The following is a 69,879-nucleotide window of genomic DNA, read 5'->3' on the forward strand; positions in this document are numbered from 1 at the left end:
GCCTGTGGCATGTGCATCCCAACACGATGGCTATTTCAGCTACTGAAAATGATTCCAGCTGGATTTTGCAGAATCACTCCTCCTATTTAACCGCGAAGCATCAATTCGCCAACAGTAAATATTTCTAGTGTAGACTTTTGCTGGCTTCGGTATGAATTTATGTATGTCTTCCAGCGAGTACTCAAATATATATCAATGCATCATAATGCATATGATCGTAATCCGGCGTGACAACGTGTAAGCCACGTCACACTGTCGTGACGAACGGGTTGGCATAAATGCCGGACTGGCTTATGAAAACCGAACCGCCTGTGTAGCTGAGCGCGCAACGCGTGCCGAATTCCTTGGATTTGTATAGCGTGGCGCTTGCTGCAAAATGGAAAAAGTTCGCGTAAGTTGCAAATGGCTGCTCCCATTCGAGTTCACGCAGATAAAGGCGGTGACATTATTGTTCCTGTGAGCATTTAAAATATCTTCTGATCGCGTGAAAAAACCAACTTGTGAAAAAAGTTTCCAATCTCTTCACAAAGACATTAGAATCTATTACAGCAATTGAAAAGTATGAATTCTGCACCTAAAAAAGACCTTGATTACATCTAAACAAACCCCAACAAATTCTACGTATCTCGATGGTGGCACTAGCTTTAACAACAATGCGTCTGTTGAAACTGCTGAAGAAAAACCTAAGGGACATAATCATGTTTTTATAATTTGGGTTGTTTAGGCTGTCAAATGGCATATCGATGTGACTTAAGGGTAATATGTACCGGGCTACCTTAAAGGATGTATTGTTGTATGTTTGCAAAACATGGCTTCTGCTGACAAATGAATTGAGGATTCTTATTTTCAACCACCGGTGCCATAGAAATGTTGCTGCTCTTGGATAGCGTTAATAGATTAGTAACGGGATGAATAGAGAACGCACAGTAAATACTCCAATCGTGTAAAACATCCAGAAACTTCAACTACGGTGACCCGGTCGTGTTCTGCGCGGGCCTAAATACGGTCTGCCTAGACGAGTGCTGTTCTCTAAGCCTCCTTGTGATGACAATCGCATGACTCAGCATGAGGCTTTGAAAATCATTATGAATAGTTTCATTGTTCTTGGTGCAGCATACCTTCCAGAATGAGGTTTGTGCGTCTCCTGCTGCGCTTGGATAGAAACGTTGCAAAAACTGGCGGCTGACTGATGTCAGTGGCGTTAATGCTGTCAGTTGTTTTGAAACTCAGCTCACTTCTTCACCTTACACCATACGCGCACCGGTTCCAGCTGCTATAGCTTCAATCACAGAATAGGGGGATATTGTGGAATATGTAGCCGGGCATACGTGGTGGTGGCATGCTTAGTTATTTTGGAACTGAGAAATTACGCACTGAAAGCAATAGCTTGGGTTCACGAGTGCTAACGACTGGGATATTCCTGCCAATATCATTGACCACTGCCGAGGGGAAGGTAGCATCGCTGCTTCTTCAGATATAGGCATGCTTGTTACCTGGAGGAAATACATTACTGCTCTTACACTCCTCTCGCAGTGGATTATAGATTTGTTTACTACTTCCAGTCAAAATCTAATTACCCGGTAGAGGACAAAGACGGAACTAGTGACATCGTGGTGATGTATTTCACTTGGATGCAGATAGAAGGATATTTGTTCCCGGAGCAACGAACTAGTGTAAACCTTGAATCATCGGTCAGATCAGCAACAAACTCCGAGACAGATCATAAGGTGAGTGACTGACTTAGTCACTTATGTATTCATGTAATTTAGGTAGGATTGTTGAGGCGTGAATAGGTGGTAATCCTTTGGCATGGGCAATGAGTTTTGTGAAGTCCAACCACATATGGCTGGCATGGATAAGAACCTGATGATTGTTTGGAGGCCTTTTAGCTACAACCGGATTATTAAGGTCACAAGAGTCAGTTACAAATGGGAGCACCGAGACTGATAAACAGTGTCTCAGAAATCATTCCCTAGTTGATGACAATGCTACTGGGGATGAAAATGGGATGGCTACAAGTCACAATAAGTGAAACGGAACTTTGTTTCCATCAAGTTTCAGGGTGTATCGGGACACAGAAGTGGTGTTAGGTTAGGCTTTATTGCTCTTGGAGTAGCAGATTTGACACCAAGTGGCACCAAGCGAGACCACCGTTAGAGACAGTGGGGATAGTTGACCAAGAAGCAATTTTGCCCTGATGAAAGTGAGCTTTCCGAACAGTCGTATCACAGGTAAAACTACTAAAGTTTATTCACAACTGGTGGATGGCATATCCTCAGGCATGATCATACTGTTAAAGTCAGAACATAGCACGACCAGGTGGAAGAATAAACTGAATACACATATTTTAGTTAGGATTCAGCGCTGAGTGGAAGGGGTATGATGGAGTTACAACGCACGCGGTTATGAAGATAACGGACCATCATTGACCGTCAGGATCACGCGCTAATGCATATTTGGGGCCCCACAATCTTCATTCCGTATAGGTATCGGTTTAATTTTTACCGTAAGAAGATAAGATTGGCGACAATGCGTGGAGATATGAGTATCCGTAACGTTTACTTTTCCGCCTAATTACTCTCCTAATCAATTTGACCCTTACACACAGTATTCCCATCCTGTCTGCCTAAATCATACGCGCCAACATCGCGACAGGAATGCGAGCTTGACAAACAGCATTTCGACAACAGATCAACTCCTGTTCTATGAACTTTTAAAGAACGCCATGTGATTTCACATTATTCTTTTAACGTTCCATTCACTGCAACGGCATACATAAGAACAGAACACGGCCGACCTCACACACATCACACGTACGTGAGAACGTAGGCAGGCTCGGGACACCAGCATAGCGCGCGCCGACTGCACGCCGCATCGGCCCTTGGATCCAGCGTCAGGCAACGGACAACAAGGAACAGGAGTGGGCGATAATAATGCCGGCAGAAAACTTCCTGCATCCGGCCTCCCTAAGCTCAAATTCACCAATGACCTTACAAACTGCTTCATTTTTTACGTTGCATTCAAATATCAAAAGCCACTGTTGGTGGCTGGATTAATTTGCCACACATAGTTAACGCCCCATAATCGGTGCCGCGCATAGATAAGCCGAGATTGGCGAGAACGCATAAACTTATGATGCTAAAGGGCCGTCGCTCACCGGACCATAAGGTTATCGTAAATAGTTAATGTCTCATAATAAACGGTGCGCATAAGCACGCACCAAGCACTTGCAATAAGTAGCCGAAGTAAGCAGCAACGTGTGCAGTTAGGAATATGAAGGACTGGCGTTGGCCATCGGGTTGCAATATCATGCGTATTTGTGGCCTAATTATCACTTGCAAGCATAGATACTCGCCTAGGGCCTGTTTAAGTAGCCAGTGGAAGTGCTTTAAAATGATGATCATTCATTGCACTATAATGCGTTATGTGCTAATTTTACTGACCTTTCAAAGGCGAGAGGCGTTACTGAAGATAAATAGCTGTAGTCATGCTTGTGCCCGCCTTTCAGTGCCAGTGATGTGTGCAGGCTAGGCCGTTTGTCTACCCAAATTTCTAATCCGCCGCGTTTTTCTGATGAGTACTTGCTTTTTTGCGAAACTGCACTTTTACTGTTCTGAGATCTTTCAACCATACTTATGAAATGAACTATTCCTTCACAAGCTTTGTCAAGATTAAAGGTGCAAACTTTGGGTACAGCGTGGAATATCAGGAAGTCAGCGGTATCCGACGTTCGTGAGGTTTTAATGACGGCACACCCCGGCTCTGAAATGCGTAGACATCGAAGATGATATTATTGAAACCACAGAGCACACAGAGCACATATTCGCGCAGACTGGGTGACGCATAAGAGAAAACCAGAGCGGAGCAACAACGTGTGTGCATTGAAACTGGAACTACAGGCACAAGTCAAGTACAGGTATAGCAATAGCTCAAGGTCACTCAAAGGGATTAAAATCGGGCCACTGCTTCTAGTCTGGGGCTCGTCGGGTGTACCTGTGTAGCGGTGATACTACTGATGGGGAGGCACGGGAGTAGTATATGTTGTTCGTAGAATTTCGCTTTGCGTCTTTTGAAAAAGGCATATCTGTTGCGGAATTCGTGGAGTTACTTTGGAACATTTACTTGGCTTTGACCGAGTAATGATTAAAGTCGATGAATCTCCAGAAAAGTTCAAGAAGACGCGTTCGGGAGAAGATGGATGTCCAGCTTTTGTAAATAAGATGCAAATTAGAGTTTTGCTTCCCTGTTCAGTGGTCTCTAACCGGTTAGTTGGCATTTCCTAATGAATAACCCCGCAGCGAAGGCCTTCTTCCTTTCACCTGTAGTAGGGAAAAAGAGACATTCAAACATATTGGGTCATCCGACAAACACGCGTAAGCAGATACAGTAAATTTTCTATTGCGCTACGTGAGGAACAATTCTAAGCGAGGTTGTCCAAACTGGAATAATGATTTCGATAAGCATATGATTTGCACGAACAGTGGTTGAGGAGTAGATATTTCCTAGAATATCCGCTATCACAAACAACGCGGAATTTGTTTTTGGTTAGATACCTCAACTCGATTGCACCACTGGCGGCCGTCGGCCGCAAACAAACTGCAGTGCCAAAGTGGGCCGTATTGAGCGTGACCAAGACCTTCAGTAAAGTTTCACCCTAGCCCGTCCCCATAATTTTAACGCCATCTTCAGGCCACAGGCTCAGAGGCTTCGCTAGCTGGACCGCCGTCACACAAGGTTAACCTATACCAGAAAGGCTAAAGGAGACGAGTCAGACCACTTAGATTACTTTTTTGTTAAACATGGTCAGTAAATCCGATGTGACCCTACAAAGGCTGGGGTTACTAGAAGTTTTGTAATTTATTCAACCTCTTGAGACCAATGGTGCTGAGTTATTTGACGTAACAACCTTGAGATCAACTCCGTTTTCCCTCATCTCTAGATTCAAAGAAAAAACTGGACGTTGATCTGAAATGAACCAACACACTTGAGCAGAAGACACTGGTATCCGAGAAAGCTAACAAAATAAAGATCTTGCCGTCGCACCACAGATGCTCACCTTTAGGTCAAGATAATAATTTGTTGCTAGAATCCAGTGAAATATATTCCTGATGCCGAAGCTTTAACTTGGTAGCTCAGCTGAAAAGTTTTACTTGCTGACATGGACTAGGCACCGTAATTCTAGTATATTAGTCGACTCTGTCAGCGCGCCACGGCAGACACAACAGATTACCCACCAAGATCTCACTGTAGCTGAAGTGAAGCTCAAGGTTTCACAGACGTTGTTGGCATGAAGCAGAAAACCCCCATTGGAATATCGACCAATAGGCCAGCCATGAACGGGCGATTTCACTAAATTGCCGATTTTTCTACTACCTACTCCGAAAAGCTCATTTTGCGTATGTTCTGAGCATGTAGAGCTGATTGATGCCAGTTTCTTTCAATGCTTTTCGCTGTTCATGAAAAGTTAAGAAGTGCAACGGTAGACATAAATCACGTCAGAAGATAACAGATAGCCCTCGAATGCTATATAAGCGCATGCAGGCAAGGAAGAAGTGCCCACTCAACTGCGCACTGATGATGTCTCCTCGTATGGTGACGAAACGTTGGCAAGCCAATTGCCAAGCTCGGCGAACAGATCAACAGCCACCTGATCAACAACCAATAAACTCACCCGAGCTGCCAATATTTCAACAAATTACCAACTACTTCGGGCGTTCCACGCTCAAAACAGCCCGTCGATGGGAGACTTTCGCCTGCCGACAAGCCTCCACGCGACAACAACTCTACTTCCTCCATGAATGCCTGCGCAAACACATCCTTCCACGTAGCGTAACCTACCGACCGCCAACAAACCATCCACAAACTTGGGTAATAGCTAGACAGAATGGTAGACGAATGGTCAGACTCATGATTACAGACGCTCACAACCGCATTAGAAAATACGAGAGAATAGCCAACGAACATAGGGAAACCTGCTTGAGGACAATAGGACCAGATCTCATGGAGCAACTTAGCATGGCGGTAGAACGAAGAGTTTTATCCACTGCTAAAAACAAGAAGGCTCATCTAGATAGCAAATTCTCAAGGCCGATTAGAAATCAGGAGTGTGAAAGTAGTCACAATGAAGCCTGGATAAGGAATCTATCCAAAAGGCAACTGACGGAAGCTGAAGAAAATGTTCTCGTCAAAGGACTTAATTTCAACTTCAAAGACGCGACAAACCTGGAATATTTAGCCAGCCTAGAAGCAGCGATGAAATCTCTTGGACTCGACGAAAACGCTCAGCAGCAACTTCGTCAAACTGTCGTCCCAGCCATCGCACGCAACAAACCACTCAACGTGCTTTCCGGCAAAGAAAAAGAAGCAATGAACAAGTTGAAGAGGGATGAAAACATCGTGATTCTACCGGCAGACAAGGGACGCCTAACGGTGATCATGGACAAACCGGACTACATCAATAAAGCAAAGGCACTACTCAACGACACAACTACGTACCGCCGCTTAGAACGCGACCAAAGCAAGCAGCTAGCAAGCAAAATCAATAAGAACTTGAAGCAACTCCAAGATCTCCACAAGATTACAAAAGAGGAATATTGGAGAATGAGAGCTCGTGATTCGGCCATTCCTCGCTTCTACGGACTCCCAAAGGTACACAAAGAATCAATACCTCTCCGGCCAATTGTATCACTTCCTGGAACAGCGACCTACAATCTTTCGAAAGAACTGTGGAAAAGGCTAAAGCATCTCATCGGTGGGTCGCAATACTCAATCAACAATGCGGGACAATTTTTGGAGAAACTAAAACACGTAAGCATCGATCAGGACGAAATAATGGTTTCATTTGATGTCAGCTCACTATTCACGTCTGTAGATCTCGATTCAGCCAAGACAACTGTGGCCGAATTATTGGACAACAACGACACGCCAACTGGATCGCTGGAGAAGGAAGACCTCTGCAGATTACTCGACTTATGCCTGATCACACATTTTGAGTTCAACGGAGAATATTATGAACAACTACGAGGGACACCAATGGGATCGCCGATTTCAGGATTCATTGCAGAAGTCACAATGCAGAAATTGGAACAAATCGTGTTGCCCGATATAAATCCCAAAATATGGGTTCGTTACGTGGACGATACATTCGTGATCATCAAAAGAAGCGAACTGCAACGAGTAATCCAACTGCTAAACAACGTCTTTGACGACATCAACTTCACAACTGAAGAAGAAAACAACGGAAAACTGGCGTTCCTGGACGTCCTTGTCACCAGATTGCCGAACGGACAGCTACAAACTGAAGTCTACAGAAAGGCGACACATACGGACCAAATCCTCAGCTACCACAGCAACCATCCAAATTGCCACAAACAAAGCTGCGTTCGGACACTTTTCAAGCGGATCGAGACACACTGCAGCACAACAGAATCCAAGATCAAAGAAGAAAAGCGCCTATACAGATTGTTTCAGAAAAATGGATACCCGAGGAATTTCATCTGGAGAACACTCAGGAAGCCAAATACGATCGATGCAACAGGACAAAATGCAAGTAAGCGAGTCACACTCCCGTACATCAAGAACACCGCTGAAATGACGGCAAGGCTCTTACGACAGCACAATATATTGGTCGCTTACAAGCCTGCGAGCACTCTAAGGAGGACACTATCAAGACCAAAAGGGAAATTAGATCCAATGGCGAAGAACAATGTCATATACAGGATCCAATGCAAGGACTGCGACAAACGGTATGTAGGACAAACAGGAAGGAAGCTCTCAGCCAGAATACATGAACACAAGCTCGCCACCAAGAGGCACGATCAGTTCTCCCTCATCTCTGCACACAAAGATCAGGAAGGACACGAGTTCGACTGGAGCGGCGTCTGCATATTGGCTCAAGCAAGAACAAAAAACGAACGCGAATTTATGGAAGCACGGTACTCCACCGAAGAGGCGATCAACAAACACATCGAAATTGATCCCATTTACCAGCCACTAAGAGCGAGAGAACTCCAGAACCACCGAGCTTAAAGCTGCAAAATCAACCAGACGAGGAAATCATAAGAGAAGGAGGAAAACATCATTTAAACGGACACATCAATTGGATTGGAGGAAGCGCCCAATCAAAGCACCAAATCAGCCGACGGACGAAGGGACGCTGACCGCTACGGTGGAGGAAATAGGGCGGCACAAGCAACCAATCAAACTCAGGAACGTCAGACCACAACGCAATACAACCCGAGAGAACGAACTACTAAAAATAGAAGGCGTGAGGGTAACCAATCGACACAAAGGAACGCAGACCACAACGCAACAAAGATCACAAATCAACCAATAGATTCACCAAATTTGTTACACTTTAAGTAGCCAATCACGCCAGAAGATAACAGATAACCCTCGAATGCTATATAAGCGCATGCAGGCAAGGAAGAAGTGCCCACTCAACTGCGCACTGATGATGTCTCCTCGTATGGTGACGAAACGTTGGCAAGCCAATTGCCAAGCTCGGCGAACAGATCAACAGCCACCTGATCAACAACCAATAGACGTAAATCAATTCTGATTGAATACGGGGCTAAAAGACCGATCGTCAGTCATCTAGCTGACAAATGGATCCGAGCTGGACTCAACTCATCATTCCAGGTTTTTGGACTAAGTTCAACCTCGTCGCTCAGAAGGATAGAAGGGTAACTGTGAGCCTGCTTTAGTCATACTCTCCGGCCACGTTATTTTAGACTTACTGAAGGATATAAACCTTACGGTTTTGTTGCGAGCCAAATAAAGTGCAGGAAATGAATTCATCTTGCAACTTCTTTGGTTCAGTGTAGATTACCGGACCGACAGTTGACCACTTTTGGGCTAGTGCGATATGTGGCCCTCCTATACGTGGATCCTGGACGTGCAACCGAATTGTCTAACTGGAGCATCCGTATTAAATCCTATCTCACTTTTACAAATGATGCAGGGAATAAAGACAGTTGGTTACTACGGTGCGGAGGGCATGCGGTATGTTCCTTGTTAATTCGCCGCCACTTGGAATTAACGCAGACAGGTAAACAATTTGAAAATTCATTGAGATGTTTTCTCTAGTGTATGTATTGGGCTTTGTTCCCCTCACTCATGTAAACCGGCCATGCTGAAGAAAACCCTTGTAATATACACGAGGTACAGCTCAAAGATTTCCAACACTGTTGTGTTTATATTCAGGGCAATTTCCGGGTTATCTTGGTTCCCAGAAATGGTGCTGTTATTCAACCGCATAATGCAACATACCTTACATTTCAGATGAAAGTGGATCGAGCTTATGTGGTTAGCAGGCGTCAACTCAAATGCCTGATGTAAATAAATGTCCCGGTTTCTAAACGACACTTCTCGTGATTGTTATTTATGAAGAAATGCTTGAGCTTGTGTTTTGTGCAGATCTTGGGGACATATTGGAGACCAGGTAAACTAACGAGAAGGGTGAACAAATACCCTAAGTAGTGCATTCCAAAGATTTTTCAAATTTACGCAGCTTCGATATATGAAATGCAGTCATATGGAACGACGTTTTTGCCTTTCGGCAAAAATTGCATACGTCCAATGGGAATTTTTCTCATTTATTTAGGAACAAGTAGTTGGGCTACTCATCGAACGCCGCGAACACCACTCTCGTTTGGAGAGCCCTTCTAGCTCGTTTGGTCCACGTGAAGGAGAGAAAGTACTGAGATTGATTTGCGCTCTGACTAGAGTTCCTCAGAAATATACATAATTCGCTGTGTGGGTGCGTGTTACTAGTTGCTGCTCAGCGTGCGTTGGACATATTTAGACAATCAAACCTTACCGGGGAAGCGTGTTCATGCTTACGTCCCAAAAAGAGGCTGTATGTGTGCCGATTAAGTGAACTTTCTGTCAGGACTTCCCATTTCGGCATCCCAAACGACGCTTGAAACTAGTTGGGTCAGTTACCAATGGTTGCGGGATTGGTGGAATTTCCGTTCAAAGACGTGCTTATTTGGGCCCATCCAAAGTACGCTGACAGAGTAGTTTTAATACTTTTCTCGTGCATTTCATCGATCCGGATCTCAAGTCCAGGTAGAATCAAGAGTATGCAATGGCAATGAAAAAGCAGTAGCGCAAAATTGGACTTGAATGCTTCCATCTTTAGTGTGGACGAAGCGAATTACGACAGTACAGGGTGAATTCTGTTTAATCGAGTGATTTGGAGGAAATCGTTATATAATCTGCAGCTACCTGCAACTGATTGAGGCTCCTGTCTTATCCATACTAACAACTTTATCAGAGCCTTACAAACCTTAATGAAGTTTCCATATTGAAGATCTAACATAAAATACAGTATTCATAAGTGACCCATGATTAGACAGCAGTGAAAAAATGTTGAAAAATGAGTAGACCAGAGGGAGGAGTAATTCAAATGAGTTAATTTCTTAATTAAGCGTTCAGCACTTAGGATGCGACTTGAGCAGGTGCTTGGGGCGGACAGACGAAGGTTTGGATATTCATACAGATTAGTGAGCTGAGCAGTCCTGGTTTTCCCCAATGAAGATAAAACAGTATCACACTGATTCTCGGTTGTACGATATAGGTGAATTTCACATATAGCACGGAATTTCGATGGAAAATCCTGTCAATAAACTAGTGAATGTTGGCCAGCCAATCCGTTTACTTTTTAAGAGCTCCAGAAAATGGCATTTATGTACACCTTTCGTAACTTTTTGTCCACTAGGTTTTTATCCACTAACAAATTCCCACAGTACAAACATGGCTGAACCATCTATGCTGCAGCACAAACCAAAGTCAGAGGCTCATAATTGCCTGGTGGTTGCCGCCGTGAACCACAGTATTCTATTTAATGTGGTAGGGTTTATTATATTGGGAAGAATGTGATAGGTGGACGTATTCCATCGATGGGGTAGCCCGTAGATCATGATATTAAGACCATTCACAACGTGCACGTGGTCGGTGAAGTTGCGATTAGTTACTATGGCCTCGTTCGAGTTAATAAGAGTGGATATGTGGATCAAGACGGTTTGGTGTTAGATCATTCATGCAATGGTCCTGTTCAATTGGAAAATAAACCAAGTAAATCAAATGGTCTCTATCAGTTGTTGTATCTTCAGCCTAGTCAGGGTTACCCGAAAAGCACATGCAAAAAATCTCCTTATGTAAACGGCCAGTTAAATGTCTTCAAACTGCTGTGTCCGTAAGCATAAGCTTTAAATTCCTGGATGTGAATTTTGTTGAATTGAGCGAACTGTGAAATCAACGGTCCTTGGGCTGTGAAGGTGGTTTCCTGAAATATCAAACACTACATTGGAAACAGCAAAACTCACTTATGTAAAAAATTGATCCTTTGGCCAGTCGAGTGTCAGTAGTATCCTAAGAGTCCACGAAAATCGAGTTATAATTTTGTCTCTTGTGTAAACCTTGTCCATAGCAAGATCTCACAAATGGGAAGGGAGCAGTGATAGAAATGACACGCAAACACTAATTATAATTAATTTGATTTCCTGGAGGGTCTGACGGGATTTTATTGTAGTAAACAGGAAGTGTTTGGAAGTACTGTTGAGAAAATAATGACAAAACATTTCCAGGTTTTCCCAACGACATAAAACAGAATTCCTTTTTGCGCATATATCTTTCTATATCCAAGTTTCACTCATTTTGGAAATGATTGAATGAGAAGGTCGACTAGTAGCACGTCTGGTTTACGCGCAGACATTCTGACTACATGTACGAAAGCAAACCCTTCGTGAAGCTGTATGGAGAAATGAAGGAGATTTGTGACCAGAATCATCCTGATGAGATGGGTTCACTTAATACTTTAGATAAATGTGAACGATACAAGGGAAGCAAGCATCTCTGGTGGTAAAATGTCAGACAGCAATTTGAGCAAATGTGTGGTGGCGAGGTTTTTTCAGGGTAAGCACAAGTGGATGTTTTGGAGAGAATCAACATACCAAATGTTTGCTTACTACTTCCTACAGAAGCAAAGAACTTCAGCGGTTTTGACAGTCCGCCGAAAAACTTCACAGAAACCTGAAATTTTTCGACATCTATTGGCCTATAGCATAGTGTTGCTACGTCAAGCATAGCATAATAACGAAATCGTCTTCAAACTGATGTTGCGTACATACTATACATATGTTACGCCTCATACTGGACTTTGAGTTGGCTTACGCCTTAGCTCAGTCTGTGGTGAATACAGATCTTCTTGACACCCACCTTATGTTGGGTGTCGAAGGAAAAACTGATGATCTTTAACTGGTTTCAGAAAAATGAAAGCCCAGTTGTGTAATGGTAAGAAGAACTATTTGATTTATCGGCTTGCAAACTTTCAAGGCAGTTTAGTAATGGCTATCTCAGATTGATTTCAGAAATATGCGCGGTTGTAGAAAAACTGCAAAAAAATATTGAAGGCAAAAGATGCAAAAGTTTGCTTTGTATTGGACCTTACAAATTTAGAAGCCGCAAACAGGTGTTCAGGCTCACTCAAGTGTTACTAGTTTCTTTGTCTACGTGTAAACTTCGGCAGGAATCAGTTGAAAATGCGTGAGCAGTCATGTTTGATATATTTATTTGTAGTTCTAACTTATGAGCGAAGAAAACAAGAATTATTTTCCAAGGAGGGCGGAAGTGTTCTAAGGCTGACGGTTCAGACTGAAGGAGAAAGTCTTACGGCACGGGCTACTGTCTGATATATTGTGACGTTATTCATTCAGTAGTTTCAAAATCAACAGGACAAATTTCGTGCCGGCTGTTTGAAGTTGAGTGGTTTTGTCATCCATAATAACTAATGGTGGCTGTATGTCTGAAATAAAGGGAGGGAAATGAGTGAGGGAATTGACGATTGATCAGCATATCTGTTCACGGAAAGAGACACACACTCGCGTCGAAAATCACCAGCATTAAGTACCACGCGAAAGAAAGGTTATGCAAGTTATTGAGGGTTTACTGAAGAAGAGATTACAAGTATGGAAGTGGACGAAAATAAATTTGGGGGCTCAAATGAACCACCGACCTCCCGTTTTTCGGTGGGCGCTCCAGACTGTGACAGCGGACGATTGCTGGTCGTCATGTTAGTGCAAATGAACTTTCGCAGCTGATTGGCTACACATTCGCCTAATTGAGTAAGAGGTTATTTCTGTCAATGGCACTAGTAAGCTTCCAATGTGGCTCCCTAATACCGAAAAGACATTAGTGAAACTACTTGGAATATAGGTCTGATAAACGGTGTAACGTGAGTCTTTAAATGCACGTAGCATAAATCAAACACACACGTGTCCATCCTCACCTTGTGAAGTCGAATTGCGGCTGCATCTTAAGCCAATAGTTATGTTGTTGCCGGTGACCTTCGGATACACATTTCCCCCTGGATCAATAAAGTGGTGTATACAGGTACACGTATCGTTCGACCACATCATTTACTCTTACGCAAACGTAGTTAGCGCGACTATGAAGGAAATTAGTTTCGCTTAACTTTGAGCTCAAAATTCCAACAAAGGTTGAAAGAATAGGATGTAAGTGTGATTTCAATATTTTGTAATCATATGGAAATCCTGGTACGCAAATCCACAAATAATGCTGTTCGACCTCGTAGTAACTTGTTTAGCCGCTACGGTAGGGCGACGAAACCTGTTAGAAATCATGCAGTAAAACTGAAAGAGAAGCAAGATATTTGGTTTCCTGCAACCTGGCGAAGGATGGGGAAGGCCATTATTAACAGATACGAGCACAGAAAGACGAGTAGTATTCTTTCAGATACCTGGCAGTCTTAAATTGGTGATATTCCTGGAAGTGACCAAATAGTAGATTCCTTACTTCACAGTCATCTCACACAGGTGGAATGTCGAGATCTGAACCCCGAGCGACCTACAAACATGGTCATGCCTGTCGCTCCCGAAATACACAAACGAGAGACCCACTCATGCCTAAATATGCATAAACGATTCAACCTATTAGAAAGTTACATACTAGTTGGTGAAAAAATTTTGAAAAGAAAACTGAAAATTTTGATGCAAAACTGCATCTCCTAAGTTTACAAATGCTTTTTCTGAACTGGCAAATAGTTTGGTAAATTTGAATTAATTATGATTTAGAATCCTTTCATTAGTTTTTGGTGTATCCATTCATACGTTGTTTGATTTGTAATGTGACTTTATTGAGAGTAAACATCCATTGAGTAAAACAAACGCTCTTTTACGTTATAAAATCGATTTTGGGGCCGAATTTGAGAGAACATCACATTAATAATTCAATTTTGTCACACTAATAAATACTCATGTCAAACATTAACGGTTACCCTTATGTGGATGGCTGTACGGAAGACTGTTGATAAAAATTCAAAATGTTCTTTCAATAAATGATTTTTAGCGGCACTTGTGTTGTTACGAAAACGAACCGCTTACAGCTGTTTTTACTTCCAGCAACCCCAACCGCTCCTATCTCTGTGGATGTGAGTCAGACAGACTTTTTAATTACACTTGTTTGCAAACGCATCGACTGTTCCATGTCACAGTTCATTTGCTGCGAGAATTTAGGAAACTGTCTGTTTACACTTCAATAACTCATGAGATCCTATCCTACAGGCAAAAGTAACTTTGTGACTGGTCTCAGTTAGAGCGAGAGAAGAAATTTTTTCCAGAAAACACCAACAAACGATGCATCTTAACGAGTTCCACGGTAAAGTCAGATCCAAGTCCACTTAGCTATTTTGGACTATACCAATGTACTATTTACTTCTCTAGTTCAAAATCAATCAAGTGAATGACGAATTCCTTAATTAAGTCCGCTTTACAATGCCCTTACAGGTTTCATATCAAGCGGCAGAGAATTAGCTTTTTACAAACTAAAAACTAGACTCTCTGGTGTTTTCCCATCTTATTCGAGTTCTCATCGGGGTTCTCCACCTGCTTTGGGGATTCTCACATCTGAAGGACTGAGATAGGTATAAAGTAACGTGTGTTGGAACATATATTGGACGTCACTAGGACAGCGAACATCAAGTACGGGGACAGCACAGCATTATTGATAGCTATCTAATTCATGGATAAAACCTTGAGTATCCAGAAATGGAGAGAATGTTACAGTTCGCGCCATATATATTCTACCAGTACCAGTATTTAGGTGATTTTCACAGTTTATCAAGGAATATCATTTATGTACATGTCTGTTTTTCCTTCGACCTCTCGCAGGACACCACTTCGCTTAACCACATCGCCTCACATTCCACCTTTGCATTTTGCAAAGACCTTGGAGTACAACATTGCACTAATATATCCCGAAATGCATTAAGTGCGTGTGTGTATTCGATTATCAAATTCGTTGTGACATTACACTGATTGTTGAAAGACCATGAATGGGGGTTCACTAGTGAGCAGAGTTCTTGACTGAAGCGGAAAAGCGAGTACTGCTCAGTCATTTCTGGTGAGTAATCGTGTTCGGTTCACCAAATCAATGAAGTTTTCATTTACTGACAAAAGTGTTCAAGTGTAATTAAAGTGAAAACAGCTTTTCTGGTAACAGTCATCGGGCTGTTATAATGTAAACGGTGGTAACCTCTGAACCACCCAATAGCTGGCTATACGTGATTTTTATTTAATTGATGTCAGCAATTGATGTTATTTACACCAAAATCCAATAGATCAAATGTTTGGAAGGGTTCCCGGATTGGAATTGACGTCTGACAGTCGTCTGCTACAACCTGGTGGTGACTTTGTATTTATTCACATTTACCCAATAATAGGCGTCAAGTTAGCTAACTCGGTGCAGACTTATAGCATGAACCGTGGTTCAAAACCGACCAGTGGCCCTGTCTAGTTTTGGGAAACCTGGCAGAATTTCAGCCCTCGTGCTTCCTTCTAATGGCATGGCAGTTAGGTACTAAAAAGGAGCAGAAGCTGAACCATGTTTTATAGCATGGCTGCCAACAGCCAATGAACATTTTGGAACACAAGACAGGTTTATGATGTTACCTCACGATTCGGAAACGCAGGTAACACTTGCGCCTGGGAGATGCAGATCATGGTATTATACCAAAGTGCGCTGGTCGCTATTATGCGTTCTCTATCGTTTTTGAAAATTCACACATATGTCTCTGTGCTAGAGATGCTACTTTTTGCAGAGTTGGATACACAGTGTCACACAAACGTCCTGAAGATCCATATGAACATTTAACTCTAAGTAGGGTAAATGGCTGATTATCACTATTCCAGAACGACCCTTCCTTTTGCTACACCAGAGACTTCTAGAAAAGCGTTCATTGCCAAAACGTCATTGGGCATGATGAGGCAAGTGCTTTTCATTGGCATGATCATTTCGACTATTAGCCTTTGTTCGCAAACTTCCCCGTTTCCCAATTTGCACAAAGTAGCTTACAGTAAACAGAAGCACGAACGCAGTAGTTTTTTGTTCGTTTTGTATATCGCACTGAAATACAGACAGTGATTCAGTGGATATTCCGCAATTTTATCTTCTACTCAGATCTTTGTGAGGACAATGCTTAACATTCAACCTTGAACGAGGACTACCGTTCTCCAGAGTAACACACGAACCATATGTACGAGACAACCACCTGGTTATCGTCGAATCCACCTAAGTCGCAACGTAAAACACCACAGATGTCTAGGTTCATGCAATTCTACCAAGATTCAGGATAGTTCGAAAGCTATGGCGTAAGCCAGTCATAATTGTTTGTGCTGTCTATGAATTTATTTCCTTTCTTGTCTCATCTAACATTTGGGTTCCGCTGGTAATCAACCACGATCGCGCGGTTGCACCATACTAAACAATTTCGACAAATTCTAACAATGAACGGTGCATTGTCCTTCTCTTATCTAATCAAGGGTGCTGCACTTGCTCAAAAGAATGTTAACAATAAAAACCCGCATTCATCAAGAGTGTGCTTACACGTGGTTAAATCGGCTCCCATACTGGCGTAACTCTGCTGCCTAGTGAAACGAAACAACGGACTGGTTGCCCCTATTTTGGTTGTGCTATTACTACCTACTAACAACTGAAATCCTGCTGCAACTTAACATTTTGATGTGAATATTTCCTCTGTCTTCTTCTCTTTATGCACTTGCTTGTTCGACATCCAGGCAAGCATCATAAACGCTTCTTGAGCATACGTCACAAGGACATAATTAGCTTGAATTTAAGAGCATTTTCTATATTCATGCAGTCGTAAATTACTGCTTTGTGAAGTCTAATGGAGGACGTCTAATGGAGGACGTAACGCCAAAAACTGCGCATCCTACCCAATGCTTTTCTCAACAGCATTTAATTTTTTGGTTTTCTGACCAACTTCCACGCCATCTTCATACGGGTATGAATTGTTCATTTCGGAAAAACCAGGAAATTTACCTGGTTCCACCGCAGCTGCTATGGTTAGGGGGTCTATTGCGCATCACTTTAGAAGTTTCATTATGTCGGTCCTTGTGGTGTTGCAAAATTAACCGAGTTAGAATTTGATGACTATCGGATCTTCATTAATAAAAGCTTATTGACGTCATAGGGGGTTTGTTCTCCGGCATACGTTTTGCCATAAAGTATCTGTTTGTTTGAAATACTCACTAACATGCCAGGTGCCTGAACACTGAAAGCAGTGACGAAAGTAGTCGAATAAAAACATAGTGATAACATGTTGTGACGACAACCCGTTCAAGGTGACGCTTGGAGAATGCAACGCAATCATGTACGAACATAGATCTTTTGTGCGTCAGGTGCACGCGGTTGACTTAGGACAATCTTCCACGCGTAGGCCTGGCACACATGAATCGTTAGCTACCCGTCTGACTACTCACTAGTTTTTTCTCATTATTATACAGCAGCTAGATAATGTGGTGATAGATTCCGAACGGCATAAACCATCCCATTACTAAACAGATTTTGATCAAAGCTGCACAAATGAAATATAGTTTCAAATTTATTTCATGGCGAACAGAACGCTTGCAATATTGGATCATGCTTATGAAATCACTTTGATCAGAAAATCACGTTTATGGGTTCGCCCTGGGTGTTAAAAAGTTTACAAGCAGGTTTATCAAGCATTAGGTTTTTTGATCTCAAAGTTTGAATGTTAGGGATGAAGAGTATATTACTAATGCTCATTTGTTCTCCCCTGAGAAATCGCTCGCTGGTTTTGCGGAAAAGTGCCGAGCCATGCAGCGGTTTTAGAGTATTTATTTTGACATTCCTAATCATGAGCAGCATACTTTCGAAACGTTTTAGACACAGAAATTGCTTCCATGTTTGAAGTCATAAAGTCGGTTGGTCCTTCATGAACGACAAAACAGGCAAAGTGCTTAGTACTTTTAAGCAACTATAGGTCCTTGGTGGTTCACACAGACTAGCAGGATCATGATATGGTAATTGTTTATCAAGGTACAATTTCCTCGGAGTTTCTTTGGTACTGTTGACAAAAGTTAACTAAATGAAAGGTGTGCAAGACGAACTTGCTTTACTGTCTCGTACATGAACAAACTTCCCCAAACTGCTCAGTGTAGCGTGATTGCATAGCCTTGTTGTGTTCAATCCGATCGCCTGAAGCGCCAGGAAGCACTTCCTGCCTCTGGAGAACAATGAAAATCATCTGGGCTCATCGAAACGTTTTGTGATCAATTTAAAATCAGGCCAGTAAGTTGATCAGGGGAAATGTGGGGTGTACTGCTTTCTGTTTCGTAAGACTCCTGGAGTCGTTAGTGAAATGTCTAAAATCCACAAAGAAACAGGTAGCTTAAATTAACAGTGGAAATACAATCTTAATAATTAATTGGCGTTTGGAGCAAGATAAACAGCTGTTGAGACCCATGTAAAAATAATTCTCTGCCTCCGAAGATAGGATGCAGACATAGTATGAGCCGGAAGTCAGGTATGCCGCTTTGAATCTTCTGTATCCCTTATGGGAAGGTTTATTGACGACCCTTTACAGATCAAAGCTGACCGAACCATCCAGTATAAAACACGAGTTGTGGGCATAGGCTCTCTTCTGCGTAGCATTAGCTATTGAACGAATCTTCGTAAACACGCTGCACTTTTTAGTAGTATTCCCCTTTGCGATGACTGACTGGTAAAAGTGTTAAAATCGAATGGGATGATTGACATGATAGTCACTTATGGAAATATATGGGTTCCTTCTCAACACAAGCCTGTTTCAAGAGATAATTCAAACACGCAGAAGCTAGACAACAATTCGCCTTGTCATGGACCACTCCATAGGTCTAGGGCAATCCTTGATGTAATGTGGTAAGCCATCCGATATTTAAGCGGATCGAGCAAGTAGACGTGCTCCGAATCACGTTTGATTTATTGAAAAAGTCAGCGTGATGTGAAAAAGGTATGAAGACGATTTAGGTGTATTGGTGAAGTCAGTCTTTACACTTGTTTGATTCTTATTGAGAATCACCAGCAGTGTGCATCTCACAGAACTCCAGAGAGTCTCGAATCTGCGACCTCCCGGCTACAAGACTGAACTCATTACCGTTCGGCTACGAGCAGCTGAGCAGCAGTGTGATTAACTCACTCTTGGACGGGATATAGTACCACTCACTTTTCTACTTTACTCTACTCTCTACTTGGCTGAAGGATAAGTGGTGCTCTCTTGTCTGAGTTCAAGCTAATCACACTGCTGACCAGCAGCTCATGACCGAACTGTTGCTTGCAAACCTACTGGCCAAGACGTCGCGGGTTCGAGACACTTTGGAGTTTCGTGGGATGCGCACTGCTGACAACTCCAAACAAGAATAAACCGGCTGTACGCTGTTTCACAGCTTTTTAGCATAAATTGTCTTCACTTACCAGAAGAAACCTCTAGCAAAATACCCGAATCTCCACATACTATCAACAATAAATACGCTTTGCGTCAATCAGCGTGTCCCATAAATCTAAGCATGTTTATTTTCCTTCATTTTAATGTGGGATCCGCTTTACCTTGTCGGGGCGGAAAAAAGTGCAAAATTCTCTGGATGAAGCAATTAAAATCCTTTAAAACTTATCCAGTGCCTCTTAAAATTTTCTACCCGTACCCGTACACCATTCCATTTGCGCTTCCTGTGGTCGAAAACAAACCAAGCTGTCAACTGAACAACTGTTGCTGCACGTTGAATTTCCCACAATAACTCGAATTTGCAAACTTCAAGCTTGTTGTGCTTGGATATTTCATGTCGTAGCTGGTCATCAGGAAAATTCCGGCAATCAATCAGGAGAGTCTGTATCATCTGTTTTCTTTCCCGTTGACAACAAAACACAACTGCTGAAGGAAACAAATTAAACAACCAAGTTCCAACAAAGAAGTAAGGTGCAGGATGACGAAATCATATTTGAACTGTTGTGATTTCCCGGAGGATATACATGGAGAGACTGGTCGAAATCGGAAACATTGTCCATATCGCAGCACGAAAACAAGGTATATTTTGCTTCATGCATGACTGGGCTAAAAACACCAAGCGTATATATGGAATTTAGACACCGAGTTTCAACTTGGGAGGAAGGAAGAAAATCAAATGTTTGGTGAATTTGAGAGCTAAAACTAAACCAAATATCTGGGGAGCTGGCATAGAGAAAATGGATGCGCTTGGAAGCGGATTTGTCTGTACGAGTTAATTAGATGTTGACTATGGACCAAAAAGCTCTTGATCTTGGCGGTGTGGTGGTTGGATACGAATACTTAGGATAAAATGGATCAGCCTAAACTTAGTGTTTGGAAATGGTCAGGTGATTTAGATAATCACACTATTTTCTAAGCAGGTATAACCAGTAGAGTTTGATCCTGCGGTACTCATGATGGAAAAGTTTATCATTTGAGTGGGAGAAGGACAGCGTATAGTCGAACCAGACGAAAAGATCCTCGAGAAGGCAATATCGTGTGAATCTCCGTCAAAATCCCCAAGTGAGGAAAGTGAGCAGAAATGCTCAATGATTGAACGGGTATCTCATTTTTCCATCAAAAAATATACTCCTCATTTGTTCTGATCTCCGAGTCCCTTTAAAATTGGCAGTCAACACTGACTGTAAGCAGACGTATTGTACCATAAAACTACATGGGCTGCCTTGTGCGATCTTGTCTTCTTTGGCTGCACCACAAGCTTGAAGGGGAGTGGTGGGGTTAATATTATACAGATGTTGGGCAAACGTTGTGTAGGATATCGATGTTGTTTGGGTCCTTCTAACAGACGCCTTTTGGTGAGAGAAGGGGCTACACAACAACAAAGTGTCCTATCACTGCTGAGTGTAGCCGCAAAACATGAGTTCACAGTGTTATTTCTTGAGAACCGTTTTCTCCTAGAGTTACATCATCAGACGTCCAAGGTGTAAATACCTATAAATACATATTTCAAGGATCATATACCAACCCGGAGTACCTTGGGTTTTACGGCACGCAGGTAACAAACTGTCCTCTGGTTCTGTTTAATCTAATCTAAGTAGATATGGTCTCACTTGCAAATGAGAAGGCCTTTGTTACTACTCAATTATTGCTGAATTTATATCATGTTTGGGTGGAGCAAAGTTGATCCTTTCCCAGCTGTTTATGGAATATCCATAAATTTTCTGAAGCCTTAGCTACTGTTCCAACTCGTTCGCTCGCCAAATATCCTTTTCAGGAGCCATCTGTCGACTACTGTTGGAAACTTGGTGTGAATGGTCTCCTGAATTCAGATATATCTTCATTTTGAATATTCGAGTTATTGGCCTTAGAGTAAACGAGACCACTTTCATGAACTGTTTAAAATAACCTTCTACAAATGCTGACAATAATTTGGGAAAACAAGCCCAGTGAACTGTATCATTCCCTACCTTATTTGTTTTGATTATGCAGATGAAAAATAACTCAACGAAAGCAAATGCTTTTTCTAATCTAGTGCGGAAATAAAAAACACCTCCCAAAAATGGATCTGGTTACAGGTTTTGATATCTAATATTTTTTCTTGGTCTCGCGGGGGAAAAACAATGCCAAGGCAATATGTACTTTCCAAGTGCACTTTGAATTTGTCCGTTTTTGGCATACAAAGAAATATCATGTACGCACAGGTTTGGGTTTACCCAACAAGAATAAACCTAAGTGCCTAATTATCGTTTCTACTCGCCGTGAGATAAGCAACCCGCAAATGCAGATGGCACTTTCCAATGATGGGAATCAAAATTCCGTGTTTTTTGTAACATTGGTTGTTGGCCAGATAGCTGTTGATCCGTTTGGTGAGTTTGACAATCCAGTCCCAAATATTTCATCATTAAACGAGGAGACCTCTCCGCTGCTCAGTTAGACTGTCTAACCAAGAGCAAATAAACGCACGCCGGCTATTGATAATTCCACCATTGTCGACTGAAACAGCTAAAGCCATCACGCCTCGGAATAAAATATCAGTTTGGGCGAACCGTTTGCAATTAAGAATCATCTAGAAGATGACCTTTATGGTGTTCCGCCGATATCATAATAAAATAGCGTACAGGCCGAAGAGTAGAAGGCAGTTCAAAGCGACTCCACGTAATTGGAAAGCACTGGACGTTAGTTCAACTTGGTGAACTATACCTCTCCTTACAATATTTTCGCCAGTACGCTGTTATATGCATTCCGAAATTTTAAAAAGTGATTAACTAGTTTTAAGGCTTATCTCTGTTCAAACACACGGGTTTACTTATCAAAGTTTATGAGTCCTAATCCGTGAGCACGGGGATAATTGAATATTCATACAGATAAACAACAAACCTTTTACATGACTTATACTGCTTGCCAGATGTTAGATGATTCAAAATCGCATGAAAAATACTTGATTGGGAGGATCGTTCTGAATATTTGATGGATGATGTTATGCTTTTCGCCTTGTGGTTTTTAGGTACAAGCTGTCTGTTTTAACAGGATCAAACATGTTTCAGTAATGTAATAAATTAAAATAAAAGAACAGATGCAGATTGAAATTCTAGTTCAAACGTGAACATCAACCTGAGCAGTGTGTTTTTCTATTTCTATAAATCCCACGGGGATTTGGCGCAACGCTGAGAAAGGGCTCTAGATGTTAGCGTACGGTGGGCCTCGTGACGCGAAATCACCCTCTAACCTGGGTCTCAGCGATTACCCGAAGCATTAGGTGAGCATAAGTCGTGTTGCTAAGCGAGTGTTTTATCGTGCCACCTCCTTGACATTAAAAGGTGACGGACGGTCTTCATTTATATGTTTGAATCTCTTAGGGAAATTGCCGACAACTTCACGCTAACATGCAGAGTGAATGATCAAACAGCATTTTTCTCGAAAACAATATACAACAATGTATACAGATACTTGAAATTGTGTTTTCACATTTGTCTTTTTGTGTACAACAGATGAGCCGTCGTCAAATACGAGGCTTTACTTTGCTGTATCTTCTTTTTGGCAGAAATAAGGCAATCCTGGCAAAGCCCAATCAAGCGCAACCATAATTCTTTTACTGCATTTCACTGAGCTTTTCCAATAGGAATTGCGAAATGACAATCGACATAAGATATCTTTTGTCTAGGAAGTAGCAAGTCTTTGGATTGATGCAGGTAGTTTTGGATCCATTCAGACCATCTGAACTTAATTTTCACAAGCAAATGTAAATTTTCTGTAGCTTGCATCTATATGACCCATTCTTGTTCCTTCTGCAGTTATTTCAGTTACACCACAGTCAAACAGAGAATAATGCACTCAAACGGAGAGGTGGCAGCGGTTGAATCCCAGTCATCTGAAATCCGAGCTGGACCGAAAACCCCATTCACTAGTTTAGAATATAAATACTTGACTTATCACCTTTTAGAAGGGGGGCACTTTCAAGACTTAATGACAAGTCCAAAAAATGGACACTGGACATTTGCAGATCTGTTATGGCGGTGGGAATTTGTTTTAATTCCTTTAAGAATTGTAGAACTTAGCTGCGGATCTGGACACATTTGGTTATCTTCAGAATTCTGACACTTGTGAATGTCATCGCAATTATGCAAACAACAGTAGCACATATGAGGAGTCATATTTCTTTAATGAGGCTTTGCAGTTCAAAGATTTCTAAGGTACCAATGTTCATAATACACCACTGAACACACTTGTCCGATTCACCTAGAATCTTCCAGCTAATTTGTGTTAGGTAAGACTGAGGGCTACATAGGACCGCCTTAGGGCAAATCCACTCTGGCTACTAAATAATGTGGCCTACTAACAGATCGTAATGGAGGCTGAATGAGACCTCGTTGACGTCATATTATATCTAGGGTTAGCCCCCTCCATACCTTGTAAATAAAAGCAAGCCATTATCTGAAACCGAACAGAAGCTAATGTCGAGCTATGCAAATGTATGCAACAATTGATGAGACAAGTGGAAAAAGCTGCTCTATTCTACAAAGCAATTAACACTGAGGGCTTCATGTCAAACGTATTAGAGTATATTTATCGCAAAAACCAGCTCGTCTCATTTCAGCTATCAGCTAGAGTGGAATGTCCATTTCCGACATATTTGCTTCAAGCTGGACGAGATAGGACTTATCAAAATGCGAGCGGGTTTTAGTCAGACGAAACCCGTCACTGCCCAAGTAAAAGGTTGTGAGTAAAATACGTTTATCTAGGCAGGCTCAAGATGATGTTCGTAAGAAAAACTTTCAGTCAGAATTGAAGCTTGTTAAAACCGACCCAAACTGACTCCAGTGGTGACCGGTATCCCAATGTAGTTGTAGTCAGCTTATCTAATAAAAACCAAGCAAATCTGTATAAATCGTATGTATCAAAATGGGCAGGCAGTGTGCGTGATCGGTCGCTATACTCACTATACTATTTTCACACTGTACTGAATACCGAAGACACTTCCAAATTTTTGACTATGCTGTGTAATCAGACGGGGTGTAAATGTTAAATTGGAGAAGTTGTTTTTTATGGTTCGCCAAAGTAAATCAAGCTACCTTTCAGGCTTTTAATTTTTTTCATAAGCAGCACACGGTTTGGAAATTTCTATCGAAGGACAGCTCTTATGAGCGACTTGTATCTGCATTAGTTTTATCCCAACTCCGATCCCCAAACCCGATCGCATTACACAGCAAGTTTGTGCATTGAGGAAAAGTACATGTGCTTTGTTGGAATCCAGCAGCCGCACTGCATAAAAATCTTGTGAGGGTTTGGAAAGCTTACAGCCGTTCCAGCACGCAGTACTCTTGCTTGTTTATTTTGCTTTGAGCGGCTATAGTAAGAGAACGAGAGCATGCGGACTGACAAATATAAAACTCTTTTGCTCATGAATTCTGTGCTTTGGGTGCTATTTCATTTGGAGAATTTTACTGAGGGCGACTGGTAAGATTGCTGCAAGGAAAATTATCTCAATGGTTTTTGAACCGGAATTTCGCTGTCTAGGCTGTCAGTCACACGAAGGAGTCACGCAAAACACGTCTGAATTACATGAATTTCAAGGGATTAATGTAAGTCTGTCTGAAAACCTTGTAAAATGTTTGTGAGAAATTTGTTCACCCGTCAATATATGTCTGAGCGCTAGACTTTAATGTAGAAAAGCTATAATAATTCACAGACCGATAAGAACATACGGACCTGTTCCAATGGGTGCCATGTAAATTTCTGCAGCTTGTTGAAAATCAAATTTTAAAAAAAGCTCGCGTCCGACTAAAAGACTTGTTTTTAATGACATTTCTAAAGACCGCTTATTCATTCTCATCGGATATCATGGACTCAAGGGTCGAGATAACCAGGATATTACACTGTTTATGGATTGCTACAGGCACCTGCCAAAACCCTCTTTCACTCATTGTTTTGGTAAACACTGTGCGCTATTTTCGATACAGAGTGGGGTGACTAGGGAGCAAACAAGTGTTAGCTATATAAAACAATATAAGAATATTCATGGTGAAAGTGTATAGATACAACGCGCCAAGATATAGGTAAAACAGAGGGTCCAGGGTAGAGGACTCTTGGCCAGGCTCCCTTTCTTTCTTTGCGTCACTTGTAAATTTTTCAAACTTGTTTTTTAGTAGTGTGAGAGAGGTTATGAATTTCCAATTGAAATTACTTTGTAACTTGCTCAAAACGCAAGCACCACTAAACATCCGATTTATCCTTATTAGGAAACGTCAGCTGTGTGCACATCATATAAATAATCCTTCTTCGTAAGAAATAAAGAATGATGAATCTTTCGGAATATTTCGATGGAGGAATACGTTGTTTGGAGAGCACGTCTTACCGAAACAATTTGTTTACCTGAAATAGGTATGTAGGTTGGCGAGAAAAATGCTAGTGAAAGTAAAATGATTTTTGCCATTATCATTTCTTGGCTGTATTTCAGACACATGACAAATAACGGCGGAAGTTTTACTTTGAATAACCCCAAAGCAGAAGATTTGATTTTCTGGGGAGAATCTGAGAACCGGGGGTTATGCAACTGTTCCGGTCACACCATCCGATTAGGCCACGCTGGGGCAGTCAGAGACTGTTGGGCACATGTCCATTTGATGAATTTCAACAGGCAAGCTTATTACAGTGTTGTCCATTCTAATCATTATAATTTTTAATTACCTGAACACTCAGATGTCGATCGCGCCAGTTTTTTCCATGCATTAGGTCAAAAATCACGTTTAAGTGATTTTTGTTTTTTTAAAGCTTTTGCAGGAGTCTGACAGCGAACCGTCGGTCATTTTAGCGGACCATGTCTATAGCGCCTCAACACTATCTGAAATAAATGATAAAACATTTGAACACGTAAGGATCTACACGGATGCTGGCCCCGAAATAAGAGACTTTAGATAACGAAAACACCACAACCAGATACCTCAAATCAGGCTGGAAATCCAATGTAATGCAACGAAGCATATTCATAAAAGAGCGACTTTATCAAATTTGAAGGTCGTTTTAATGTTTATGTGAGCTAGTCACGTCTGAATGCATTATAACAGGCATTCTCATATTTCCGCTATTCATTGAAAACTGTGAAAAACCTATAGAGAAACGCCATAAGCTGCAGGTGCGAGATAGCTCTCTTATCCGTTACGCTGATCAAGGGACAGAATTTACTAGCAGGTTACTCGTTTTGGCTTCAATCAGGATAAGAAGCTCTGAAATCTGCTCAGAACTATGACAACACACTATCAGTTTTGCCATTTGTATTTGATTTGATAGCAGTGATCGCGAAACAGTTTTTATAATTTTACACCAAATATATCGCATAAGGAAGCATATGTCAGTTGAAGTTGAGGTGTTTTCATTTTGAGGGGCAAATATAGAGTAGGTCATTTGAACACATAATTTGAGTCTCGGTCTTACTGTTAGAAACCAAAGATGTTTGTGCGCTTTGACAAGTAAATCCCCATCGGGACATAACTAAATTTTACTGTTGATGTAAACTATGTCTTAAGCGTAAGATCCTCTCGTGTAATATTAGCAGTCGAAAGCACATTTGCCTCTCTAGAAACAGCTGGACGTATGATTTGGAGGCGTCCTGCTTCGGTTAATGTTCTTCAGCAACCACCGACAATTCATGTCTTGAAACAAGGAGTGTTCTACTCACACTATCAGCCGGTTGTAAACGTGAGGTATGCCTAATGCAGTTACTTTATTTCGGCTAATGTTTATAATCAGGGATAGCAGATATCGTACACTGATTTGCCTGATGCGGGAAGTACATCCAGTTAGGCTAAATGTATGCTATTTTGAGCACGTGTGTGTGCAAAGTAATTTCAGGAAAACTAGATAGGCACAACTATGCGGAAGTAAATATGAGACCTATTCGAATGTTTGTTGGTGAGTTGATCTTACTCGGACACATAAGTTAGGCGTAAGTTTGGAACTGGTATCCTTCTAATCACGCACTCGTGTATACAATCCCACATAAAACTCCTTTAATGGACACGATTTGATGAGTCATGTGCAATGCATGTCAAGATGATTGCATGCAGAGATGTTGTGACAAAAAAAGTGAAGGTTCAGTAAACCGTATGCTCATTTCTTGTTGTATATAGTGGATATTTGGGTCTCAGGTTGTTGCTTTCCCCAAAGGTAACACATTTTTCAAGGTGGTGGCTATCGACATTAACTTCTTCCAAGGAGCAAAACATAAAGCACAGAAATGAGTGGCCCTCATTGTCTTGTCAACTGAAAACTTTGATATAAATGCTGGTTTATGAATCTATTCCAGGGGTTCTACACTCTTCAAGATAGTCGACGAATTTCCCGCCTGTGAATGATTATAACTTAACCTGATCATGCCACTCATTTTTCAAGAAAAAGCCCATAAAGGCACTTTTGGTGTCACCAGTGTCCGTCATGAAGAGATTATAAGTAACCATAATGTGACGGTGTGTGCATTTACACAAAACAATTAGTTATACCGGGAATTTTACGGGCGATACTCACAGAATTTCTCGTACCAAGTAAAAGTGTGAATAATAGTCTCCTGGTCCTCTACTGCCCCTTCAACCGCTGCTTCCTTGCTTTTGAGCCAAACGCTTTGGCAAAGGTCCTCCCGGGTAGCCCCCGTACAAATGACTTGCCCAATTATAGTTAATATCACACCACATTGGCCGGGCCATCAATCGAGCCGCCTTACTTGCCGGTGGGTGAACGAAAACAGGCCACTGCTGATGCCACCCTTTTTCCTGTTTCACACATTTGCTCTTCTCCCATACTCACTCCGTTTTTAGCGACATCTCCGTAGACCAATGCTCAGGGACAGGCAAGTCTGTTCGTCACTCATTGTCACTAGCTGCAACATCCACATTGGACTCGGCCACGAAGGTCACAAACACTTCAGAGTTTTTGGTGGATATATTACTTGGGCAGCGTTCCGCTTCTGACACAAAAGCTTCGTCAGGCCAAGCGACTAGGTTCCGAGGTTTGTCGAGATTTAAGGCAAGAGAAGAACTAATCAACTAAGTCAAGCTAAATCTCTGTTGGGTGTCGGCCGAGGGATTTTAGTGTGTTAGAGTGATTGAAGAAGTGTTGGGTCGGTGAGAAAACCTACATGTAGTTGGGTCCAGTCTAGGGTCTAGTTTTCTGGTTAGGTTCATTTGATGGTTCCTCTTGAACTTCGTTTGAATCTTCTGTCAGTCTGTGTGGGTAAGCTAGTTCTAAGAGGGATGCTGTGACCTTTGGTCGGTTGGGATTTCCATCCACACCCCCCGGTTTTTTCTAATGATCCTACGTGAATTGACAACCATACCATCACCTGTCAGCTCGGCTTATCTAAGACCGCTTTCCATACGCTTTCCAAATTCCCACCCTCCATTCTATTCACGCTGTGAGGCTTGGTGATTTCCACCGCCTCGGTTAGCAGCCGCCATGGTGTGAATCGCAGTCCCCGTCTTAAAACTTCCATATTCTCCAGATCTATTCTGTCTTGTGTCTAAGGCAGGTGTCGCCATCGCTGAGTCTTTGATCGGCGTTTGGTATTCTTCTGCATTCCTTAGTGATTTGTTAATCCTTCTTTTATGCTCACCAATTCTGGTGTGCAATTCCCTGGCAGTTTGTCCTATATAAACCTTAGTACAATCGTTGCAGTTAGTTGTATACACACAGTCCCTAATCATCTCAGCCGGCAAGGAATCTTTCAATTGCACCAAAACCGAGCGTAGCGTTTTCTCCTTCTGGAAAGCCACTCGAATGTTGGCTAAGTTCAACATTCTTCTAATAACCTCAGACGTTCCTGTTTTATATGGTATGAATGCTGTGCCAGTCCATTCCTTACTGGGTCAAGATACGGAAGCCAATATCTTTACTAGTTGACGCTTAATAATACCCACTGGGTATCCTATTTCTTGGGGTCTGTTGGTAATCTCGATTTGAGCTACCGTTTGGTCGACCTATTCTGTGCACAGCTCTCTGATTCGACGAAACATTGATGTGACAATACTGGCGTACACGGATTTTGAGTGTGATGATGAATAGCTTAAGACTGTTTCTGTGTCTGTTGCTTTCTAGTAGATAATTAGCTTTTAATTTCCCACCAATCTTATGTGTCACACAGTCCAGAAAGTGTTATGTGCCCGAGTTGGACTCTATATACACGCTATGCTTGATGTGTGGGTTTAAACTATTGAAATAGTCGTGGAAGTTGTTCACGTTATCTCGTTTGACCACAACAGAGGTGTCGTCACCATAACGCCAAAAAACTTTGGGTGGACAATGATATCCGACTAAGGCTATTTGTTCGAAGTCTTCCAAATAAATATTAGCTAAAACTGGGGATATTGGAGGTCCCATTGCAAGACCTTGTTCTTGTGAGTAAACAGTTGTGTCAAAGGCAAACTGATCAAGATTCAAACACACTCTTATGCCCTCGACTATTTCATCCACCGCGAGGTATGTCCGTTCCCCGGGTGTCGTGTCTACCAGTAACAACCTCTTAGTTACCTCCAGAGCATCTGCCACAGGGCTGTTTGTGTACACTGTGATTGTGAGGACTTCGTTGACCTTGCTGGCAAAGTTGTACGAATTCCTAATGAAGGTGATTGGTTTTCCCGTGAGTGGTTTTAGTATACCAGCTAAGAATCTGGCCAGTTCATGTGGTGGAGAGCCTATACCATCCACCATCGGCCCTATCGGGACATCTGCCTTGTGGATTTTTGGCAGTCCGTAGAGTCGCGGTTGAATCGCGCTATTTGTATACAAACAATACCACTTACCTTGCCCTAAATGGTTGATTACGGATTTTAAATATCTCCCAATTTCAATTGTACTCTCAATCATTATTGAAGTTATTCTTCAACTCCGGCGGCACAGCTCTCCTGCCAGCCTTTGAGGCCTTCAGTCTGAAACATAATGGGAAGAAGACTATTCTTGCATTTATGCTACTCTCGCATTTCATTGATGTGCACTGCTATTATGAGACGATGATTCAAGATCTAGGCACGGTTGTGTAACTGGCTTCCCCATTAGTTTCCGCTCGCTTTCAGTTGCACACTCTGGTGATCTGGAAGCCGCTACCACTGGTTATATTGGGGTGGCTATTGTTCTAAACCATCGAGCTGAAGGGTCTCTGGTTGAGTGTTTGTCAAATGCAAGTCGCTTCTGTGCGGTTATTTGACAAAGGTTCTAGGAATATCCGTTAATTTTTTATTGCATCCGCTTATGTAGCAACACACTGTAATTCTGTTACATTCGTAGACAGTTTTCACGACAGCCGGACACCTTATTGTGGCAGGATAAGACCTCATATATTGTTGTGGTTGCCGCATATACGAATGGGCACGTAGATAGATTTAACGCTTCTGAGGCTGAATCGGCTTGTCAGCTAGGACTGGAATCGGGACACTCTAACAACGGCGAACGTTTTATGCGGTTATGTTGCAACCACAGACCGCATATATGCAGTGGTTTCCCCCTGCACTCAAAACAACCTCCAACATAGATTCAATGTATCGCATTAGCAATAGGTGGCATGGGTTGATTACTGATTGCTGCTCGTTCTAAATCAAGCTTATCAAGAACACTTACTGAAGCTCCGCTCAGAAATGACTGTTGACTATCACTGCAGGATACCGTCTGCAACCCTGCAAGATACTTGTGTAACGCTGCAGAACGATTCATTGAACCACACGTAGACAGCGGATCTTGAATGGCACCACAGAATTGCTTTGAGCTCGGACGTGCATTGCTCTCAGTCAAGAGTACATAACTTCTCGGCAAACTGTCAGACTTAAGACGAAGAAAGCATCAGCTGAGATAGAAACACCTGGTGGATCCAAAAAGCTGAAGAGATGGAAGAGAACAGAGGCTCTGGGAATTCGTTTAAGCTGTTCCAGATGATATGCAAAATAGGCCCGAAAAGCCTCCAGCAAAGGAAATAAATCACTGATGGCAACTTATGGAAACGAAGGGCACCTGAGACATCATAGTGAACACTTTCAGGGCGAATCCAACTGAATGATTGCCAGAGTCCCAAGTTGTAGCCCCGACTACTTCGAAATTAGGCGAATGCCTTTGTCCCTTGATTACCATCGAATTGCTGGTGCTGGAGAACCCTCGCCTTTAACCAGAGATGAAGCTAAAATCTTCAGTTGATTAATATCGTATTTGGGTCCATCTTGGGGAAGGACTGAATATGGCAATCACATCAGAATCAGCTTGACCCTCGTCTTAACCAGCTACCTTGTTTCGCCTATCCTAATTCGCTTGACGATGCTCGTGAAAAGAAAACCAGAGAACCCCAAGCAGGGCTTGAATGTGAATGAGCAGTGTAAATCCACACACTAAATCACTTGTTGGAGAAACACTATGTATGGGAGTGTTCTTTATCTCCAAGAGTGCCCCTGGTTCTTTCGGCTGGCTGGTTCCTTCAAACATCCTTGCTCAACGGAGTATGCCCGAGAAATTCGTAGATATCATACTTTGTTTGGATTTACATACCTAAGGGGTATGGGAGTCTGCGAGGGCCCTCCAAGAGCTTTCCCACAAACAGTGGCGCATGACAAGAATGTTCATTTTCGTCACTTTGGGGAACACTATATGCATCATGAAAGTTGCGTATTAGTGGAAGTTAGTGGTGGCACAACAGAAGAAATGGGTATACCAGAATCATGTCTGTTATTTATATGTCGTCAAAACACATTTCACTGGATCTCAAAGGACGCGTGTATCAGACCGTAGTACGGGCTGTATTGCTATAGTGCAAGACTTGACCGCTTCGGGTAGATAATTTGAAGAAGAATCAGGTCTTTGACAACGAATGTTTTAAACTATGTCAGAAATCGGCGGAAAGCAGCGAATTCGCAATGAGCTGACCGGGCGACGGGATTCTGTTGAAGCAGTGGTTAGTTCCCTCAATGAGTGCATTCAGAACTGAAAGCTAAGTTAATTGGTCCATGTTTTACGCATGCGTACTGAGAGGCGCTGTTTTCAGTGTCTCGTTCGGAGTGACAGAACCTACAGGTGAACAGAATTTAGCATGACAGAAGGAAATAACGGATATTACGGAAAGTTTGCGTCCAGCTGGTGCTGTTCGGTTATCCGCATAGGGTTACTCGACACTCAGGGTGTTTGGATAAAGACTGAACCATAAAGCGGCCAACCAGTATCAGTGGCGTTCATGCTGTCAGTTCCTATCCGAAGAGTCTGTCTGAGTTTGCGAGGGTGTAGGCAACTCGAATTTTTGCACTTCTCTTTCATCCATTCCTTTTTCCTTCTATATCGGGCTTTAAAGAAATGAGTTGACAAGATTTCACGGTACTAAATAGGGGTTTAATTGTGCGGTGTTTGTACTAATGGTAACAATACTGATGAGGTCATGCGTGCAGTTTTTATTTAGCTGTCAGTTAACTCAGCATCTAGACGTAACATACCATTTATACGGTTCTTAAAGGCCCTTCAATAGCACACGATAAATTATCGCGATATCTCAGATATCGAAACTTGGGGTGGCTTTGTGCAGCACATTCCGTTGAGGAAGAACATTTTTCGCGGGATATTTAGCTGGATTCACTTTAGTCTCCCTTCAAAACAAAGTTAGTTCGCAATTGAGAGTACTAAACGGTGTCGGTATTCCGTGATCCATGAGATGGTCTACTAAACAGGACCAATTCGATGATATGGCTATTAAGGTTTCCCACCTTCTTATATGGTTGGACGTTTCGAGCCACATACTCCAAAAGATAAGCGACCTCGGGAAATTTAAAGTAATTTTTGTCAACGAACCTTAAGAGAAAAACTTATTCAGTACTAAGAGACAACAAACTGTCAAAAATACTTTGATTATGTTTGCCTGAATTGAGGAAAATTACCTTACCACATTGTGACACAAGCATACTGAGTTTTTTTTGATTGACTAGTTTAATTAGCTGGGATTATTTCGGTTATCCGTGTGCAATTTTAAGCCGAAACCTGGGAAGCTAAAGTGGGGTTGTTTACTCTTCCAGGCTTAAGTTGTTAGTCAACTGGACAGCTATAATGACGGAATATAGGAGACTCTCCATACGTATAACATTTAGGAGTTACACTTGAGAAAGTTTAGACCAACCTGATCCTATTTGAACACGAAAACAACGTACACATTTAAATTAGCAGGGTACTTTTGTCCAGACCATTATCGTTTGCAGAGGTTGTTGGAATCTGGCCGAATGACTCAGCTTTGCGTCAAAAAGCTTCTTGTCGCTTTGTATTCCACATCTGCAATTCTCAAAACAAAATCACTTTGTATATGAACGTATTTCTCTTATCCTGTCGAAGTGCAACATTCGATTGACTCAAACTTGGGAGCTGAGTCTACCAGATGACGTGAAAGATTCAACGGCATCATAATGAGTAGTGTTTTCCGTCGAAACCGGTCGATCGGATCCAATGGTGTGCTGGTATTATGAGAAAATGGCTAAAAAAATACTGATCAGCTTTCCGTTTCGCGAATACTGGCTTACTTAAACTAATTCAGTGGCAGGTCGAATGGGATTTCTAAGTGAGTGCATTCTGTATATTTGGTGTTTTTCAAACATTTTGGCATTTCAGTCTCACTTCATATTGGCCAAATAATGTAAGTATATAGTTGGCAAAAAACGATCAAGCTGCTTATGATTCACTTTTATGCAAATTAAATGTGGTGTGGTTGCATGTATATGTGCAAATAATCCATGGCCAGATCTCAAGCCTCGATTTTCGGCTGCGTGAGGCCGTTGTATTTTTGGCACTGAATTAATTTTGCAACTTGACGCAGGATCCACCAACGGTGAAAATCTAGCTTTGCGCGGGTTTAAAGCTAACGCTGGGGAAAATTCTGCCCGCGTGCGTCAAAATTATGATAAAATCACCGACATTTTGTGGAACGCACCATATTCGATGGTTTGTTTCATGATTTATTGGAAACTCTTGTTCTCTACGAACGTAAGCAACTGCTTTACGGCAGTGCAGCCCCCAATATCGGGTTGTGGCGTCGGAATGTTGATGCGTATATTGTACATTTGCGACAATTTGATCCCTCTTTTAGCTTTCCTTCACTTTAAATTTGACGTCACCTGAAAAACAAGTCAGTGTTTTTGGGCTTATCTTCTTGAATTATAGTTGAGTTGTTTGAAAAACATTAGGGAATTTTTTTCAAGTAAATCACGTCACACGTTTCGGCTTCTATTGGTTTGAATGTATAATAATACATTTAGACCACCCGTGTTCTGTTTTGCTTTTCATTCCAAAGTCCAGTGATGCATTTGTTACCTACTTTTGCTTTCAAAATTTGTTTTATTTTTACCAATTGAACAAACAATTTACTAGCTTTTCAACTCTAAAATGCATTCCATCTCTGAGGGCTGATTCGTCGTCACTGATTCTGAGCAGGCAGGATTTTTGATATCGTTATAGCAGAGGCAGTATAGCTCAAGTTTGCAAGAGGCTTGTCATTTTAGCTAGATTTATTTACTCAAGGCGAATTCTTTTGGAAGATTATTTGGTTTGGATATTTCCCAAATAAAGTTTTTTGAACAAACAGATCTGTCATTTTTACCAGGTGTTTGCTGGGACACGTGCATCCAGACAATTCGAACGGTAAAGCAGTGGCTTAGCTTTGGCAATTCAACATGTAATCTGCAGCAAAATGATTAAAATTCTCAATAAGTTACTGTTACTGTTACATTATATTACATTATAGCGTTTGAACAGTGAGACAGCCAGCTGCAGCTGATACAGGCGCACCTGCGTTGTAAATCTACACTTGGCTAGCCTCACAGGTTACACCGTTAACTAGAACTGTTTTGTGTTTTGTGGAAGAGGCATCATGATGGCTTTTACAATACAGCTAGGTGTGCTTATTGAATTCTTGGGCGGATGAAGCAAAAAGGCGGATGCTTGTCCTTCGATTCTAGACCCAAAGCTGTAATAAATTTCCTTGACTGAAGAGATATGGGGTCAAACATTTGTTTATGCCGTAAAACCTAAATAAAATATCAAAGGTTGTGTCGACTGAAATTATAACAAAGAATCCAGTGTTTATCAACAAAATTAACGTTGTACTCTTTTTTTACTTCAATTGTAGGATGAGTTTACTGGACCTGAAGACTTGATGCAGTTCTTCACATTCAATAATGTGATATTCTTCAACGTTAAATACATATCATAGGTCATCCTGAAATGATATATCATGGCTTTTACAAAAAACTACTGTTTAACGAATACACACCCATTTGCAAACTAATTTGGTTTTTCTCCAGAGACTCACCTGAACCCAGGTGAAACTCTCGTTTGTGATTTTTTCAGGCAAGTGAATGTGCTGCACTGGGGCGCCTCATGTTTCGGTCGCTACGATGTGCGAGATATCGCGATACATGTAAATATTTGTGATGTACTACTCATAAGCTTGCTGAAAATCCGTCGGCAGCCCACGACCGGTTTCGCCTTTTTTGGGGCTCATCAGGTAAGCGCAGTCCCCGAGTTTCCGTCAAGCTTATGTTCTACTTGAAACCAAATTGCACGAAATTAGCGAATATACACTCATTTGCAAATTAATTTGGTTTATTCCAGAGACTCATCTGGAACCCACTCAGACCTCTCGTTTGTGATGGTTTTCAGGCAGTGTATCGCGATATCTCGAATACCGTATCGACTGAAACATGGGCGCCCCGGCACAGCACATTCAGTTGCCTGAGAACATCGCAAACGAGGGATTCAACTGGGTTCCAGGTGAGTCTCTTCGAAACAAACCAAACTAATTTGCAAATGAGTGTATATTCGCTAATTTCGTGCAATTTGGTTTCAAGTAGCACATAAGCTTGACGGAAACTCGGGGACTGCGCTTACCTGATGAGCCCCAAAAAGGGCGGAACCCGTCGTGGGTTGTCGACATATTTTCAGTAACCTTATGAGTAATACATCACAACTAAACTACTGTTTACTTCTGGAGCAGAGTATTAGATCTTATGTGGACTACGCTTGACTAATTAGACTGAAACAGGACAAGAACGGTTACCAGCTGTTAATGGAGCTCAGGAGGGTTCTATATCAAACTGTGGCCAGTTTCGGGGTGCTGCTTTAGAGAGGAGAATGTTTGCGGAAATAGAACGTGGTTTAGAAGCAGGAAATTACTTGATGAAAATAGGGGAATCAAACTTGCATATCCAGTTTTAGCTAGGAGTTGAGGCTGTAAAGTGGAAACTTTCAACTTACGTCCTCATTTCAGGATTGGAAAGTAAAAGTCTTTTACTAGAAAACAGTATGTCATGACAAACGTTACAACTTATACCGTGTGGTTATTGGTATACTGAACTGTTCACTAATGAGTGCGTCCCACGTAGTATTTTGACGTATTTCCTCGACGGATGAGCTTCAAACACCTTTATTTAGCGAATTAGTGTAGGTGGAAATCTCATTCAAAACATATTCATCTTATATACCTAAAGGTTGTAGGTACTTTTCTGCCCACTCCGGCCAGTGTTAAAGAAAAAATGGAGTGGGATTGCGTAAGCTGAATCTGCTCGCAAAAATGTTTTCTTCAATAATGCATCACGATATGACGATATTCCCACACTTTTTAAGCCACATTGAACATTCACTGCTTACAAGCTGCTTTAAGCCACCAACTGGACTCTTACGACAAAAAAGGTGCCCCACAAAAAGCGTAGGAACAGAAGCAAAACAACTAGGGTAGCGGCGTTGCTCGTTAGTCTACAGAATTCGTCAACGAACAAACCCAGAAAACAGGAAGGAGAAACCATATTGAATCACCAGATGCAGTGGCAGGGAAAGCTTAATCAGGTTAGTTTGTTATAGCCAAACAAAAGCTGTCAGATGAAAAATGCCATTATGCAATCACTGCGTGTGATAAGTTTCCAAACAAATCAGGTGTATGATTATGGGTGTAGGCCACTAGAAAGTCTGTTCATCGATAAACCCAGAATTACAGGGTGCACCCAAGGTAGCTTGGAGCATGCAATGGGAACCATGCCTTAAGGGTGAGGCTTTCATGTAGATCTGGCAGCTGCATTATCATGGAAATATGTGCTTCACTGATTCCTGTCCAGTGAAGATTACTTTGTTTGTGTGAAGTAGGGAGTCGTAAACTCACCTAACAGTCTGATGAAGCTTCTGCAAGTCAGGTGAATAACGTAACCGAACTGAATCAAGTTAACTAATTTAATTCACAAATTATGTACGTGTCAAGGGCTAGCGATGGTGCGCGGCCACCATCGCAAAAAAACTGAGTTGCGTATACCAAAAATGAGTGCCTATCCATATATTACTGTAGGAAGGCAACTGCGGTAAGCTACTTACAGTCCACTAGAAATAAATAAATAAAGTGAGGAAACAAAGAAACCTTTTTACGCCAAGATGAGTTAGAAACTACTAAACACTACTAAACTAAATAGGGCGGCACAAGCAACCAATCAAACACAAGAACGTCAGATCACAACGCAATACAACCCGAGGCCGGAAAGAACGAACTACTAAAAGTAGAAGGCGTGAGGATAACCAATCGACACAAAGGAACGCAGACCACAACGCAACAAAGATCGAAAATGGACCAATAGATTCACCAAATTTGTTACACTTTAAGTAGCCAATCACGTCAGAAGAAAACAGATAGCCCTCGAATGCTATATAAGCGCACGCAGGCAAGGAAGAAGTACCCACTCAACTGCGCACTGATGATGTCTCCTCGTATGGTGACGAAACGTTTGCAAGCCAATTGCCAAGCTCGGCGAACAGATCAACAGCCACCTGATCAACAACCACTAAACACTTCTGTTCAAAAGAGCTGCTTCCATACTGACTTATAATCGATGTGGGCTATATGAAGAGTTTTCATATTTCTTTTTTGAATGAACTTGTTACACTAGTGCAGACTTACACGCACCACTTTCAGTACCAAGTGGTTAATTTTCCGCACAAACTACAAATGGAGACGTCACTGGTGAATTTCAGTATGTGCTTCCTCTACACATATTACTTGAATAAAAACTATGAGGTACGCGTTGCTGAGGATTGTGCAATAAGGAGTGCAGTTAGCACGGGGTTCCAGCGTTTTGGCGTTAACTTGATATTTTTCCACCAAAAAAATTGACTGGAACTTCCAAACTTTTTCAGTGTCTGCAAACTAGAATATCGGAATTCAACAAATACCAAAAACGGTCGACTGAGATGTTCTAATATTTTGTTCTGAAAGTTTTCTAAACTCTCAACTGTCATTTTTGCCTGTTTGGCTGCGGAGTAATAAAAATTGGATGACGCCGTTTTCACAGGGTCTACTGGTGACAACGAATTCCCGTAGGGGTTGAGACAGAAGTATTATGTCTAGATTTTTACGAGCCAAAATCTTTGTTCCTTTGTAAGCTTGGCTTTAAGTGATTCAAGACGTTTGTCAGTTTTAGGACAAAAATTAGCGTATCAAACCGGTGACAAACCTTGGCTTGTTAGGTTCCGTACGGAACACATTTGTTCCATTCTTCCGCTCATTTATCGAACCTACGCTCATCACCTTTACGGAAGCCACAGGCGTGGGCTTGAAGAAAGTTTGGGGGAGGATTCTGATAGACAGAAATTATAGACGACGTTAAGTACGAAAACGGTTTACTTTATATTGTGCTTGAGATAAATCCGAATGATTTTTGCGGCGTCTTCCTTGTTTAACACATTTGTCATTTTTAAACGCAGCAGAATAGTGAAAGGTGTTCGGTGTTAATTGTTAACAAATACATGCCAGAGGTTACGATTATTTGATGGCTCATCACGGATTAGCAGCGGATGTGTCAAAACGTGTTATACCTCAGTCATAGACTGTTAAAATGATCTTCATCAAAAACACATATTTACTATTACCACGTGTTGCGTATTATCAATTACTATGGTTGCAACGTTAAAAACAATACTTTTCAGAGATGTTTGGTAAACAATCCGTGGATTTATTGCTGGGCGACATTTCGCTTTTGACACAAAATGTTCGTCAGACCAAGCGAGTAAGTAAGTAGGTTGATCGGGTTTTAGGTGACTTGATCAGTGCTGGGTTTTCAGTCTGATGTTCCAACTGATTGAAAATAGTACTTTGTTTTGAAGGTGGTTGATGTTTTGGGATTTTAACTTTGCCCCAAAATATTGGTTGCTTTGTAATATTTTAATTGCATTATTGTCGAATTCATACTGAAGACACCGGACCCTAATGTGCAGAATGTTAGCACTGAGGCCGAATAGCATGACATTCCTTCTGGAGTTCTATTCTTGACACACCTAAGTGACTGATGGTGTCTTTTGGTTACTGGTGAACCTGCGCGCTTTAGGAGGTTGTAAAAATCATGGAGTCCTTTACTCTTTCCTAAGTGATTATGCAAGTCAGTAGTACACAGAAAATGACATGTGCATCTTAAAACCTCTGCTATAAGTCAGCTGAGCCATGTTTACTAGGTTTACGTATAAAACTGAAATTCGCCCCGTCTGATTATTACATGTTCCCTATGGTTTGATCAGTAGCTAGCATGGTGATAACGATTCCCACGCACGTGATTAAGTTGTTTGAGATCGTTTTTCGCTATTTGAATGGCAAATCGTTATTTCATATTCGGACCAATTTGTTTTCTCTGGCTGCCGTAGTTGATTATGCATCTGATCTGACATCAACACTGCATTTTGCACTGCAAGTTCTAAAGCGGTCCGTACGACCACAAAGCACCTACTAATTCAGTACCTGTTGCACACACGGTTTCGCCATTATTGAAAATCCGAATTGAGCGAAGTGAATAACGAGCACCATTTAAGTTAATGTCAATTGTAGGGCGGACAAAAAGCAACAGCAAGTAAACATTTTTACACATCACTGGAGTGCCAAAAGAACTGATCCGAATTGCGTCCTACGACGCACGCAGATAAAGTTTGAGACGATTGCAGCAACCCTAAACAGGACTCTACTCGGAAAACCTTTTTGTGTATTTTAATTCATAGTAACATAATGGAATCCAAGGTAAGAAAGCAAACCACTTTCATGACCAGCGCGATATCTCAAGGTCAAGGAACACCACTACACATCGGTAACAACCGCCTACGGAACACACTTCGAAGCTTGTGATTATAACAAGAAGAAACAAATGCACTGGTGGAGATTGATGCTTTTCACAAAGGTCAGCGGAACGCCAGAAACATAATTGAATTCAGACAAACGGTGAGGCAGGTATCATCCAGAATCAGTAAATGCCAATGTTGGTAAAGATGTGTGGAAATCAACATCCCAGCAATGGGATCGGAACACAGTTAGCATACAACGACACCAAGCAGGAACAAAGAGGGACTGCGAATTTATGTAGGGTAGGTATTTGATTCACGAAAAAGTGAAAAAGTAGAATGAGACAAACTCGGTGTACTGTACTCTGAGGACACGAGAGTTACTGTAAATTAAAGCCAAAAAGAGAATCGAGGAAAATAATGTTTGAACTGAAATAATACCCTGATTCATGGTGCGAATTGATCGGACCAGAGCGAAACCCCTATTCACTTAGGAAAAACAAGGACCAGGAATCCACAAAATAGAGCAAACTGCTGAGTGGATACAGGTTGGCGCATTGCAAACAAACATGTAAAACAAGAAAAAAGACCACGAATTGTGAACGAAACAGTTGAAATAAACAGTAAAGGACGATAAGTTATACGGAGAGGAGCCATGACGCATGGTAAGCATCAAGCGCTTTATTCGAAGCAGAAAAATTCCGAGCAATCAGTGATACCTAATGAACCAAAGAGATACAGACACGCCACAGTACAACGCAAATGGACTGCAAATAGACCAACCAAACCACGAACATAAGGATGTTAGGATGTGCAATCAAGCATAGAATATACGATTCCGCTTAACATACTAAACGAACGTAGATTTAGTGAGGGAAGATACCTACACACCTGAATTCTTCTTGAAGGAACCACCCACCGATCAGCTGTTAGTTCTGGTGAACTAATCAGCGGCCCCCAGGTCAACAAACAGAAAAGGCACCCGAGCTACTAAGTTAAATTTGGGTAATGAAGTAGTGATTCAGATCCAGTCATATGTAAAACCACCGAAAGAAATGTAGAATCCGCATTTCAATGTGATCAGGAACGCGTCTAATTTACGACAAAGATATATACTAAAACGACTGAATCAATGTTGGGAGCAAATTAAAAACCACCAAATTAAAAATTGGTAATTCTGAATACCATTAAGTTGAAATGTTGCAAAGCAGATTATTGTAGCTGCGGTAATTATATAAAGTAAGGTATTTTTAGGAACTTCCGTCCTATTTTTTTTTCAAAATTTGCAATCCTAGCTTTGCATTTCCTTATATGTAGTGAATAAGCTGCACGTAATTCTGAAAACCCTGCATCTAACAACACAATCGTTTCCAAAGGCAACAGACAAAGTAATCGTTCACAACCTGTCAGTCGATGCGAAATATGACAGTGTGTACCTCACGTACTTGGTGAAGTTATTTGCTTCCATTCACACTTTGTACTGATATTCATCTAATGTAATTAATATGAAAGGGGCGCTGGACTTTAAGAATGAGCTGTGTTTTTAGAATAAAGACAATGAAATAGGCTTTTCTTCAAGCTCAGCTGCAATAACGGGGAGTCTTTTATGTGATCAAAGAGATCCAAACTATCAAAATCCATCAATTTTGTAATATAAATATTAATATTTACCAACTGATCAGATCTATCCAAGTCAATTTTACTTCAAAATATTTTAAATAGAAGCAAAGCTTAACTAATCTACGTGCCTCATAAAGCTCTTGGGAATGTTGATTCAAGGTCAACTGCATAAAATAGTTGTACCTTACATTGACGTTTTATGGACGATTCAACAATTTTCAAAATGCCCCACTGTCAACAGGTGCAACGTACCTATATTTTAATCGCTCTTTTCAAGACAACCTCCAGTGATTTCGGTTTAAACGTGACAATAACCTGCCTTGTTACACCTCTGAATGTGGTAAATTCTGAGGTTGGAACTTGCTTATCATGTAAAAGTAAATAAACAGATATACAGAAAAGAAACGCAGTTAAAATGCAGTTTCTTGGTTAACGTTATCACGTTTATGTAGATCACACGGTCAAATAAACCACCCACACTAAACAAACTTAATCCGAATGTGCGCATCATATTTCGTCACCAGGACAACAAATTATGTTCCCAAACTATAAAGGTTGTGCGTGGGAGTCGTTTCTACTACGAACTGCTGATCAAAACAAAAGGGCCATATCAGCGGTGTGCAGGATATTAATTTATGTTTAACATGTGAATCTAATCAATGGTTCGATTAGTAAAAATGCTAATAATAATGAAACTAGAGCTAATAAAATGCTACACAAGTCTAAGTCTAAAAAGTGCTCTTTCCGACCTTGAGAAATTCTTCTGTTCAAACTGAAACGAATTAAAATTAAAAATCGTTTTCTTCAAAATGTGTTGTTCATTTAATAGCATATTTTTCAGGCAACGTTTGTGGAATAGACTTTAGCTGAATTCATATCTGTAGCATATTACTTTTTGTGTTAAAATGGCATAAATGCTAACATTCAAAGCACCGAATCCAAAGTAGAAAGTGCGTAGAGTGTTTTTTACTCTTGCTTTTTACCACAATGGTACTTTCGGTCTTCCGATGTATGTGTAGTAAGGTGTATTAAGTTTTTTCTGCCCTAACTATTGTTCATACCGAAACCTGCTAACGATTCGCGACTCCTAAACAAAACCTCTTCATTAAGCTTTTGGATTCAAGAATGGCCAGTGGACGCATGAACCAAATAGGAATTTCATTGTGGAAGATATCTTAGCAGTTGTATTGAAATTTTGCCTTCTTTCTTGTCAGTAAATGACGTTTTCCATAGATGTCATGTACTCCGAGTTATGCCTATTTAGCACTGCGTTTGCAGGTCCAAATCCCTCAGAAGCAATAGTAGGTTTGTCTGGTTAAGTTAATTTTACAATAACATTGGAATAAGAGGTTAGAGGAGAATTCTCTCATGGGTAACCGAAAATCTTACGTACAGATAAATTTGGTTTTTAAATGGGTTTTCGAAGTCAAAATCTGAACCATCAGGTGAGTTTTGGGTAAATTTGAATTCTTTTGTCATATTTAAATGTGCTTGAATGCTGTACAGTTCATATAAAAACTCAACTTACTCGAGGAAGACAAATGTTGATCAATTTAAACAGTATCCATTTTACTCGAAGAAGAGGGTTCTGTGGACTCAGCGCAAGATGAGATGACTTTTTAATTTGCTTTATATTCTGAAAAGCATACTGTGCTATAACCTGAGTTAGCTTGTTGAGAAAGGCCAGTACCCGAGGACTTCTGTGTGCCTAATGAGCAACACCTCTTGACCGAATTTGTGGGGGAAAACGAAGTCAATCTAAAACAGTGTGCTACGGTCCAACGATGAGCCCCAGGATACCAACAAAGATTCAGTGAGCAACGTAAGTAATAGTAGTACGCCATGTTCATCAACGTCAAGACGACAGCGATTCAGAAAAATCTCCGAATTACATGCCAGATGCAACAAAATAAGATCGAACTTTTGGCCGTCTATATTTGTGTTTAAATTGAATACGTCAAACATCTTTGAGCCAAAAATAAATCAGTTCGACCTAAAGCAGCAAATGTATTCATTCACTGGAATGCGGATCCTATACAGGTGTGGATTCTGTTGTAATTCCGCCATTCTACATTCACCATTCTACAAGGAATCACATGTTTTAGGTATGTGTGTTTTTTCCAGAAATGTAAGTTACACCTGGTTTACTAGAATCTGATTGTTATCTGCGAAGCTGCTGAAGATCGACTGTTATTCTACTTAAGCAAGGAAACAATGACTTCACAGTTAGTTGGCTTGAAATTTAAAAATAAATCACTTGTTCCTTCTTTGTGCATATAAGGCTCGATATTATTATGATTGATAACGGAAGTTTGGAGATAACGTTACACCTGTAACATCCAACTCAGATAGTTGCTCAGCTGCACAATAAATATCAGTTAAATGATCCTTGAGAGCTTACACAACGCAAACTGAACAACCGATTGAGTTTTGCATAGCAGAAAGCCGTTGTTTTTATTCGGGCACAAAAAAGGTGGTTCGTAGACTTCGTGATAAAAAGTGGAATTCAGAATACTTTTCTGAACTTCCACAACTATGTTAAATGGTCACTGGAAAAGCTGAAAGCTAGTGTTTACGTTACCAAATATGATGACCTATTCTAGTATTTGAAATGGTTTCAGATTGCCCGAGTGTCGGTGGGAATTGTGTGCACAAATTGGTGTTCCATGGTGTTGGTTGCTCATGGTAAGCGTTTGGAATTTTATGGTTTCGCTTCAGGCCTGCATAATTTGTAATCTATCAACTGCCGGTGTATATATTGTTGGATACACCTGACTTACCCCGCTACAAACACAAATTTCCTACCCTCACTTTCTAGCACGGCTACTGGCTAGCGGTTCTAAGACGCTTCATCTACTTAATTTCAGCGGCGTATTTTAATTATTTATAGCAGCTAAAGCTACTGCTTTAAGTGAAATTTGGGTGAAAAGTCAATCGCAAGCAATTTTGACCTTCTGGTAATTTCACGTCACCACCCTGGTGGTGGTTGACCGCGCTGATGTTTTGTGTTAGCAGCTAAGCGTGATTGTTTCGATTCACCATACAGCTCATTCTGCCATGAAGATTCCAGCGTTACACTTATATTTATCGGCACCATTATTATTGCTTTTCAAGCGGATAGCTATCTAAAACAACCAAAAGAAACACTAAGTGTGGGGACCTCGTAGAAGGTCATTGTCAGTATTCTAGAACTGTTCTTTGAGTTATGCAAATTGTTTGTAATAAAAGCGCATTTACATTCACTTGTTATTTTGACAGGTATTCCATCCCGCTGTTGATATAAAAATTTGATGCCGATTTAACTCAGGTATACTACGCGTTCTTTTTACTCCAAACTTGAAGTTAACTTTGATTTCATCACTCTTCGAATGATAGTTCCTAATGTCCTTCCTAGAGTTTTTATGGTCAAACCGTATGGCGTTTCGTTGTTGCTCGAAAGACTTTGGCATAGCTTTTGGCCACTAATGGTGAATAGAGGAAAACAATGGACACACGAGACACATTTGTTGTTCCCAAAGCGACCAAAAGCGGGTCAGTATTTTCTGTGCTACCACGACAGTGGTTATCGACCTGTTCGTCCAGCTTGGCAAACGATGTAAAACATTTGGTCACCATCTGAGAGAACATTGTTATACAGGGAAAATGAGCAATTTCCGTAGTCTCCATCCCCAAATCCATCAGTTTACTTTTATATTTACGTAAAAAGAATTCTTACGAATCAGCACCCTTCAGGAATGAGCAGTGTAAAATACAGTTTGAGAATCCCTACTTCTATTGCTGGCACCGTGTTATTATGTGCCGCAAACAAAACGTTTGCAAGATTGAAAATATTGTAAATTATCTGGGCTTATGGTCACACCCATTCTGTAGCATCAAACAAAACTTAAAATACAGTTCAAAATCTCTTCCAATTACACTGAGCTTTACTAAACAAAACCGTTTCTGCTGTTAATTCCAAAATTACGGAAAACCTGCAGCGCGTCTATTCGCAAACTATCTAGTGTTGGCCGGCACACTTGTGATTCCTTACGGTGCTCACGTTGAGACACATCTTTGTTTACAATGGAAAATTTTGACCAGCTTTAAGGAAACTTGGAACCATTAGAATAGACTAAAACCACTCTGAAATCTCGTTTCAGTTTGCTGGGCATAAGCACTCAGCTACATTTTCAGCGACGAATGGAAACCAAATGACGGATTTGGGCCTAATGATGCCAAATGGTCACCAATGTTTAATTAAATGGATATTTTGGGGAGTTATTTGATTTACATCTTGCCTACCTCAGGAGCCGTATTTTTATAATAAAACACTTCAATTAGCGTTCTCAATAATTGTCCAGTGACAATACATTTTTGCCTGACTAGCAAATTTGCCTAGCTCTCTAGAATGCGGTTAGATGGAGCAATCTTTTAGTCGACCATTTGCGTAAGTGAAAAAATGCTTGAGTCCAAAACCTGTGAAGCGATCCTAATAGTATGTTCAGATTGAAGATTCGCAAAACTGCAAGATGATACGGCCGCGATGACAAATTTCTTCTTTGCGGTTCAAACCCATTCGAGTTTCCCAGATGATGGAATTTTTATATGGGTGACGAAAAGCTGTTGGGGGCGCTCTACCGTACTGCCAGCTGCAGGCTTGGTATTCGCGCAGAAACTGTTTCTGACTCATTTCCCATACAAATAACACTCAAGAGCATCTTGAATTTTGGTAAAGAAAAAGGTATGGATGATCGCCGGTCGCTGGTTGGACACCAGCACACTTCCATATGTAGTGAAGAATGAAAAGCATAGAGAAGATTTGTTTTTCAGAGGATCGCATTGAGTTCAGATGTTTGAGGTTTCAATGACAGCCAGTTTAGCCGGTGATGCCTTGTTTTATTCATTTTAGAAGGTGAATATTTCTGGTATCGGATGAAGTTGCGGTCAGCAAATTCAGCGTGTGCAGCAGTTCATCATACAGGCTAATCATTCATTTTGATTCATTCTGGTTACTATGGGTGATAGTAGAAAAAAGGATTCCCTACCATTTTGAGGGCTGGATGAGTGAAGGTCTTATATAAGTGGTAAACCATTGTCGCTTCTGTGCTGAATTTATATGCAACTGACAGATCTACTGAGGCGGCACTGTAAATTTTTGATAGGGACTCTATATTGTCAAACAGAAGCACGCAGATGAACACATGAAACCTTTAAACCTTACATTTCAGGTATGGTTTGATTAAATAATGGCCCCAGGCTTGTCCCAACTTAAAGGTAGGACATTACGCATTAATGTACAGAAATGATGTGGAAGCCCATATACACTGCCATTAATTTTTGATGGAAGGCGAACTGGTCACACGAGAGTAATATATACGTCAGGATATTAAAATGGTAAGGAAAGTACATATTCTCGACGCTGTCGAACTCAGAACAAAAAAGAAGACTTTACAAAACCCAGGACACAACTTTCTATTCTACTTAGAATGATAAAAAACACTGATCGTAGATTCACATGTACGGGTTTCACCTGGCATTTACGTTAGCTAATACACAATAAATCATTTAAAGGTAAACAGAATACAAAATGCTTAAAGGAAATGTAGTGATTAATTTGGGACAGAACATGCAAGCACTAGCAAATAGATTGCCTGAGGCACCCTTTTTTGCTCTATTCGGGTGATTATAAACCAAAACAACGGTAAATAAAAATGCACCAGTTTTAGCTTCTGTAAATAAGGAACAATAAATTTGCGCTCGATAAGGATTGCTCCCCCTTACTGTCTGGGGATTTACACCAGGCAAATCATACTTCAGTCGAATGGACTGGTTTTTCAAGGATGCTCACATCCCCCATAAAATAACAGTTTTCGCGTTAGTTGCTACCTTAGAAATGCAGTCATTTGAAAACCACTTTATTGTCACCATGGTTATTGAACTGTTTCTTCTCCACTCAAAACCGGGTTTTCATCCCTCTTCAGCGACTAACTGCACCTACAATATACGAAAGTTTGCATACTACATCGGGTGTTCCAGTGCCCGAAATTTCGTTCTACTGCAAATGTGAAATCAGCACGTAAATTGCAAAAATTTACTGTCCATAATAAACGAGGAACACGCAGCACCAAGTTTGACAGGAATTTATTACCGCATTGAATAGCAAAATCGTTCATCCTAATGGATAATTTTAATACGGTAAAGTATGAACTGCAAAGATATGGATATTTATAGGTGATTTTCAACAAATGCCAGGTTTTCTGATTTCGCCTATGAGTGCGGGCCCGGATTACGCTTCGATAATGAGCTGCGTTGACGAGGCGAATTTAATCGTAGCCCCTAGGTCCTAAATCGCCAATTTCAACATACAGTACCTTCGCGTCGCGTGCAGTAAATTGGGTCATTTGTTAAAATCAGAAAGCTTGATTCCACAATGCTAATGTGGTGGGCTCTGATGACATATTGTCGATAGATCCAGCTTATTAATCTCCTATCTATGTTGAGTTCTGCGAATGTCCACTTACTCAGCAAAGTTTAGCGAATCGAGAAAAAATCATGAAAGTACAATTTTTGTGGCCCACGAACCTTTGAAATAGCTTTAAAGTGTGGTTACAAACTGAAAAGATAGCAGTTTACATCAATGACTGGATAGTTTATTCCTTGTGTCGAATTAATCCCGTTTGGTTCTCAAAGTATACAGATAGGGTGTGCGAAGTAAATGCGGAAACCTAATATCGCTTAGAGTTTATACGAAACAATACGTACGTAGTTACACAGTTTTTATTGAAACTGAAATGCTAAACAAATCTGGTATAACCGACAAACTGCGTACAAACTACGGGAAAGAATATTTCATGCAGACAAAAAGATTCTTTACGTGAGAAACTGGCACCCAAGGAGACAACCGACACGTGACAGCATGGTGTGATTTCCGTTAATGAAAAATGACTGACTCATAGAGACGTAATGCGACATTCCTAGGGTTGCTGAAAACTCTCCGACAGGCCCCACTGACTAAAGTTAGTCATGCCTGTGTTCGGGTGTTCGTGACCGAACGGTTAATCTATAGTTATTGGGTTAAGAAATCCCTGAAGTTTCGTGAGATGTTCTTTGCAGACTAACTATAGCATGTATAAAACAACTGTGACGTGCTACTTGGCATTTAACCATAGATCGAATTTGTTTGAAGAAAGAAATCAAGGTTGAAAGATTTCAAAAACATCCTCATACCTCATGCCTCGGGAATAGTAAACAGAGGAGTGTTAAACCAGGCACTTTCTCTTCGAAGCATTCGTTATCCCAGTTTTAAACGTACAAACTACAAAGAGGCAAAGATATGTGTGGAACGACATACATAAGATTGATTAATTAGATATTTCGAAGTATCTTAAATGTCTATAGAAAAAAGAAATTTTTTTCAACAGACCGTTCTGTCAGCAAAGTGTCGGCTGAATAATAACTAGAACGTCAGCATTTGCGAGGTCGTTTATTTTTAAGGGCTGTCAAAGAGATTTCTTAGGTTGATGTGGAATAACGCACACTATATGGATACAGATTTGACTTAGTGATGCAAGCAAGACAGAAGATCGTGAAGTGGGATTTCCAACAAAAATCATGCTGTGTAGTTACTCTTAAGTGGCAAAAACTTTCTGTGTTTTGGCGACCTCATTTGTCGTCAGTTTGCTGGGCCCTCTCCGTGAACAATTTTGTCACCGACAGTTCATCTGGAATTGTCGCACATCGAATGACCGCTTCTCCTTGGAGAACATTCAAAGCAGCGAGGCTCAGGTTTTGATTCGTCGCCAACTTTTCAGCTTAGATTTGGCCTATTTATAGGCTGAAATCTACAGTAAAATTCCTGCTGTGCTTCACACAGTAAACATGTTTGGCGATTTTGCCATTCTCTGACTCTTCACTGTTCATTTATTTTCTTGTTTGCCAGATTCAGTGTCCATCTTAGAAAATATCTGGGTATATGCCACCCTGCCATCGAAGAAGCGCAAATAAAAGCCACGCACAGGATGCAAGTCAACAGGGAAGTCCAAATTAATTTACCGCCTCACGCGTAATGGTTCAAAAGCAATTTGCAAAATGTACTCGACAAACTAGAGGCATCTTCACTCTAATTGCTGTCGTCAAAAACTCACGCAAGAGCACTGACGTTAATCGACACTATTTTGGAGAAATTTAAAGATCCTTCAGAGGCAAGTTACTTGTGGATTTCGGCTGAGAAGATGTCCTTTTTTATCTTCTAAATCTTGTGGGATATCTACAATGCAGATGTTGTAGACTACACAAAAGCACTGTCCGCAAGCATCGTGTTCGGAAAATACTGGTCTTATAATGTATTATGCTGCTGGCAGTGTACAATTAATAAGGCTATTTGTATTATTCACAAGGGGATAACCTTTTACGCCAATGAGTAAACCTATGGCTTGTAAGCAAATAAAGGTCTGTCTTATTTAGTTCAGAACGCTAAACACTAACAGGCCCCTTCACATAGCGACTTGCAATACGACTAGATTGAGATTAATAACATCCACCTGATCAACAAGGGTACTTTAGTTACATTCCGAAACCACTGGAAATTCTACGATGTACTTCTACGGTTGACGTCATCTGTCCACAGTGACCGTGTTTTGTTTATCGGCGGATTTGAATGTTTCTTGCACGGTCAGCACTTCGTTGGCCTGCATCTTTGTGTCACACATTGTCGCCACAGCCGAGATGTTGCAAGAGAACGAAACACAATCCATCACATCCATAACTGTTCACCAAATTGCTCACCTTACATTTTGTTCGTTGTGAACTGGCGTAAAAGTATCAATGTGGTCGTCCAGCATTTTGTCGTAAAAAATTATCATTTTTTCTTAATGACGGAAGTACGTTCACTGTAAGCGAATTTTATCAACCCTCTATTACACTTTCGGCGTTCTGCAGCGTTACACCATCGAAAGCTTTAAATAGTGTTTTGACAACGTCGGAAACAGCAAGGCTGCCAGTCTTAAGCACAAGAAGCACTTCCCTTCACCAATCTCTCGATATGGTGAGCATGCGCTAACGCGCAATGTAACTGTAGACGTTTTAATGACCCTTACAGTATCTGGCATTTTAGCATATGAATGACTCTGGAATGGCTCTATTCTTACCACATCCGGTGTCATGCCCTCTAGTTTATGCCGACTACATGGAGTCCAGGTGGTTGAACACTCTTCAACGCATGCAGTATTTTTTTAAAGACTTTATGGGACTCTCGGTGTGCTTTAATGTAACGGAATAATACGCATAGTTGCGTAACCTTAGCATACATAGAACATTACGTATTTGTCCACACAATCTGTATGCATAAAATAGGGATTTCGGTCAGCACAGAAAAGTATGGCAGAAAATTTTGCGTTGGCTTCCTGTTGGATTGGAGACATCAGTCAAATCCACGAAGTTTAAAGAGGGAGGATGCCGCATGGTGCGGACTGAGTGCGTAATTGTTACACGCTTTTGAATTGCCATTTGGTATGTTAATTATCGTTTTGCTCGTATATACATGTGTGTATTAATGGGTGCTGTCAGAGCAATGCATGACGCTCTTGCTCGCTACTCAATGTACAAACTTCGATAACCAAGAAAGGCCCTCAGCTTGCACTATAGATAAATTATTTGGTATGTATGACAGCTGAGTTTATGGGAAACCTTAAACATATTGTACTGATGTAAACTAAGATGAACACATACTTTTAGGATTTCTAACTTTGACCAAGGCAAAATGAGTGGCCTCAGAAACCACACTCCATTTTCATTACCGATTAATTACTATCATCGTCTGGTACGAATATGAATATGGCAACGACTGTGTTAACCAGACCGCGAGTACGTACACCCGGTGGATGTGGCAGTTACAGAACCTTCTTCGTGATTTACAATGTTCCCGTATCATTCACAAGGTGCAAAATATTCTATCTGTGTCGAATAGTATAGAAGAAAGGAATGTCTTTTTCGGTGATATTTGCTTACACATGACAAGCAAAACCATGAGAGGCTGGTATCCTCATAGACACCATAGGTGGCGATTATAAAGCTTTACACCATAACCAGCCTAATGGAAGGATCGTTTATGCGTGTAATATCATCGCTGTATTATCTGGGCACGGGCAAATTAAGTTCTGAGAATAGTCAGGGATTTCACTCCATTATGGTTCTCTTAGTCACCTACTGTATAAGCGACACACTGATCCACACCATTTACCAAGCACGTTTTTTTTATCAAACTTTACAGGCACGTTACCAACAGCCTGCTGCAAGAAAAGCAAAAATGGCAAGCTATCATATTATGAATTCATTCAGATAAGTCTCTATAAGCTACTTTTAAGGGCGATGATTTTACGAAAAAAATGTTTTGGAAAACATTAGAAGCAAACTAATTGAACATAAAAGATTCTAATATCACTAGAAATGGAAAGGAATTTAATCGTCATGCGGACTCTATTGGATTTGTTCTGCAACTGGAAACTGGGATCCGTAAGTTAGCGCTGAAAGTGAGATACTTTACAGGACAAATGCCATACTGATTCCTTCAAGCGATTCCTCAAGCGATTGAGATACAAACGGACTATATTTTCTGCTTCAGGTGCCTAACAATCATTTCAACGCACCTCATAAAATAAATAATGAATTTTTATGTGTTCTCCACAAATCTACTACATTACTGAAACGTGTTTGTCTACTATGAGCCTGGCAGTCAGCGGTGCACGGCCGCAAGAGTGTTGATCGGAGGACAACAATGCATCTTCATCACCTTCAACTCTCTATCCTCCTCCACCTCCCCTCATCATGATTATCATCTTCATAGACAGCAACATCGAGGTTGCCAATGATGCTTATCTGCCGTGAAACCATAAAAATTCTATTTAAATTTAATATTCCGAGGAAAATGAGAGGGTTAGACGCCTGGACTTTTGGTTATGGCTAACTTCTAATCGGACAAGCTGGAATGAAAAGACGAGCGCAAAATTTATTGGTCGTTTAATTATTTGTTTGTGATAGCATTACCCGAGTGAAAGGACGGCCAGACGGCCGTCCTGGAAGATATTCTGCATCAAAAGCACCCCACATTCTCTTACCTGCTTTCACGTCTTTCACGTATCCTAGCGCCATCAGTTCAACACTTTTCCATTCTAAGAAAGTTATAGAAAAACTGTTTTTCTAGCTGATGACTCGGGAGTTTTAACACACTGCCAAACTTTAAACGTAAAACGCGTCATGTTTTTAGCGACTAAAGTACATGCGGCACAACCAAATATTTTTGTTCTAATTGCTTCGTCACCAGTCCTTGAACATCGGCCGATACCTTCAATATTCCTGAGAAACTGGTGGTCAGGCAGTTGGATACGGCTCAGCTAACCTTTCCAAGGCGTACAACAACGTACCCCATACAGTGGTATGGTCTACCCCACCTTTGGGACCTAGTGATGTTTTTTGACATCGTATGTGACATGATTTAGGCCTTGAAGGTTCGTCCAAAGGTTCTGTATGACACACTCCCGTCATAGCTAGAACAACTACCGTGGCACGAGGAACTCTCCACAAATAACGCTTCTCCTTTACTTGCAATTACCATGACCATAGACGGCACATGGCTGTATGGCTTTTCATTTTGTAGGTGCAAGATATACGGCGAAAGATCCCACGACGAAGTTTGTTCATCCTACATTGCCTTTAATTGGTATTCTAACGTCTCACCAGCATATCAGAAGGAAAATCTGTCGTTAGCTGTCTTCACAACATACAGTTTTGCAACTGAAAGTAATCTATTTAGGATAAAATTTCATTATAGCCTAATCAATAATGTGAGATCATTTGAATCCCAAACCTGGTCAGGCAGCGGTATTTTCTACACCCAACAGATTTTGCACGCAATGCAAATAGTCGGATTTCCACTTTTACCTGATATACAAGTAATTGAAATTGTACAAGTTGTTTGCAGCGTACACATATGAGCGATTCGACTCTGATCGGTTTCCGTAAACCTCTGAAAAACTCTAAAAATACACGTAAATATCAATGCACTAGTCCACTTGCATGAAAACATTATTTGAAAGCACATATATGTTTCTTACTAAAATTATATTTCCGATTTTAGTTCCGCATCATGACCAAGTTAGAAGCGAACAACAAGAGACAAGTTTATCGCCGAACCGAATGCCCTGCAGAGTCAATAAATCAGCCAAAGTCACGAAATGGGCGTTTCCCAATTAGATATTAAAGATGGTTTAAGCTAAACAGGCTTGTCCAAGCTGGACAATTTGGTTGCAAACGTTTCATCACCAATCGAGGTGACACCATCATTGCGTAGTTGTGCGTAACGGTGGGTTAGTGGTTGTGCTACGCTACGCACAACTACGCAATGATGGTGTCACCTCGATTGGTGATGAAACGTTTGCAACCAAATTGCCCAGCTCAGCGAACAAGCCAACGACCATCTACGCTGCCTGAGTTACCGACATTCTCCTCTATAGGGCTTGTCTAAATTCTTCGCCAGACTGACCAGCTTACCTCGAGTCACTTCCAAGGTCTGACATAGGCGGTTCCTCCTCTCAACCGTCGTTTTGCTAGCGGCAGGCTTTGTTGATGTGTTCTTCCCCATGATCTGCATCCCCGCCATATTTGGCAGTTTGATAAGCCTGTTGGAGTTGGTGAAGTTGTCGGTGAAATTGGCTACTCATAGTAATACAGATAAGCACCGGATGAGACAATTTATCTGCCGAGTTCAGTCAAGGAATCCAAGCGAACCGTGAACCGTGTGGCATCAAAAATTTGCCCAGTTAAAAATACATCAACTTCGTGTTTCAGTTAGAGACTAGTTACTAAAAACGCGTATCTTTCATGAAACCATATTTTGTCAAGTCCAGCATATCTTTTGACATGCTTGGACAACTCTCCACTGGTAAAATATAAACTCAGAGTTTTACAAAAGGATTGCTATTCCTTATTCAGGAGCCTGCCGTTAACTAAAAATTGTTTTCCTTGAACTGAAGTGGCAATAAGGCAAACATTAACGCTTGCAATGTCGTTTGTACAAAATGGGAGGCCGGCAGCAAGACGGCAGACTAGTCGGTCGGCAGTTGTTGTGCCAATTAGCGAAACATCTGAAGATTCAGCCAAATGAACATGGATGTGTGTTTTGTGAGGGTAGTAAACTCATTTATTTCCTGACAGGCCTAAGAACGAGGTAATGATAAGAAGAAAATTCACATGTACTACTTCAGCTGCAGTGGGAAGTAATAGGTGGATTCTCTTTTGAGTTATCGCAGACAACAGTTTCACATTTGAAGTATCCTTTACGACGCTACTCAGGTAAGAGATGTCATAACGCAAGATAGCCTCATGTACTATCCAGGAATTTTGAAGAATAACTAATGGCTCTGAGTATCAACAACAGATGCCCATTAAAATCAGTGCTGAGATATCGCCTCTAGTGATCCAGTGTGTGCCGCCCTCAACCAGTGACATGACTCAACATTGTATTTTGGCTTGTCCTGAAACGTTCCCTGCAAAATAGAGGTGAAAGTGATGAATGCAACTAATTGCGCCTAGGCATTTTCTCGGCGAATGTAAAATGCCCACGGAGGATCCACCGTGCAATAATATGTGAATCCAAAAAGTTTCTGTATTAGACTGTGTTACCCAAACGGAGTGGTTTTAAAATGATTCACGAGACCCGATGTTTCAGCACCCCTTTTCTGGCAGTCATAGAGAACGAAAGGACCACATGATACAAGATCAATCTTGATGCCCCATATTCGTAATCTGCGGCGAATATTACGTTTTCATAAACAAACCAAATCTTCAGAAATGTCTAGTCATGTTTAAGACTAGCGAAATAGTAACCGTGTGGTTGATAATGCGTAGATAAAGTTTTATTACATTCCAAACCATTCGCAAATGCCATCTACGGCACTATCCGTTATAAGTGAAGCAAATTCAAGATGAAAGCCAAAAAGCACTGTCGAACTGTATCATTCTTATTGGGAATTATCAGCAGTGAAAAATGGGACCTCCCAGGTGTGCAAATCAGTAAGGAAAAATGGCTCTTTAAGGGAAGATATGAAGTCTTGAGACGTGGCAAGTTGTTTTTATTGTCGCTAAGTAGCCGAATTTTCCAAAGCAGACTCGTTCATGTAAACTAATGCAAAATATCGACGCAATCGCCGTTATAAATTCGACCTTGTGTGTGAGCAGTGGATGTAGCTTTCTGCTTAATAAACAGGAAATGCTAGAACATAGATTATCTTGCTGCATATGCTGATTACCACTCATCGATACCACGATCCCTAGAATAGTAACATTATCCGTAGTGTTAGCGAAATGTCGCCAGGTTATTTTTAATGTACCGACCGTAAGCTAATGGGTAGCTATCTGGAAACCTTACATGGCGATGAACTGCGGTGGGCGCGGTATTACACCAAAACTTAATGGAATTGGTGGATGATTCCGTTGCCTTGGTGATAACCAAGTACCATCACCATGATTACCCATAAGCATCTACATGTCACCTGCTGACTTCATCTACTGGGATTTAAGCCGGAGCAAACGTTTTGCACGCAGCATCACATTCGGGGCATCCGGGGCTTCCTACTTTAAGCAGTGAACTCCGTAAAAGCTGATACGGTCCAAACCGATCACGCACCACTTGGTGGAGTGGTATTCAGAGTTTTCACTTTAAATGTTTTGTAGTTAAATGGATACGAGTCATAAAGTAACCCTAAGAACCTAGGTATGCACGCCGAAGAAATAACTGTTCAACCAAAATATTTAACTATTCTGCGCACGACCGAAACTCAACTTACCCGGATAATGTACAATCAAAATTCTATATCCTATACGACAGTTTAGAACCATATGAACCCCAAATTATGATTGACCAGATTAACCGACTTCCTCAGAATCTACAGTTCAACAAACAGACATTCCGCATCTCAGCTTGTGTTACTGAAATGAGACAAACTGGTACCGATCAACCTTGATTTTTATTTGGAACTGTGCTCAGCGGTTGGTATGGACCATCGGCCGGTGCTTGTATTACAATCAAATTTATCGTCAACCAGTTCGTCGAGGGGGAGGATTTACTATCTATCAATGTGGCACGCAGTTTTCGCCAATTTACGCAAGAGAAACATTAATAGCGCCGCCTTTTCCTTCATCTGAGGAAATCCATTGGAGACAAAGTTGTGTAAAGGTTGAAAAAGAAAACTATACCATATTAATTCAGTTTACTCTAGGAAATCAAGGATTATTGAATTAGAATGTTAGTAAACTCTGTGATATTGTTTTGGTTATGGCCAAGTGGCAACACTCTTTGATAATGACAATCTGAATTTGGATGGACTGATTAGAACATACTGTTTGGCTACCGTCCGTAACACCTCTTACCGTTGGTACGGAGGCAGGATGATGATCATTTTAAATTCCAAAGTTTTGAAATATCCATCCCGAAGAAAAAAGCGACACTTAATTCGTATTTTTGAGTGCGCTGTAGTCAGCCGGATAGCTCTTTCCTGTCGAGAACCAAACATTAGACAGCTTGAAGAAAGGGACAAATGAGCAACTGCAATTTAAATGAGCTATGCGCTTAGCCTGAGAGAAAAGGCAGCAAGGAACATAGCATTGTGCCATGTGCACGTGTGAGCATTTGTTTATTTGTGTTGCTGGTGGTAAGAAAAGGATTTTTCAAGGGAAGTTCCGTCCTATAAATGAAGTTGGTCAATCAATACCTCAAACAAGTGTTTGAGTTGAAGTTACAATGAGACTCCGTTAAAAGCAAAATACTGCACAAAGAACATATTTTGTGAATTTCTTAAACTTTGAGTTCAGTTAGAAAATGAGTGTGAAATAAACTCGGAAACTGCGTCTATCCCACGAGCAAGAAAAAGAGCGGAACCGGTTTTTGACCATTGAAAAGCTTCCAGCCCCTTTATGGCTAGTTTCTCTTCAACCTCTATTTCCATACCGAAAAGCCGATAGCAGTGTTTGGATATTTCAGATTTACATAAAACCATTACATGGAACTATTAGCAATGTTCGTCACAGAGGACACCAAAGACCTTCGAATTGGCGATCTTCCTCCTAGTGGTTAAACGCTAAACAATTTGCTTCGGCTGGTCAGATATATGTCAATTGGCCGAACTGTGTTGATGCAACTTGTAAGTTTCAGAATTTTGACGCAAACAGTTCAGGAGACATTGATAAGATCTAAACACTCAGGCACCTCAAATAAAAACGAGGTGGTTCTTTTAGGTTTAATTAGAAAATATAATAAACGAGACGTTAAGCAAGAATTCAGTAAATTATCCATAAATACCGACTAAATGTGAAAACAGTTTGAATGAAAGCAAGTTCTCTTCAGCAGGATATCAATATATTAGGAAAGATTTTCGGAATCTATGACAGGGTTACCTTAGAATGAAGGTTTATTAAATCCAATATTGCTATTTGGAGTTTTCGCGGAAATATCTGTTTAAGTTCCAGGGCATTTGATTTTATAAAGGTTCTCAAAGTTCGCAATGTTTCAACCACTCAGAAATTTATATTCGTGAGAATGTATTACCAGGATAATATAATTGGTATGTCATCCTGATGGAAAGAGAGGAGATGAACAAGGGAATATTGATATGCGTTTAGTCATTCTTGTGGACTACCGTACTTGTGCCGCTGTGAACAAGAATTTCTATAAATTTTGAGTGTCAGCACCCCTGTTGTTTTTTATCATGCTTGTGACGGTAAACGTAGTCAGCGTTTGCAGTGTGGACCTGTGTGCCATCGTCTCCTTCCGTTGCACTGGAGTCGGCAAACGTCGCCGTACTACAAATCCACTAGAGTACCAGGTGGAGCCCAATCGATCGCGTGGCTAATGAATAAAATTGATGAGGCTTGGTAGCCGAAGTCTGATCAAAATCGAGTGCATCTATTGATTTACACCATTTTCTCGGAAGGTACATGTTTCTACTGATTTATTCACTTGGGAGTTAAAATGCTTTCAAATCTTATTCGAAATAAATAAAAAATTTTATGATAGACTAAAATCGGTCTATTCAAAGAAGGTATTCGCAAACTTTAAAGAAAAAAACATTCTGCTCGACGCCTGACATCCGTCGTGTGTTGTCTACTTGTGCGCAGATACTAGCAAATCGTCTATGACCTCTTCATCCCTCCAATAGGTCAGTTCTACGTACAACGAGGAATATCCGCTTAATATTTCAGAAGAGCTTGGTAAACAATCGGTAGTTTTTATTTGGGCAACGTTTCGCTTTTGACACAAAAGCTTCACCAGACCAAGTCTTCAAGCAGCGTTTATTGAATATGCGGTGGTTCTCCCAGTTTGCCTCTAGCCTTGCCAATGGAACGTAGTCACTGGACAGTTTGCGAACACATGGTCCGTAGTTGTTTTCAATCAATTGGAAAAAGTTTGGAACCGATTGAGAAGTCATCATTTCAGAAGAGCTTGGTAAACAATCGGTAGTTTTTATTTGGGCAACGTTTCGCTTTTGACACAAAAGCTTCATCAGGCTTAATATGTTTTGCATCGTCATAAAAGCACTGTATTTCTTTAGCTGTTTACAAGGCAACCGCAAAACAACTCCACTTTATGGCGTGAAAGTCAGCTTTCATATTCTGAGTGCTCTAAACGAAATTTTGATCATCACCTTAGTAAAGTATATCTGGCTGCAGCTGTTCCAAGTGTATGAAGCACTTGGTGACGAATTAGACTCAGTGGAGCATAACATACCTCCGGTTATCCTTGGTTAGTTGGGGGAGGTACCACGAGCATTCAAAAGCTGCTTGCAAGAGAAGTCATTGCTTTCTACTCAGATTTCCCTCTGGTGAAAAGTCAAAAACATATCCTATATGGCTTGTCAAGGCCAAGTGATGGTGGCTAGTGTTAAATTGAACACCGTAGAATTCCCGCGATCTTTTGATTGCGGTCCATATTACCCTTATTCCACCTGCTTAGAAACCGTTAAGACATAACATGTTGCCTATTTCAGTATGGAACATTCAACAATCTCCCGGGTAAAGCTTATCCTTCGTTGTGTGCTTGGTTCACGATGGGGGAGTTTCGTTCAAGGGTGCTAGGTTATTGCCGTCGATAACGGCGATATAATTCAAAGATTCGTATAAATGTTTTCCACCCACAATTGTGGGCGGTTTCGTCTAAGTCGGTTTCCATTAGGAAAATAAGAGACCAACTGCATCGTGCCCGGGTGTAGTCACAATAGTTTTGTCGAATCACAAAATCACCAGATCCACTGAGGATAACTTTCAATGCGTATCACTGGAAAGGCGATAATTCGTAGGACCGATGTTGCCAAGACGAATAGATAATTAAAATGGTCTTCTTTCCCTTGGGTGTATAAATTGTACTGCCATTAGAATATGGCCTGAACAACCCAGAGGATGGCTCTGGTGAAGTATTCAAAGTGATTTCTACTTGGATGCCAATATCAATTGGCGCAGATTGCATCTTTGCAACAAATTAAGACTCTAAAATCAGAAAAACCCAGAAATAGTAAATAAACATTAGGATAAATGAGCCAAAATAAAACTTTATAAGATTGGAGTAAGATTTGATCGCAATAAACTTTGGATGCAAACTGAGAATATCAAATTCGAAAAGATTACTAACTGCCTCATTGATTTTTCAGGCCCCAACATACTAGTAGCATCCTTGGAAAAAGTATCCTAGCTAACGTCTCACGCAAGGATTGCGCAAGTTTTTAAAATGCTTTTCTAGAACTGTCAGAACAAATCTGGAAGTATGTGCATCCGTTAGTAAAGAATGCAGAAATCCGGACAGCATTAATCAGTTGAAACAACTGGGGAAGGTGTGTAACGAATGCAGTTTGGTTCACATAGAACAAATTGCCAGAGAACTGCACACCAGTATTGAAAAACGTAAGAGGAGGATGAACAAACCACCAAGGAATGCGAAAGAATACCATGTACTGGTCAGAGACTCAGCGATGGTGGTTATTATGTTAGAACTAGAATATAGAATAGATCTGGAGAATGTAAACGTCTTCAGAGGGGACTGGCATTCACACCGCAGCGGATGATGGCCAAGGTGGTGGAGATTACCAAACATCACGACGCAAATATAAACGAAGATGTGAAAAGTAGAAGCGTATTTCACGCAGTTTTGGATAAACCAAGGTGAAAAGTGACTGTGATTGTCAATAAAAGTAGAATTATTGGAAAAAAAAGTAAGCGGAAATCCCAACCCAATTAGTCCAAATTAGGTTCAAGTAGAGCATACGTTGACGGAACCGTGGGGACTCTGTCTACCTGATGAGGCGGGAGAAGAGCAAAATCGGTCGAAAGTTGTCGGGGATTTTTCAGCAACCTTGTGAGTAGTTTTTCTTATGAAAATATCTCTCCTCTACACAAATATAGTAGCACTAGTTCATCAAGACCTTCAATAGGAATCTATAAGTGAACCGCACCGGAAGAACTCGACCCTAATCTGGTTCCCCTTTGGTTTTAATAAGTTGTGGCTAGCCCAATCTAACCTTCTAGGCAACACCTAACATCGGTTTAGCCTGACTTAGCTGACCAGTTCTATTTCATCCATAAATATTGAGCAACATCGCAACCTGGTCACTTGGACTGACAAAAAATCGTGTCAAAGGCGAAGCATTGCCCAGCGACAAATTTTCCGACTGTTTCCCAATCCATTTCAAAAAATGAACAAAAACATTTTTGTGGAAAGAATTCAGTATGTCCTGGTGAAAGGAACAAGGCCTCCGCCGCGGATTTATTTATCAGAAAATGCCAACAAACCGGTTACAGACCATTGGACTGAGAAGTTAAACTCTCATCTGCATCTTATTTACAAAAACTGGACATCCATCTTCCCGTGAACGCGTCTTCTTGTACTTTCCTGGATATTCATTGACTCCAATCATTCATCGCTCAAATATAAGCAAATGTTACAAAGCGACTCCACAAATTCCGCAACAGATCCCCCCTTTTCAAAAGTAGCAAAGCAAAATTCCACAAACAACACATACTACTCGCGTGCCTCCCCATGAGTAGTATCACCGTTACACTGGCATCAACCACATTTCCGTAGAGTTGTGATGGTCTGAAATAGAAATTGTGTTTTTTGACAGAATAACAGTTATGTGACCTTACGTCACAGAGCCCGGGAAGCTTTCAAACAACGATGGTCGTATTAACCAGAGCCTTACGTTTATTACGTAAGTGTTTCTTCCATAGCCATTGGTTGCCCGAATATACTTTACTTGATCTTGCACCTGTTTAGAATTGTTCTGAAACGAAATGCTCTGATAATTAAAGGAGTTGTTCGACCTCATTATTACCAACTGCACTGAAGCCTATGGATTGTGTCCGGTGATTGCACAAAGCTGCAGCTCTACACCCTTGGAAGAACTCATCTTATACTTCGAATCCTTTTGTTTTCTACTGAATATTCATTATTGTAGGTTATATTTAATTAATAGCTGAGTGGACACCTTGAGCCTTGATAATGCACAAACAAACTTGCTAGTTTTTGTGAACAAGGACAGGATATTTAGAGCCTTCCGAAGAAGTTTGAACTCATTCTAATAAAAATGCATATAGCCGATATATGTGCTTGGGATCTTCATTTTAGGTTTAAATTTATGCTGCATTAAAAACGCTAGCATGACGCTATAATTGTGATACGGTGCCAATACATAATTTCGTTTGAAAACTACAAATGAAAAAGCAGAGTTGTCATAAGGGAAACATTCTGATGAACCCATCTAAATTTACTTTGAAACCACCGTAGTGTGCAAACGGGTATATTTCACAAAGCATGTGCAATTAAGTGGGCCATGATTTTGACGCAAATCCGAGGAATGTTTCTACCCAGTGAAATAAAAGGAGGGCAAAGCGGGTTGCTTGCTGTCCGTAGTACGCTCGCCAAATAATTATATATCGAATATCATACAAAATAAAAATAGGGCAGCACATTCCTCCGGTGAAATGCGTCGTAAACTATACATTCCTTCTAAAACTGGCTTAGTTGTAAATGAGTATGTTTTGCAAATGGTACCGTTTGTTTTCCAGAACTAGAATCCATCTGATAATGTAAATAAAAAGACAGCTTGTTTCCGAAAGCACAGGCCTCAGTGATAGTCCGCCAGAAGAAGCTCAAAATGTTTGTTCGTTTCAGTCATAAATAGTTATCAGTGATTTGATTGTGCTAAAACATTTGCGCTTTGGGAGCACCAACGACCCGTAATTTCTGCAAGGTGGGTGACTACATCAATGAAAAACTCATGCGTCTTTCGCTTGCTTGGATTTTTCATGCATTTGTGCTTCTTCCAAATTATGGTGCACCTTTTGCTTCTTCGCTGCAAAGAACTGGTTGCTATATGTCAACTTCAAAAGGTCGCTTTGTTCATTCCATCAGCAACGTTTTACCCAGCTGCATGTTGACCATATGGCTGCTGGCCGTGTGCAAAACGATAAAAGAGACAACTGATAGCCTCGGGGTCTAATCTTTCATGCCAAACTCTCGTATGGTGTGCCTTTATTTGAAGTGGCAAAAGGGTGAAAGTATCTGCACAGGTTTGTTGAATCCAAGGGTCGCTCGTAGTCACAGAAAACTAACAGATAACAAAAATTTCCCCACCTGTCTTACGGTTCTGTCAAGCAGAACAGAAACAGCGCAACATATAACTCACGAAGATAACGAGGGAGAACAGTCAGTCAGCATGTCAGCTGATTGTTGCGCTACGCCGAATGTGATTCTGCTTACACGTCTGTTACGGCAACGTATGTATGAGGGCTACGAGCAGTACAAGGAATAATATAAGCAGGCCAACGTACAGAGGCCTTTCACAAGCTATCAACCGGGCTTAATATGATGAAAATAAATTTCAGATGCAAACCAGCCAGGTGTTGGTGTAATCTTCTATACCAACGTAAATAACGGACCATGAAAGATTTACAGCCTCTTTTTCATTAAAGTATTTGATTGTCATTAAGAATTGGCTTCTGGGGTTCGCGTTTCAGAAGTTAGTCTAAGTGGCCTACCCGGTGGTGCTGGTTTCCCACCGTTCTGCACTCAGCGCCAATGGTGTTTCGAATGGCCTCTGTGTTAGTTATATGTCTCGTCATTTCATTTGATTCGAGGAATTTTGCACACACAGTGCAACTGAAATCGATCAAGTTCGCGAACATAGTTTGTAGGTATTTGAAGTCTTCTCGCCGTGCAGTGGTGAATAGATTGTAACGTACTGGCTTATTGCATTATTGTCGTTTACTTTCCAGACACGTTTTTCAATGACACCAGTACTGAAATTTGAGTTTCGTGCTTTAGTTCCGGCTTCGATACTTCCCCAGCTCTACGTCCGGACTTTCAACATAATGTGATGCGGCCAAAAAGTTAGTCTGCATAGGCTAGATTTTGTAGAACGATCTACAATACTTCTATTTCGACTGAGTTAAAGCCTTTGGTGAAGTACGTTTGCAGAGTAATTGATCCCATCCACGTTTGAAATTGTTTGACAGATAAAATAGGTCAGTTTCACTTAAACCGCCTCGAAATCCTCACTGCTCTTCAAAATTTGAGCCATAGTTTTGTCCCCTTTACAAGTAAGATTAATTCTGTCCTAGTGAGTTGCCCACAAGTAAAGTTATTTTCAATACAGGGGAATCATGTGTGCACCCGCAAAATTGCGCTAAACTCTTTTCCTAACCCAAGTTCAGAATATCAGCTGGAGATATTTTTTCTCCAGTGCTTGAAAATTCCCGCGGGCAAGCCAATTATTGACCCTAGTCTCCCGTCTTTCACGCGTCCTTTGAGTTTTCGCCGTTATTCAGCTGTGGAGCAATCAGCCGCGTGCGCAGTTAATTACCTTCAAAGCGCGCATGTACCAGGTATCGCTGCGTGATTTTGCGAAACCTGGCCACGTCGGCTGAAAGATCAGAGACGCCCTTTGACCAATAATGTCTCAGATCTACCACCGAATGCGCAACCAGGTGATCAGAAGACGGGTGCCTGGTAAAGGAAGTGGTACTTTACTTACAAATGCATCAAGTAGTGCGATCTAAGAAGACTAGACTATACATTGCATGTGATTAGTTACCGCCTTTTAGGAGTAGCGCTGTTTTCAGTGTCTGACAGTGGGTGACAAAAAAGTAAGAAATGGACGGGATTTAACAAGGTATAAGAGAATAAAGAACGTTACTGAATATTCGGGCGCCGTTGGTACAGTAGAATTTTGGGGATGGGGTCCAGGTGCGCTTCTCTGAAAGAAGTTCGTTGAAAGATAAAGACGCTAACCGAATTCACCGTCGTTCATGCTTTGAGTTTCTTGTCAGATTGTTTGAGCGAATGCTGCAGGACTCTAACAGAGGGCGTCCTCCTGTTCTTATTTATGTTTCTCCATCCTGAGGCCTTATCCGAATAGATTTTCATGGTTTGACGGAAGTGAGCTCCAGGTTTTATTCTCCTGTATTGATGTCAGTCATGATGAGAACCGTTGCAGTTTTTAAGTAGTAACCTGGTTTTCAATCAATTGGAAAATGTTTTGGACCGATTGGGAAGTCATCGTTTCAGAGGGGTTTAGTAAACAATCAGTGGATTTATTGCTAGGCAACGTTTCGCTTTTGACACAAAAGCTTCGTCAGGCCAAGTAAGTAAGTAGGTTGTTTGGGCAGTCAGGGAACCAATCTGTGAGATTCCTTATGACTAGTGACTTGATCAGTGCTGGGTGTTCAGTCTGATGTTCCTGTTTGTTGATTATTGGGGATGACTAAGATTTACGACAGATTGGTTGTGGGGGATTGGTTTTTATGATGAACCCGGATTTTTTCGTCCCTTAATGGACCTCTTGGGGTCGTTCACAGATTTCGTTCACCTGTGTTCGTCCAAGGGTGCTGGGACTATTGGTTTGGGGATGTGGGCGGGGCGGGGTATTGGATCTAACTCTTCTTGGACTTTGTACTTTTAGACCCAGGCGATTTCGCTGATAACTGCACACCGCCTCGTGTCATCTCGACTGATCTAAGGCCACTCTCCACACGTTTGCAAGTTATACCCCCTCTTTTCTATTCACACTGGGATGCTTGGCGATTTCCACCGCCTCGGCCGCCAGTCGCTGTGGTGTGAATCTTAAACCCCGTCTCAGGATGTCCACATTTTCTAAATCTATCCTGTGCCCAAGGTCTAGAGCATACCCTGCCATCGCTGAGTCTTTGACTAACGCTTGGTATTCCTCTGCGTTTCTCGGTGGCTTGTTAATAGAACGCTTATGCTCACCGATTCTGGTGTGCAATTCCCTGGCTGTCTGACCTATATAAACCTTCGTACAGTATTTACATTTTATTCAGTATATACAGTTCCTGGTCCTATCAACCGGAAGGCGATCCTTCAAATGCACCAACACTGAGCGTAAAGTCTTCCCCTTCTGAAAAGCTACTTTAATGTTGGCCGTATTCAGTACTATTGTAATGACTTCAGATGTCCCTGTTTCGTATGGAATGACCGGTGTTCCGATCCACTACTTGTTGGGCGTTGGTGTTGGCACAATACCCGTCTTATTTGCTGCTTAATTGAACCCACTGGGTATCCGCTATCCTGAAGTCGCTTTTTTACTTCAAGTTGTGCTGCTCTTCAGTCGACCTCCTCTGTACACAATGCTCTCACTTTTCTAAACATCGCTGAAGCTATGCTAGCATATACTGCTTTTGAATGTGCAGAAGAGTAGTTTGAGGTCGGTATACAGAGCCCGGTATACAGTGGTTTCTAATTTCCCACCACTCTTGTGTGCAATGCAGTCAAGGAAATCTAGTTTACCCGATGTGGACTCTAGCGCCATGCCAAACTCAAAGTGAGGGTCCAAACTGTTCAGATATTGGAGGAATCCGTCCACCGTATCCAGCTTTATCACAATGAACACGTCATCTACGTAACTTTAGAACACCCTCGGTGGACACTCGAATCCGTTTAAAGCCCTCTGCCTAAAGTCTTCCATGTACATGTCGGCCAAACTCGGGGATATTGGTGATTCCATCACTAAATCTCGTTCTTGAGAGTATATGATGGAGTCAAAAACAAATCGACTGAGGTTTAGACGTAGCTTCATGCCTTCAACTATTTCGTCTACGGAGAGTTGCGTTGGTTCTTGCAGCGTTGTGTCTGCCAGTAAACGTCTTCCCGCTACTTGCACAGCGTCCACTTCCACAGCAACCTGGTTTATTAATACAATTAAATTTCGAAAATTGCACCACGCATCATTTCACACGAAACGAGGGAAACTCAGTCTGGCACTGTTCGTACATACTACTTAATCCGAGAAACATATGTTACGGCAAGTAGCTCTTTGGTCCCCAAGGCAGTTAGACGAGATCTGGTCTCTTCCATTCTTTTCCGAAACACGATTGTTTCCGCGGCCAAATTTTCGATTCTTACCTCAAAATTTTCTCATGCGGCTTAAGGCTGTCTTTTACGGACGAATTCAAGTCTCGGACACAGGCGTACAACTGTTTTCTCCGAACGAAATAACTTCACGCCACCCGGATAATGAAATAATGTTCCAATCTTGCGGCTAGAAAACAAGTAACAGAACATCTATCAGAAGAAATCCTTTCCAGTTTTTAAGCCTAATTCGCAATGCCTTAAGCAGGTCACACTTTCAAAGCTGAAAGGTCACATTTGAGGTTGACGGGATTATGGTGTTTTTAGGAGCTCTGAGACAGTTGGAACACTGAAATGATTTTGAAGGAAACATTTGCTTGCATACACTTTTTGGGTCTTGCGTGAATTTTACGTATGATTTCTGGCAACATATGGTTACGAAGTCAAATAGTTGAAAGATCCCACGTCAGAACTGCTGTCCCTCTTGATTAAATGCTACGTAAGCGGTTGGTAATTTGCCATTCAAAAGGTTAACCAATTTGGAAATCCTACATAATTGTCATTCTTTCCTTGCTTTGACGGTTCCATGCAAGCAGGTTCACTGTATAAGTACAATAAATTTTCAATCTATCGGGACAGCTGTTATTCCAAATAAATCAGGGAAATCGGAGGTAATTCGAAGAATTCTAAACACGGCTAACATAAGAGTAGCTTTCCAGAGAGGCAACACTCTGCGCTCTGCACTGGTGCAACTGAAGGATCGCCTCCCGTTAAACAGAACCAGGGACTATGTCTACAAAATTAAGTGTAATGACTGCACCAAGATTTACACAGGACAGACGGCCAGGGAACTACACATCAGAGTCGAAGAGCATAGGAGAAAAATAAACAGGCCGCCGAGGAACGCAGATGAATATCATGCGTTACTGAAAGACTCGGCGATTGTGGAACACGCACTCGACACGGGACACAAAATAGATTCGGAAAATGTTGAGGTTTTGAGGCGAGGACTACGGTCCACGCCACACAGACTGATCGCCGAGGGAGTAGAAATCGCTAAGCACCCCAGTGTTAATAGAATAGGTGTGCAACTGGAAAGCGTGTGGAGGACGGTTCTGGATCAGTCGAGCTGGCACGTGTTGGTGTGCGGTCATCAGAAGGAAGAGTGGTCAGTATCTGAAGTCCACTTGACCTCAACCCCCTCAAACTAAACTGTCGGAGCACTCACGACCCCACAAAGACCAGGAAAAATCAACCAGTGGCAACCTAGGTGAATCATCAACTGAAGAACCCTGAAGTGGAAGATTAATGAACCAAGTGCCCAAGGTCTAGAGCATACCCTGCCATCGCTGAGTCTTTGACTAACGCTTGGTATTCCTCTGCGTTTCTCGGTGGCTTGTTAATAGAACGCTTATGCTCACCGATTCTGGTGTGCAATTCCCTGGCTGTCTGACCTATATAAACCTTCGTACAGTATTTACATTTTATTCAGTATATACAGTTCCTGGTCCTATCAACCGGAAGGCGATCCTTCAAATGCACCAACACTGAGCGTAAAGTCTTCCCCTTCTGAAAAGCTACTTTAATGTTGGCCGTATTCAGTACTATTGTAATGACTTCACAACACTGAGAAGTCTTCCCCTTCTGAAAAGCTACTTTAATGTTGGCCGTATTCAGTACTATTGTAATGACTTCAGATGTCCCTGTTTCGTTCGTAACATGTACATGTGGCCAAACTCGGGGATATTGGTGATTCCATCACTAAATCTCGTTCTTGAGAGTATATGATGGAGTCAAAAACAAATCGACCGAGGTTTAGACGTAGCTTCATGCCTTCAACTATTTCGTCTACGGAGAGTTGCGTTGGTTCTTGCAGCGTTGTGTCTGCCAGTAAACGTCTTCCCGCTACTTGCACAGCGTCCACTTCCACAGCAACCTGGTTTATTAATACAATTAAATTTCGAAAATTGCACCACGCATCATTTCACACGAAACGAGGGAAACT

At 41.3% G+C, this 69,879-nt stretch overlaps 1 protein-coding gene across 1 annotated transcript; it reads left to right on the top strand.

Annotated features, from left to right (window-relative positions):
- Positions 1 to 8,455: 8,455 nt before the first annotated feature.
- T265_05799 (hypothetical protein) lies at positions 8,456 to 36,014 on the top strand (the record flags this gene model as incomplete). The annotated part of the gene is made up of 4 exons (XM_009170893.1): positions 8,456 to 8,545; positions 8,821 to 9,003; positions 26,600 to 26,689; positions 35,931 to 36,014. The coding sequence occupies 4 exons, from the start codon at positions 8,456 to 8,458 to the stop codon at positions 36,012 to 36,014; spliced, it is 447 nt and encodes a 148-aa protein (XP_009169157.1).
- Positions 36,015 to 69,879: the final 33,865 nt, after the last annotated feature.

This window comes from Opisthorchis viverrini (assembly GCF_000715545.1).
Source record: "Opisthorchis viverrini unplaced genomic scaffold opera_v5_114, whole genome shotgun sequence".
In the NCBI taxonomy this organism is placed as follows: Eukaryota; Metazoa; Platyhelminthes; class Trematoda; order Opisthorchiida; family Opisthorchiidae; genus Opisthorchis; species Opisthorchis viverrini.